Source organism: Rattus norvegicus, chromosome 14, assembly GCF_036323735.1.
Source record: "Rattus norvegicus strain BN/NHsdMcwi chromosome 14, GRCr8, whole genome shotgun sequence".
Classification (NCBI taxonomy): Eukaryota; Metazoa; Chordata; class Mammalia; order Rodentia; family Muridae; genus Rattus; species Rattus norvegicus.
The window spans coordinates 71,009,413-71,081,501 of record NC_086032.1 but is presented as its reverse complement, the minus strand read 5'-3'; the positions used below and the strand labels follow the sequence as shown (position 1 = coordinate 71,081,501).

At 42.1% G+C, this 72,089-nt stretch overlaps 1 long non-coding RNA gene across 2 annotated transcripts; it reads left to right on the top strand.

Annotated features, from left to right (window-relative positions):
- The first annotated feature begins 28,219 nt into the window (after positions 1-28,219).
- Positions 28,220-54,008, top strand: LOC120096622 (uncharacterized). Of its 2 annotated transcripts, none has more exons than XR_010057532.1 (4): positions 28,220-28,678; positions 34,235-35,687; positions 37,527-37,699; positions 53,878-54,008. It is a non-coding gene; the product is annotated as an uncharacterized LOC120096622 (long non-coding RNA). The 2 variants fall into 2 exon arrangements; XR_005493295.2 differs by having other exon boundaries at positions 28,221-28,678; positions 34,235-35,854.
- Positions 54,009-72,089: the final 18,081 nt, after the last annotated feature.

Here is a 72,089-nt window from a genome sequence, read left to right as displayed (position 1 = left end):
AGAAACAGAGTTCGGATTTCCAGTTCTAGTTCTCCCTTTCCAGAACTGAGCTTATATTGGTAAAATACTTCTGTTCCTGACATTTCTCATTTGTTCTACTTTCAAATAAACAACTTGCTTGGCTTTCACACTGTAACTTAGGAATGTAGTCTCACAGAAGAGAACAGTGTAGTGGTTAAGTTCTTAAAACAGCAATAAAAACAAAACATACATTGTGGCTTCAGTCACACAGTGAGGCTCTGCCTAAGATGATACAAACATTAATTCCTGTTCTCTTGAACACATGTCCTCTAGGGACAGATGCATGCTGGGTTAAAAGTGTGGCATATATAATTCAGGCATAAATTTTTGATTGCAGAAAAAAATGAAGGTGAAGCCAGACACCGATCGTTTGTCCTCCTCTGAGTGCTCAGCTGACCTTCATCTATATATTTAATTAAGTATGTAGCGTCACCAAATGTGTGAGTAGAAATGAATGTGCTGCAGACTATTTTTAGGTAGTTAATTTTGATGTTTATTATGGTGCTGGTGTGTATGAGCTGACAGCTGGCTAGATACTCCTTTGCAAAACAATACTGCTTTATAAATATTGGTTTTTACTTTTATAAACTTGATAAAAACATGGCATCTGGTTTATCTTACTATAAAAGTTAGTCACATATGGAGTTAAAGGCACTGAAATAGAGAGTCCATTCACTTTGGAATGTAATCGAACGTACTGTTTTTCTTTGCCCTGTGTTCATTTCTAACATCTAATCATGCCTCATGGAAAGAGCCCACTGGTGTGACTAATAGCAGAGTGGTGTCCTGTAGGTTGTAAAATCGGCTTCTATCTTGTAAACTTTGCATTAGGAGGGGTTTTTGTTTGTTTGTTTTTGTTTTTGTTTTTTGGGTTTTTTTTTGTTTTTGTTTTTGTTTTTGTTTTGTTTTTTTTTTTTTTTTTTTTTTGCTTTAAAAGTAGCTAATCACAAATAGTTAAGCACAGTGCTTTACTGAGGGAGCATCCATCAGTCCTCAGGAATGTGAGTACCACACAGGTGGACTCACTCATGCAAGCATGTGTTTTAGCAGACAGATGGTTTTCTCAAAACAATCCCTGGGTGGGTGGGTGTGTGTGTGTGTGTGTGTGTGTGTGTGTGTGTGTGTGTGTGTGTGTGTGAAAGTGGGTAAAATAATTGATTGAGACTAGAACAGAGGCTGGGATTTCCAGTGATGGAATATGGCAGAGCAAACTCCTAATATGAGGTTGGGAGACCTGGTGGGAGGTCATGAGACATGCTATGTGCTTGTTGCCCTTAATGTTCTAAATCAGGTAGAAAAGGACAAAGTCGTTTGTTTCTCAAGAAATTCTCTTCTATTTTAGAGCTGTGTGATTTTTAGCTACTACCTGCAATAATTTAGGCTGTCACTAAATGCTAACTCTGCATTCACTTTTAATATTCTTGTATGGGACCATTGTCCGTTATGGTATTTATCTTGAATGGCCTACTTTCAGTCATCAGACTGGAGTGCTCTTTTCCAGTGAACAGTGTTCTTTTATGAATAGGTATTGTTAAAGCCCTAGCCTGACAAGATCAATGACCAGCACTTCTCACCCATGAGTATATACTATGAATGGATGTAGTAAGCACAGACAGACACACACAGACATACACACAGACACAGGGCAGGGGTGCTGACAGGAAGAGAGCAGTGGATAAGGTGTCATGACAGTGCAAAGGAGAGACTGACTAACTGTACTTTAAGAGGAACCAGAATGACTTAAGGGGAGTGGTTGCTGACTGGATTTGCAAAGATGAGCATGCAAAGCAGAAAACGGGGAGGAGGAAGGCATTCAAGGACCACAGAAGATGTAGGCAAATGGGCAGGAGGAGACAGAGCGGAAGTCATAACACTCTTTGAGTGGAACTTGACAAACTTGCAGAGCATAGATAATTCTAAAGAATGTGTGAAGTAGTGCTCTGGGTAAGTAAAAGAATGGTGAGGAACGCTATGAGGAACTGGAGGTTCCTGTGAGGAACCTTCACAGGCTGAAGAATATTCCCAGGATTCTCTGAAACTCATATGTTTGGGATTTGCCTGCACTGTGGGCCACAGCAGCTGGGCATGACAAGCAGAGCATTACTTTGTTTTTATTAAGGATCTGTGGTGTTCTGAGTCTTACTCTCAATATCAAGTCCAATGTCTAGTTAGGAAAATTTGCCAGCCTCTGGCTTCTTTTTTCTTCATGAGAAGTTAGGGTAACATTTGTGGGATAAGTCTTTTAAAGATTGTCTGTATATGGCTGGAAGGTAACCACAAACTAGGAATGGGATTTTTCAAGAGGGACTGAGAGACGTTTTGCTAACAACCATGTGTTTGTGACATCATAGCTTCACCTTTCCCTGAGTTCCAAATCAAAGCATTTTAGTCACTGAAGAGATAGAAGAGGGTGATGGCTCATGAAGCTGCTTTTGTAAAGTTTGAAATTCTAGAAGATTCTAAATAGTTATAAATTCCTGGTTTTGGGGGATACCCTATCCGATTTTCAGTCTGAGTGTCAGCTCTCTCCCCAGTTACTCAGGTAGGGTGAGGAGCATATGTCATTCTTGGAATGAGATTCTCTGTTTTGATCCATTTAATTCCCACACTTGTTATAACGTAAGTGCTTTTGCTTTTACTTTGGCAATCAGTGTACAATTTTAATTAGCACTTGGAACACAATAGAATGTGTTGATGAAGCACAAGACATGAAGAAATACGTTCATAATGGCCTGTCTTGAGGACTCTGGCAGCATCCAAAAAAGACACTCTAAATGTACTGCACAGGACTTCTGAGAACTGAGCCTGGCTGGCATTTATGCTCTTGTACATTAATCATCTCAGTGTTTTCAGATGTCAAAATATTGGCATAACAGGTTGTCATCTATGCTACCCTGAGAATACTAATTTCTTTATTATTTTGATAAAGTGGCTGATGTATAAAGAAACTTTATTTTCTATATCTTGCCAGGATTCTCCTCCAAACTTGGCCATCCATTTCTTCCTAAGTCGTTAAGCCCCTCACAGCCATCTTTTACCAGAACTCATCCCATTGCTCTCTCTTGCTTCTGTTTATAACTACTTTCCCACCGCCTGCACCTTGAGACTGTACTACATGGCATTTCGTCAGAAGTGCTTCTCTACCCTCTTGACTCTTCTGGTTATTAATGTTGTCAACTTGACAGGACCTGTCACCTAGGAGAAACACTTTGGAGCATGTCTGCGATGGGGGTTCTAGATTGGGTTAATTCATGCAGAAGATCCATTCTGTATATGGGTAGCATCCTTCCATGGTCCAGGGCCTGGCCTGAAAAAGAGAAAGCAAGCCAAATACCAGCATTCACCTCTCTCTGCTTCTTGTCTGCTGATGCAATGTGAGCGGTTGCCTCAAACTCCTGACACCATGCCCTCACCACCCTTAGACTGCAAGCCAAAGTAAACCCTTCCAGTAAAGTTTTCCACTCTGTTTTGCCACAGCCACAAGAAAATTAACTAATGAAGTTCTCAGTGCCACCTTCTTAGGAGCCCTGTCCCCATATCTGGTTTTCTGTTTTTTTGTTTTTGTTCTTTGTTTTGTTTTGTTTTTTTTTACATTGTGTTCACTTGATAGGTCCAGAGCAATGGAGTAGAAAGAACATGCACATCGTAGTTGCACTAATAGAGGATGAATCGTTCTCCTTACCTGCCCTGGGGATTGGAACCAATTAACTTCTTTGAGCTTCTTTAAATGAGGATAATAATACCTGTTATGCAAGATTGTGGTCAAGATTAAATAACTTCCATTCATCAACTCGCCATGTATATAGAGCCCTATTGCTCACTGGTAATTATAAGTATTATTTACTGTACTTACTACCAAGAATATGAAGGTGAATAGGCCATGACCATGCCCTAAAGACTTTAAAGGAGGGATAGACAACTGTAAAACAATTTTTGATGAATGAGCAGGAATTGTGAGGACAAGGGTTCCTTCCAGTCTTTGGAGTGAGAGCGTCAGAAAGGAGGAGAGTCAAGGAAGCATGCAGATGATGTCAGAGTCAGAGCAGGCTCAAGGCACAGGGAGAGCTTCGGTGTCTCCGTGGTGGTGTGTGTGACTTAGGCTGGGACTGTAAATATCAGGAGGGGCTTTGCAAGCCAGGAGCTGTAAATATCAGGGAGCCCGTGAAGGGTACAGGATCCTATTTGTGTTTTAGGAAGATCTCTTTCATTTGCAAGGTGTGGAGTGCTTTGAAAGAGTTCAGCAAACCAGTATGACCAGTTAGAAGGCTGCAGTTAGAACCAAGTGAAGATGGCCTAAGCAGCAGTAGGAATGGGGAAGACACAACACACTGAGAAACTTACAGAGCCACAAAAGGGAGTGGGGGCCCGTCAGAGAAAGGAAGTAAGGAGAAGAAACTTGAAGGAAAATTCTAGAATTTTACCTTGGGCTAGTGGTCTATTGTGTGATGTAGGAAATACAAGATGAACAATTCATAAGCTACAGTTGGTTGTTATGTCATAACTGTCCCCTCCAAGAAGTCATGCTGGAATGTCATTGCCATAGTAACAGTCATAAAACTGGGTCTTTATGTAGTGATTAGGAGATTAGGGCTACTCTCTCATATCTGGGTTCATGCATCTACCTAGGGAATGTGTCCTGCTATTGTGGACATTCCGCCTTCTTTCCCTCTCTGTCTCTCTCCATCCCTCATGAGAATGTGCACATGCATGAACATACTTTCTCACCATGTTATGATTCAGTTGAAGGTCTTCTCAGCTGTGATGGTTAATATTGGCTATCCTCTTGACAGGATCTTGACTTACCTAGGGGAAAAACTCTAGGCGTGTCTATATGAAAGTCTATACATTGTTTTAGTGGAGGTAGGAAGACTGCCCAAACATCCTCAAATATAGGCATCACCATTCCCTGGATTGAGGTGCTGGGATAAATAAAAATGGGACAATAAGCTGAACATGAGCAAGCACTGCTTTCTGTTTCTCTGCTGATGCAATGTGAACAGCTACCTCACACCCCTGGTACCATGCATTCTCTGCTATGCTAGTCCTCTGGAACTATGAGCCTCAATAAACCCTCTGTAATGGTTATCTTTCTTAATACAACCTAGAACTACCTGGGAAGATAGTCTTAGTGAGGGTTGTCTACGTTGAGTTGGCCTATATAGGGGCATATATGCAGAGATTGTCTTAAGTTAATTGATATGGGAAAAGCTATCCTGTTTGTGGTCCCATCCCCTAGTAAGGGTGTAGAGTTTGAGCTGAGCACAAGCAAGCATGCACACGTTTGTCTCTCTCTGCTCCTAAAGGGCTGTAATGTGACGAGCTACTTCAAGTTCCTGCCACTTTAACTTTCTCACAATAATGGACTGTAACCTGGAAGCAAAAATAATCCCTTTTCCCCTAAGATTTTGTTTATTGTTTGTCTGTCTGTGTGGTTGGTTAGGGTATTTTATCACAGAACAGAAAAGCACTAGAATACCCTCCTTTCTTTTTGTTTCCTTTTGTCAGGTATTTTGTAACAACGAGAAAGTACCTCATACCCCAGCCTTCTAACTATAGCCAAACAAATTTCTGTTGTTTGTAATTTATCCAGTCTGTGGTTTCCTGTTGTGGTGGCAGAAAAAAAAAACCTTAAGAATAAGGGAGGGAATATTAAATGAGTCTGACATGGAGATTTGGATTCCAGGTACCCCTTGGGGAAAGTAGGGCATTCGGTCTTCACTGTTTTGAGCTCTGTATATGTTGTGACCCTGATTCTTTTGTTATCACACATGAAGACTCCATCATGATGTGGTATGTCAAGAACTGATGGACTTTGTGGCCAAGTTTGTTCTGGGAGAACTCTTCTACTATCATTCAAAATCTTGTCCCATTTTCTATGTGGCAGATTTAAGTTCTTTCCTCTGAGGTTGTTATTGTACCAACATTATTTGCTCCAGGGTAGTCGTTCTCATGTGTATTTTCTAATGAAGGTTTGGTATATCAACTTCCCCCCCTTTTTTTTTTTTTTTGTCTTTCAGATCTTTGCAGTTTAACCTTTTCCCATGCTTAAATCTCATTTGAACATAACTGTTTTTATTTGCAGCATTGGATTTTAGACATATAAGCCTTAAACATCTAAACTTTAGACATCAGATCATTTTAAATTTTTACTTTTTGCTATTCTCAGCTATTTTTACCTTTAAAAATAAAAACAAAGTATAATGTTTTCTTCAGGTAATTGTTTCAGTGTTGAAATTTGCCCATGGCAAGAGCTTCTTCCTTCCTTTCCTCCTTCCTTTCTTTTTCTATTTTTCTCTAATTGCATTTGTTTGTTTGTTTGTTTGTGAATGCACATGGAAGTCAGGTTACCATGTAGAAGAGGATGTTCTTGTACAATGTGGGACCTGGGGATGGAGCCCCGGTCAGGCAGTCAGGCTTGGATACAAGTGCCTTTAGCCCCTTCCATCTTCCTGGCCTATCATTGGTGATTTCAAAACCACCTTTCCAGTTTTAGGAGGCCTTGTTAGGTATAGTTTGTCCCTTAAGAGTTTCATGTTAGATCCTCAGATCAAAAATTGTCCCCAGATGAGCATCAATGTAGCATATGCTCTATGAGAGACCCACATCTCATAGGGATGTCTGTGGAAACAGATGTATGGACACAAGAATGGAGACTTGCTTAAAGATCTGTGAAGTGGATCTGGGCCTGGTGTCATTTTCATCTGTGAAACCCAAGCAAATGAATGACATCTTGGAATGGGGAACATATCATAAGAGATGTCCCCCCAAACCTAGTAAGACCAGTACTGTTATAGCATGAGACAGGCAAGTGGGATGAAAGCACAGGGGAGGACTAAGAAAGGAGAGGAGGGCGATGATACAAAGAGGAAAGGCTACAAAGAAACCCACAGGAGGAGGGAATCCAGCCACGGAAGAGGAAGTGGTTGCTGAGGCTGCTGGGAAGAGGATACTGACAGAAATGTGCTGTTCAGACTTAGCAACAGCAATACAACAACGAGGATGCCTGTGTCCTCACTGAGTGCCAGCTCATGAGCAGAGAAGATACATCCTGCAGCTTGCACAGCAGTCGTTTGGGAGGGAGATGTCAAAGTGGAGACTGTTAAACTGGTAAGCTTGCTTCAAGAAGGGTAGTATGTTTATTTATTTCCTAAATATGGAAGAGACGAGTGTGGTGAGGTCTTGATGTGTTGGAGGCGAGAGGATGAACTGAGACGAGAGTTGTACTCCCTGATGATCATAGGAAGCATAGGATACCTAGTCCCTCTGTACGGTGGCTTCACACTTGTCTCTCTGCCAGCATCTCCGTGTCTGGGACCCTGTTCCCAACCTTATCCACCAGCCTCATCTAAGCATACTTCTACTTTGGTTTTCCTCCTGCCTCTGACTCTAGCTACAAACCAAGTATTAGCCAGGCACTAGTTGTTTAGCACTTAAACTATTCATTGGGTTAGAGAGTTGGCTTGGTCCATAAAATGCTTGTTATGCAAGCACAAGGACCTAAGTTCAGATCCCTAGCACCCACCTTAAAATCTGAAATCTGGGCACACAGTATATGCACACATATAACATCCATCTATCTCAGTGAAAGGAATCTTTTCCTCATCCACAATTGGGTCATTGGTCACACAGCCTATTACTACCCTTCAGAAATACTCCTGTCCCACCGTGCCCTTCACATCAGGTGTGCTTTGCTGTGTGTGCTGTCTAGTGAAGGGCTGAGTGTATAGTTACCACATGGATGGAGGCCCATCATTCACTGGTCAGGTAAAACCGAACTTAACCCTCTTCTATGACCTCGACACCGTCACTGTTCTCATTTGTCCCATGGCTGTGCAAATCACAGCAAAATGTATGTTGCCTCACACAAACTGGACGGTAGTCAACACATACACATGTGTGTTTATGGAGCAATAATCTCCACTGGTGATTAGGCATGTCCTAGTACCAGGCGCTTTGGCAAGTCTGGGAGATCACACAGTGAAGCCTAGCCCTCAGGGAGCTTACTGTCCAAGTAAGTTCTGTCGGAAGTAAGTTCTTTTTTTTTTTTTTTCTTTTTTTTCGGAGCTGGGGACCGAACCCAGGGCCTTGGGGAAGTAAGTTCTTTAGTCCCCCTTACCCCCACTTTGTGTGTGTGTGTGTGTGTGTGTGTGTGTGTGTGTGTGTTTGGTTTTTTGCTGTGTGAAAACATAGCCAAAAACCCAGTCTGTCTAGGCTAAACAATGCTGGTAAAGACCCAGCCTGTCTTTGTTAACCAATGTTAATAAATTTTTCTTTCTTTTTTCATCCTGGTCCTCCTAACTCTCCTTTCCTTCCCTCTTCTCTCTCTCTTTTCATTCCCTCCCCCATCTCTCGATCTCCCATTCTCTGCCTCTCTCACCCACAGAATCTTTTAACAAACCAAACATGAAATGTACCTTCTTACTGCACAGTAACTCCCCTGCCAGATTACACAACCTCAAAGGTTAACTTTGTCCCCAAGGCTGGACAGGTTCCAGGACTCTGATGAACTTTAAAGGAAACTTGTCTGCTTATATAGCAGTCAAGATTGGTTGCTGAATCTCTAGGACATTGAAGAAAGAAAGGGTATTTTCTTTTTGAGTCCCTTTGTATTTTCTTGTCATATTGTTTTTAGAACAAAGGGCAGGACAGTTAGTTTGGTTGATCTTGAGTCTAGTATGCTGGTTTAACTCCTGCCAATCTGAGTTCCCCACATGAGGATTTAAAAAAAAAAAAAAAAAGGTAGATTGACCTGCACCATCTGCCTTCTTCCCTGACAAGTTCCCAGGCTTCTATTTTGCTGGCTCTGAGGTAACCTCAGTCCTGACTTGCCCCTGTTTCTGGGTTTTAGCATTGGTACTTGTCAATGGAAAAAAACAAAAGCCTCTGCTCTCTTATAGGGAAAAGAGATTATTTATTCTGGAGCCATTTTGAGTGATCATGGTCTGGGAACATAGATTTAGGTTCCCCCCAATTCTATCTTCCATTGTAGAAGTAGTTTCATGAAGTTTTATAGTCTACAGAACAAAGGAAGCTACAAATCAAGGCAATTTAAAATACATTGGTAGATACATCAGAGAGGGTTACAGCAAGATGAGGGATCCCTTCCTATAGGTCTTCGGGTGTTATCTGATGGCATTTGGAGCTTTTGGGTTGGTGGAAACAATGGGCCTACTAAGGTAATAGATTCCAAAGCATTTTTTTCACTGGTCACAGGAGGAGTGGAGTGAGGGAGTGTTAAAACTAGCTGATAGGACCTGTAACATTCACACTTTCCACCCACGCTACTGCAGTTCTACCAGCCATCCCTCTCTGCAGGCACAGCTTCTTTCTCAGAGTTCTTGTTCACAAACTCTAGAGAACAGAAGAGGACATCAAGCGTTTGGAAGAGCCCAGGCAACAGCTCCTTTTGCTTCCCTGTATCAAGCCTCCATACTCAGGTTGAAGTATGTCCAGTGAGGTAGAAAAGTAATGAGAGACACTGGGCGTCAGTTTGAGCCCAAAATTGAAGTGTGCACTAAGACAGCCTATAAGCCAAGCCACTTCCCTATGAACTCTGAAGTCTCATTACCATCTACTGTTGGGAAAGGGAAAATGGGGAAGAAGCCCCTACTTCTCAGTGCCTCCTCTCCTGTCTGACAGGACCTATTTCAGTTGCTGCCTCTTGCTCTCTGCTACAGAGAGGCAATGGGGCAAAGGTCTCTATTGGTAGTCCTCACGTGGCTTTCTTCACAGCTCTTTCTGTCAAGTGTGTTTTCCCTCTCCAACTTGCCTCACTCGGGGTATAAGCCCAAGAAGGTTGGGTCCTTCTGCTTCTGGGTTACAGTCACATGGCAGTCTTCTCTGCAGGATCCATGCTTGCTCTGAGAGCTTCCATAGTGCTGGGGCTGTGAATGTCAGACAGACAGGCTTTTATTTTCTACTCTTGGCATCTATCCCCTGAGGCCATTAACTTTCCAGGTGTTCACAGACTCCCCCAGGAGACCCAGAATGCAAATGGAGTGGGGTGTCTCCCCACAATGTCCTGTACACATGCAAAGTGCCCATCCACCGAAGGGTTTCCCTTGAATAACAAGGTTGTCTAAATATATTTCTAACTAATATACATACCAGTACCAGTATCGGAGGGTGGTGAGGTCTGCAGATGGCAGTGATGAGGTTTGGGGGCTAGTGCCTTGTCTGTACCCCTTCTGTGTTCTTCTTATTCCCCTTGCCTGCTCTGTCTTGAGCCATGTGGGGACCCTTTCTCCAGAATTTTCTTTGTCCTGTTCTCATCCTGTCCCCTTTTACATCCACGCTTAGAGTGGGGCTCAGCGGTGGGGCTACACTACAAGGTTTCTGTTTCGGGCTCTTTCTCTGAGAGCCACACCACACTCAAACTCTGATTTAAATTCACAGGAGGCATTTGCTCATGTGTAGTGTCTCTTATTAGTTTTTTTACAAGTTGTTTTTATCATGCTTTACATTTTGTGGGCTTTTCTAACAGCGATTACAAATACCAGTTGATGGACACACACACACGCACACACACACACACACACACACACACACACACACAGAGACAGAGAGACAGAGACAGAAACAGAAACAGAGAGACAGACAGAGACAGAGACAGAGACTGACTGGTTCTAATCAAGAATAATGCTGGGCTTCTGCCCGTACAGATGTGGGACCCCAGACTTACTGGTTGGGTGCAGCTGTGAAAACATAGGGATATGGACATCCCTAACACCCAACTACCAGCTAATCAGATTTCCCCAATGCTACTTTCTCACCACCTCCAAAGAAACCACAGACACCTCTCTGTTCTTAGTGACCGAGCTCCTAAGACCACATGTGCCTTTGCTGTTTGTTCTTCAGTGATGCATTCCAAGTATTGGGATTAGGTGTTCCCAGTGCAGCCATACACTCCCCCTCCCCTGTGCCTGCAACCACTATCAATGTGAACTGACTCTTCTAGAAACAGCCATGCCTTTGTTAACGATTCTGATTGGCTAGTTGACTGGTTAGAAACATCCTGCGGTCAGGAATTGAAACTTTGCCAATAATTCTATCAGGAGCTAATTCCCGCTTTCTTCTGTGTGGATCCCAGGAATTGAACACAGATCCTTAGCTTTGACAGCAAGCACCTTTACCTACTGAACCAGATCTCTAGCCTTAGTTCTCCAGATAATCATTTATCACCTACCTTTGTATCTGACCTAACATCCTTTCGACATTAGGTAAAAGTAATGTGTTACCTTGGACCGTGAACTTCCACCAAACCCACAGCTAAGGCTGTCATCAGATAGCATTTGATGCTTACACAGAGATTTCCCTGCTTTGCGGTAAGCTGCCTACCTGATTTATTCAGTGAATTTATGGATTGATAGCTCTTGTTCTACAACTCTAAAAGGCTCACATAACTGCTTCTGTGATATGACTCATCATTAAGGACAGCCTAGTCTTAGCTCCTGGGCCATGGCCACTCATATTCGATTCAAAGGAAACCGTCTCTTCTGTCCTTCAGAACAAGAGCTGTGTTTTGTGTTAACATTCAAAATAACTCTTCTCCCATCCCAAAGCCTACAACGAACTACCTCAATTCAGGAGGTATGAGATGTACTTGCTCTGTAATTCTTAGGGAAACCGAGGTCAATGAATCCAAGATTCGTCTTAATGAAGAACCTCAAAAATCAGTTTTATACATATAAGGTTAGGGACTTTATTTTCAAAGCAGCCCAGTCTTGTCCATGGATTGGCCAGATCAGCACAGGCGCCATAGTCCCTTCTCATGCTCAGGTGTAGTTTCAGACGCCCCCTTCTGATAACAAATAGTTGATTAGGGACCATTTGCCCTTTAACACCAGGAGGTGCCAACCCTCCCGCTACAGGCAGCTTTGTGTTTTTCCCACCCTTTTCTTGGTTGTTGGAACACTGATTCTCCCCCATCAGTGTTGCTGGATTAGAAGAAACAGTTAACAATGCCTTTTAGAAAGAAAGCTTGACTGACACCATGCTTCTCTACAAACTTTATCAGTGTGGCCTTCAGCCTTGCCTTTGCACGATTGCTGGTGAGCCTTAGAGATTGGGTGCTCATGGGAGGTGGCAGGAGTTAGGTGGATGTTCACAAGTCAGGGATTATCAAAAATGCTAAATATCTCAAAATTTGATTCAAGGTTTCCATCTAACAGGAGATACTGCTTCCATGAACTTATTTACCTCCAGTCCCTGCTTATTACTTCTCCTATCATCTGGCATCTTCCCTGAGGCTCCAAAAGCTGTCCAACAAGACAAATTAAGTCCATCCAAATTTTGGTCCATCCAATGACCAAATTAAGGCCACCAGGATCAAAAGCTTGAGCTTTGTCACTATCAACGACAGTGGCAGTGTCCTCTGCCCCAGTGTAATTGTCTATGATGATAACATCCACTTGATCCTTTGTGCCAGTTACTGGTGAGATCTTCCAAAGGGGGTGAATAAGAGTTACACTGTGGTGTTTGGTTTCCTTTCCAGCTAGCTGAGGATATAGCCAAGTGGAGAATTGCTTAAGCAAATTGAAATGCATGCCAAGCCTGAAAATTTCCCTAGCTAACAGTCCAGTTCCACCTTGGAATTAAGCTTGCTGAAGTTGAAAACATGATCAAAACTTTGCCTTATTATTTGTAAATGCTGTGATAGAGAAAAAAAAATTGTAAAGCTCTACCAGTCTGAAGCATCCACCTGACATAACCTTAACTCTGCATTGGGATGGAGAAATTAAGCAGCTGTGTGACTATTACGGTCAGATATGATCTTTCTTTCCATGCTCACTCTGTAGAAGCTTGTCCCTGGACTTTTTTGACGGAGCCCCAAGACTTCTGATTTTGTACTTCTGAATCTGTGAATTGTTGCTTGCTTAAATAAATTCTTGAACACTTTGAAATCGTGCCTCCATTTATTCAGAACAACTACGTGTGAAGGCCAGAGGGGGTGGAGGGGTTAGGAGGAAGACAAATCCTTTGGACAACAACCTTCAACACTTTTGAAAGAAGACCTGGGTGCTGTGGGGGAGCTAGTGGCTGTTCTCAGGGTTCTCTGTTCCCTTCAGCTTTTGTGATCTATGGGAGGACTTAGAGAGCTCCCCTAATCCAGCCCCCAGCTTGAGTTCTCAGAAGACCTGCCTGATCAGCTGATCTCATTCATTGTGGGGATTTATCTGGGAATGTGGGATGGCTACCTTTCTTAATTATGCAGATAGGATCTTTATGGGTTCCAGAAAGCTTCTTTTTATCATGACCTTAGAGTGTGTGTGTGTGTGTGTGTATGTGTGTGTCCTTATAGACTAAAGGGTAACAGATACCCTGGAGCTGTTACAAGTGGTTCTGAGCTGTCTGATATGGGTTCTAGGAATTCAATCCTGCTCCTCTCCAAGAGCAGTGAATGCTCTTAACTGCTGAGCAATGTTCTGCCTCTCCATCAGATTCTTTTAATTTTTCACTAATCCCTTTGGCAAGACACAAAACCTCTTGCTTAATATGAGAGCCATCCATTACAAGAGCACTCAGCAGCACTACTGTGATAATCAAACCGTTTCTTTAGAACTGATACTGCTCCATCAAAGGGCTGTCACTGAGCTGTGCATGATGGAGAGGAAGGAGGGCAAGCCTGAGAGTCCACGAAAGCATTTCTAGAAATTTCATAAGGATGTCTGTCACTTTGCACAGTTAGAACACTTCAATCAATGTGCTGCTGCTGCTGCTCTCTCTGTTGTGGGTTCTAATCCCTTCCCTGGTCCTTGGGAACTAGAACCCATTATCTTATCTCTTGCCTTAACTGCACCTTGAAAGTACAGTTAGTTTTACTCCCTTTCTCCGTGATAGTTACTACTGCCCTCTGATAACCCACAACACATCTCTGGTACTGGAAAAGGAGAAAAGTCTGTACACTGTGGGGCCAGACTCCCAGGTTAAATCCGTTGCTCATTAACTTGGATACTCACAGCGAAGTTTCCTGTGCATTGTTTTTCTCCTGTCAGTGCAGGTGTACAAGAGCATTTAGTACTTTACAGCGGAGATTAGTAAAATAAAATGTGTAAAGAGCTTGGAAGAGTGCCCAGTATGCAGAGGGCACAGTAAGCTGTAGGAGCCATTGAGAAGCCTCCTAACTGGTCTTGCTGCCTTCTTTGCCTCACTTGCTTCTCACAGAGAAGAGTGGTCTTTGTAGTACATGTTAACAAAGAACATCCTGCTGAAACAATTCCCATGATCCTCTGCACTCTCTTGAGTGAGCCATGGCCGTTTTCCTGGCCTCTCCTCCCTGCCCGCATCAATCTATGCGTTCCTGGTAGTCCCATGTTTAGTATGTACACGGGCAGTGCTGGGCTTCTGGACTTCTTGCCTGTGATATCTCTTTTTGCCCTTTCTCCTTGTGTGCCAGTTACTTTGTCAACTAGACACAAGCTAGGGTTATCTGGGAGGCAGTGAACCTTTACTGAGAAAATGCTTCCAATCACATTGGCCAGTAGGCAAGCCTATGGGGCATTTTCTTGATTAATGTTTGATGAGAGAGAATATCCAGCCCATTAGGGGGCAGTGCCACCCCTGGGCAAGTAGTCCTGAGTTGTATAAGAAAGAGAACTGAGCCAAGCAGTGGTGGTGTACACTTTTATTCCCAGCATTCTAGAGGAAGAGGCATTCTAGAGTTTGAGGCCACTCTGGTCTACAGAGGGAGTTCCATGACAGCCAGGGCTACACAGAGAAATACCAGGGAGAGAGAGAGAGAGAGAGAGAGGAAGGGAGGGAAAAAAGGAGAGAGGGAGGGAGGGAGAGAATGAACCAGTAAGCACTTCAGTGCTCCCTGATCTCTTCAGTTCTCACCTCCAGGTTCTTCCCTTGAGTCACTGTCCTGACTTCCCTCAGTGATGAACTCTTAGGAGGAACCTTAAGATGGACATTTTCTTTCTTTTTTCCCCCTTCATTAATTAATGTATTCACTTTACATCCTGATAGCAGTAGATATTAGCCATAAAATAAAGAATATACACATTACGACCCACAGAGCCAAAGAAGCTAATAACAAGGAAGGCTCAACCGAAGATGCTTAAATCTCACTCAGAAGGGAAAATAAAACAGTCATCTGAGACAGATGGAAGGAGGCAACTGGTTAGGAGAGGGGATGGAGAAGAGACGGGAGGGAGGATCGGGTGTGGGGAGACCTGGGGGGAGAGAGCAGGAAGAGGGAATGAAATAAACACATTCATCGCCAGTGGTCTATGGTCAGTATTTTATCACAGCAGCAGAAGCAAAGTAAAACGGCTTGGCAATCCATCTCTGTTCTTCTTGTTCACAGATGAGATGTGCTCTGCTTAGTGGAGACTTTGCCAAGCTTGCCCTCCTCATCACCAAGTCTGCCGTTTGTGCTTTTTACTGTTAGTTTTTGGAATCGGCCCCACACTTCCCATGTACTGACGGCAGGTGCAGATACTCCCTTCACCCACACTCCATAGGTGGACAGTCACCATGCGTGCTTGCAATGTGGCTCCCATAGGACTTCCTTGGGTTCAGAGCCCTTCCTCCCCTTCCCCCACGACATCACATAACCTCCTGAGAACTCTTTGCACAATCCAAGAGGTGACCAAAGTCCAGATGCTTACTTAGCTTCTAAGAGTGGTTGAAAATGAGCAAGAGGGATGTGATGGGGTCGGGTGAAGCTGTAAGAATAGAATTAGCTTGTTCCTGTCCTGGGTATCTCAACAGCCTTCAGAGACTCTAGTGGAAGTGTCAGGTTGGGAGATTTCCCACACCCTACACTGAGGATTGCTATTTACTTTTTGTGTTTGCTTCCCTTTCTGGGAGGGGGTTAAGGCAGGATGTAGTCAATGACCCTGAACATTAAGCACAGACACTTTCTTCTTGGGTTATAAAACCTCAGATAGAGAAGAGCACTGTGCCCTGGGGTTGGACGCACTGTTGCTGCTCCTGCTGCTGCTGCTGCTGCTGCTGCTGCTGCTGCTTTTTCTTGAGGTACTTAAGGGATGGTAACTTAAGATGACAGGAGTCCTGCTAAGTGAAACAGCAAACACGTAGTTTTTGAATCTTGTAGATTGTACTTAGTAGTCACTGGCAATTTTATGTTTTTTTTTAATGTTTCAGAAGCTGTTGTTTGATATACGTTTTTCTTTATTTCTAATTTATTTATTTATTTGGTTTTTCAAAACCAAATATATTGTTTTTTTTATAACAGCCCTAGCTGTCCTGGAACTTCCTTTGAAGACCAAACTCACAGAGATCTGCCTGTTTCTGCCTGCTTCTGCCTCCCAAGTACTGGGATTAAAGGCATGTGCCACCATGCGTGGCTATACTTTGGTTTTTTTAAAAATATTTATTTATTTTATTTTATATATTGGAGTACACTGTCTCTTGTCATCAGACACATCAGAAGAGAGCATCAGATCTCTTTACAGATGGTTGTGAGGCATGTGGTTGCTTGGAATTGAACTCAGGACCTCTGGAAGAGCAGTCAGTGCTCTTACCTACTGAGCCATCTCTCCAGCCCTACTTTGTTCTTCATTTACTCATTTGGAATTTCCTCCTGGCTTTGTGAATTCCCTAATGTAAGGGAAGGGATGCTTGAAAAGACGTAGATATTGCTAATGCTTACTTGAAGGCCAATTTCTTAGGCAGCTAGCAAACCAGTGTTTTACAAGATTCCTATTTGACGAAGAAAAGTCTAAGGTGAAGAAGAACCCCACACATTATTTCTGTTGTTTTTATTTTTAACTGTATGTGTATGGTGGAGGTTGTGCTCATGAGTTAGTGACAATTGAAGACAGAAGAAGGTATGTGCCCTGGATCTGGAGTTAGTGACTGTCTGCGGGATTGAAAGAAAACACGTACACGGGTCACCCGTTTTCAGCGAGTGCCACCAAGGCTTTACTGAGATCTCCTTATAGACCAGAGGCAAAAGCCGTGGAAAAACAACAAGGCAGGTGAAAATCCCCAACCAGGAAAACAGGAAAAGTCTGTGTGGTGAAAGTTCTGGCCCAATCAGGGGCATAAACAACTTCTTAACAACAAGAAGCAGGAAGGCTCGGTGGGGAGGAAGGGTGCCATGGAAAATCCCAGCCCCAAATCAGGGGCTAAGAGCAGCTGCCAAGGGTGTAAACAATTTCTTGCTATAGCAGGCTAAAAGGCTCAGCGGGGGGAGAGGGAAACACCAAGGTAGGGCCCAACAAGTGACAGTTGGCAGTTGTAAGCCATCTTACAGAGGTGCTGGGAACCAAACTAGGGTCTTCTGCAAGAGCAGTATGCACTTAATCACTGGGCCATCTCTCTAGCCAGTAAAGTGTTCTTAATCTCTCTAAACAACTTCAGAATGAATGGGCAGAACCACTTACCATGGCTTTCATTGTACTCACCTAGAGAGCATCCAAATATGACCCCATGACCCCCTCAGAGATTCTAGAACCTCCTAATGTCCTCATATAAGCTCCTTGTCTGCTTCAGCTTGAACTTTTTCAGACTAGACATCTCATAAAGCCAGCAGACTTGACAGCATACACTAGGTAATACTTCCCCATGTTGCAGGCCTCTGGGGAGGTCCACCTTGCTAATTGTGGATGTTTACTGCCTTGCTATGCGAGTGCTTCTACTCCAGAAGTTTTTTTCTGTTTATTCAGGGGAGATTCATATCTCTGAAAGTATTGTATTCAGGATATCTGGATAAAATCTTTCCAGAGTAGGGTTACACATGGTGAAAAAGCTTGACTGAGCTTGATAATCTTGCCCTACAAACGATTGGTAGGACCTGAGAACTGTAGAAATGTCTTGCTGTGTGAGACAGAGGACTGTGGAGGCCTCTGTAAGGTGGACTCAGTAGACCATGTGAACAGTCTCTGACAAATCTACCAAGAAGGGCTTCCTCCCTTCTGCTATAATAACAATAATCAGTCAGTTGGATGGTCTCATTTGTTTGGGTTCTGGTTAAAAAGTCAGAGAAGGTCCCGATCTCAGTGCTATTTACCTGATGGAAAGACCTAAAAGGCCTCCTATGAAACAGCAATGCCATTATTAAAGGGAGTAGACAGGAAAGTAATTTTCTAAGCAGAGATGTGAAGCTTCAGATATATGTGTACTCATAGTGAATTGGAATTTTATACAAACCCAATTATGTGGGTATAATAGCATGCCTGCTAGGTGGAAATTCTTATCAAGAGATGAGCACAAAGGACTGGTGGGATGGCTCAGTTGCAAAGGCACCTGACACCAAGCCTAATGACATGGTTTAATCCCCAGATCCCATGTGAAGGAAGGAGATAAAGACTCCAACAAGTTGTCTCCTGACCTCCATATGTGTGCTGTGACATGGCCAAGCCCCTCCCCACCACATACACATACCAGTCAAATAAGTAAATGCAATAGCAATGATAAGAAATTCCCTCTTAAAAAGCAGTGAACAGAGAAAATAGATTGGAGTAGAATTCTCTAAGAGACATAAGAAAAGATACAATAGGGACTGGAGAGATGGCTCAGCAGAGTGCTGCTCTTCTAGAGGTCCTGAGTTCAATTCCCAGAAAGCACATAGTGGCTCACAACCAGGTATTATGGAATCTGATGAACTCTTCTGGTGTGTTTGAAGACAGTGACAGTGTACTCACATGCACGAAATAAATAAATAAATAAATAAATAAATAAATAAATAAATAAATAAATAAATAAATCTTTAAAAAGAAAAGATACAATTAACTTTTGAGGAAAAAATTCTGCTGTACTGGGTTAGAAAGCAGCTTACTTAGTAAAGTGTTTGCTGCACAACAATGAGAACCTACTGAGTTATTACTCAGCACCAATGTGGAAAGGCCGGGTGATGTAGCAAGTATTTGTAATCCCAAGACTGCAGAGACAGAGACAGGTTTGACAGCCTGGCCATTGAGCCTGAGGGGATTGGCAAACACCAGATCCAAGAGAGAGAGAGATCCTATCTCAAAAACAAGGCGAAAGGCATCTAAGATACAATGCAAGAAGTTGACTTCTGGCCTGTATTGTATATCTTCGACCCAGTCACACCAACACCCTCCCCCACTGCGTATTCCGTGAGTCTGTCTATGGAGATCCTACATCTTCCATGAAGGGACAAATGGTTAAGACTAGAAATCTTGACACAGGGGAAAATGGTGGTCCTGACCAATGGGGCAGGAACAGAAGGCAGGATGGAGGTCCCAAAGAGAAATCACTCAAAGAGAGTAAAGTCTGGCAGTGATCTGAACTCAGTGTGACAGCCTCCGCTCCAGACAAATAAACAGAATCTGGATTCCTAAGACTCCTAAGCACATAGCAGAAACAAACCATTATTCTTGCTACAGTGAAGAGCTCAATCATCCTATGGCTTGGTTTATTATAATGGCTGATGTAGAGGACATGTATAGGAGGAACAAAGACAGAGGCAAAGAAGATGTTGTTATGGCCAGAGAAGAGAACAGGGCTGGATGCAACAGGGATGGAGATTTGAGGAGTTGGAAGTGAATTTGTCATAATGTGGGAATTGATTGGCTCTGGGGGAGCAGTGGTTAATTTGTTTGTTATTGGTGTCATTGATTACTGTCATAAATGGCAAGGGTTGGATTAAATAGCCCGTTATTCCTCCCTTCTTGGTGCCACTTGTTTGAGCTGTTGGTCTCTACAAAGAGAATTATGAAGATGGAGCCCCAATTAGCTGCCCTGACTCTCAGAAGGACCATGGTTATCCTTCTGAGTTAATCAAGTGGAGTCATTGTTTCGATTTGCATTAAGTGGCTTTTGGCTATGCAAAGATCCAATTACATTAAAGCTAGATACCAATTGGTATAGGAAAACAATTATCTAGACATGGCCATGACATTAAAAAGAACAAATGTCTGACTGAGAGTTTGCCAAGATTTCCATTGAGTTAATTTTGACTGCCAAAGAGTCATCGAGTGGGGGAAGAGAGGAGGAGACATAAAGAAAATGAGAAATATAGATAGCCTTAGCCAAATAATATATCTGCAGATTACAAGAACAGAGGACATCTTTTTGGTTTACTTTTTTTTTTAACATTTTTTTTTATTAACTTGAGTATTTCTTATATACATTTCGAGTGTTATTCCCTTTCCCGGTTTCCGGGCAAACATCCCCCTCCCCCTCCCCTTCCTTATGGGTGTTCCCCTCCCAACCCTCCCCCCATTGCCGCCCTCCCCCCATAGACTAGTTCACTGGGGGTTCAGTCTTAGCAGGACCCAGGGCTTCCCCTTCCACCGGTGCTCTTACTAGGATATTCATTGCTACCTATGAGGTCAGAGTCCAGGGTCAGTCCATGTATAGTCTCTAGGTAGTGGCTTAGTCCCTGGAAGCTCTGGTTGCTTGGCATTGTTGTACTTTTGGGGTCTCGAGCCCCTTCAAGCTCTTCCAGTTCTTTCTCTGATTCCTTCAATAGGGGACCTATTCTCAGTTCAGTGGTTTGCTGCTGGCATTCGCCTCTGTATTTGCTGTATTCTGGCTGTGTCTCTCAGGAGCGATCTACATCCGGCTCCTGTCGGTCTGCTCTTCTTTGCTTCATCTATCTTGTCTAATTGGGTGGCTGTATATGTATGGGCCACATGTGGGGCAGGCTCTGAATGGGTGTTCCTTCAGTCTCTCTTTTAATCTTTGCCTCTCCCTTCCCTGCCAAGGGTATTCTTTTTCCTCATTTAAAGAAGGAGTGAAGCATTCACATTTTGATCATCCGTCTTGAGTTTCGTTTGTTCTAGGGATCTAGGGTAATTCAAGCATTTGGGCTAATAGCCACTTATCAATGAGTGCATACCATGTATATCTTTCTGTGATTGGGTTAGCTCACTCAGGATGATATTTTCCAGTTCCAACCATTTGCCTACGAATTTCATAAACTCGTTGTTTTTGATAGCTGAGTAATATTCCATTGTGTAGATGTACCACATTTTCTGTATCCATTCCTCTGTTGAAGGGCATCTGGGTTCTTTCCATTTTCTGGCTATTATAAATAAGGCTGCGATGAACATAGTGGAGCACGTGTCTCTTTTATATGTTGAGGCATCTTTGGGTATATGCCCAAGAGAGGTATAGCTGGATCCTCAGGCAGTTCAATGTCCAATTTTCTGAGGAACCTCCAGACTGATTTCCAGAATGGTTTTACCAGTCTGCAACCCCACCAACAATGGAGGAGTGTTCCTCTTTCTCCACATCCTCGCCAGCATCTGCTGTCACCTGAGTTTTTGATCTTAGCCAATCGCACTGGTGTGAGGTGAAATCTCAGGGTTGTTTTGATTTGCATTTCCCTTATGACTAAAGATGTTGAACATTTCTTTAGGTGTTTCTCAGCCATTCGGCATTCCTCAGCTGTGAATTCTTTGTTTAGCTCTGAACCCCATTTTTTAATAGGGTTATTTGTTTCCCTGCGGTCTAACTTCTTGAGTTCTTTGTATATTTTGGATATAAAGCCTCTATCTGTTGTAGGATTGGTAAAGATCTTTTCCCAATCTGTTGGTTGCCGTTTTGTCCTAACCACAGTGTCCTTTGCCTTACAGAAGCTTTGCAGTTTTATGAGATCCCATTTGTCGATTCTTGATCTTAGAGCATAAGCCATTCGTGTTTTGTTCAGGAAATTTTTTCCAGTGCCCATGTGTTCCAGATGCTTCCCTAGTTTTTCTTCTATTAGTTTGAGTGTGTCTGGTTTGATGTGGAGGTCCTTGATCCACTTGGACTTAAGCTTTGTACAGGGTGATAAGCATGGATCGATCTGCATTCTTCTACATGTTGCCCTCCAGTTGAACCAGCACCATTTGCTGAAAATGCTATCTTTTTTCCATTGGATGGTTTTGGCTCCTTTGTCAAAAATCAAGTGACCATAGGTGTGTGGGTTCATTTCTGGGTCTTCAATTCTATTCCATTGGTCTATCTGTCTGTCTCTGTACCAATACCATGCAGTTTTTATCACTATTGCTCTGTAATACTGCTTGAGTTCAGGGATAGTGATTCCCCCTGAAGTCCTTTTATTGTTGAGGATAGCTTTAGCTATCCTGGGTTTTTTGTTATTCCAGATGAATTTGCAAATTGTTCTGTCTAACTCTTTGAAGAATTGGATTGGTATTTTGATGGGGATTGCATTGAATCTGTAGATTGCTTTTGGTAAAATGGCCATTTTTACTATATTAATCCTGCCAATCCATGAGCATGGGAGATCTTTCCATCTTCTGAGGTCTTCTTCAATTTCTTTCCTCAGTGTCTTGAAGTTCTTATTGTACAGATCTTTTACTTGCTTGGTTAAAGTCACACCGAGGTACTTTATATTATTTGGGTCTATTATGAAGGGTGTCGTTTCCCTAATTTCTTTCTCGGCTTGTTTCTCTTTTGTATAGAGGAAGGCAACTGATTTATTTGAGTTAATTTTATACCCAGCCACTTTGCTGAAGTTGTTTATCAGCTTTAGTAGTTCTCTGGTGGAACTTTTGGGATCACTTAAATATACTATCATGTCATCTGCAAATAGTGATATTTTGACCTCTTCTTTTCCGATCTGTATCCCTTTGATCTCCTTTTGTTGTCTGATTGCTCTGGCTAGAACTTCAAGAACTATATTGAATAAGTAGGGAGAGAGTGGGCAGCCTTGTCTAGTCCCTGATTTTAGTGGGATTGCTTCAAGTTTCTCTCCATTTAGTTTAATGTTAGCAACTGGTTTGCTGTATATGGCTTTTACTATGTTTAGGTATGGGCCTTGAATTCCTATTCTTTCCAGGACTTTTATCATGAAGGGGTGTTGTATTTTGTCAAATGCTTTCTCAGCATCTAATGAAATGATCATGTGGTTCTGTTCTTTCAGTTTGTTTATATAATGGATCACGTTGATGGTTTTCCGTATATTAAACCATCCCTGCATGCCTGGGATGAAGCCTACTTGATCATGGTGGATGATTGTTTTGATGTGCTCTTGAATTCGGTTTGCCAGAATTTTATTGAGTATTTTTGCGTCGATATTCATAAGGGAAATTGGTCTGAAGTCCTCTTTCTTTGTTGTGTCTTTGTGTGGTTCATGTATAAGAGTAATTGTGGCTTCGTAGAAGGAATTCGGTAGGGCTCCATCTGTTTCAATTTTGTGGAATAGTTTGGATAATATTGGTATGAGGTCTTCTATGAAGGTTTGATAGAATTCTGCACTAAACCCGTCTGGACCTGGGCTCTTTTTGGTTGGGAGACCTTTAATGACTGCTTCTATTTCCTTAGGAGTTATGGGGTTGTTTAACTGGTTTATCTGTTCCTGATTTAACTTCGAAACCTGGTATCTGTCTAGGAAATTGTCCATTTCCTGAAGATTTTCAAATTTTGTTGAATATAGGTTTTTATAGTAAGATCTGATGATTTTTTGAATTTCCTCCGAATCTGTAGTTATGTCTCCCTTTTCATTTCTGATTTTGTTAATTTGGATGCACTCTCTGTGTCCTCTCGTTAGTCTGGCTAAGGGTTTATCTATCTTGTTGATTTTCTCAAAGAACCAACTTTTGGTTCTGTTGATTCTTTCTATGGTCCTTTTTGTTTCTACTTGGTTGATTTCAGCTCTGAGTTTGATTATTTCCTGCCTTCTACTCCTCCTGGGTGTATTTGCTTCTTTTTGTTCTAGAGCTTTTAGGTGTGCTGTCAAGCTGCTGACATATGCTCTTTCCTGTTTCTTTCTGCAGGCACTCAACGCTATGAGTTTTCCTCTTAGCACAGCTTTCATTGTGTCCCATAAGTTTGAGTATGTTGTATCTTCATTTTCATTAAATTCTAGAAAGTTTTTAATTTCTTTCTTTATTTCTTCCTTGACCAGGTTATCATTGAGTAGAGCATTGTTCAATTTCCACGTATATATGGGCATTCTTCCCTTATTGTTATTGAAGACCAGTTTTAGGCCGTGGTGGTCCGATAGCACGCATGGGATTATTTCTATCTTTCTGCACCTGTTGAGGCCCGTTTTTTGACCAATTATATGGTCAATTTTGGAGAAAGTACCATGAGGAGCTGAGAAGAAGGTATATCCTTTTGCTTTAGGATAGAATGTTCTATAAATATCCGTTAAGTCCATTTGGCTCATGACTTCTCTTAGTCTGTCGACATCACTGTTTAATTTCTGTTTCCATGATCTGTCCATTGATGAGAGTGGGGTGTTGAAATCTCCCACTATTATTGTGTGAGGTGCAATGTGTGTTTTGAGCTTTAGTAAGGTTTCTTTTACGTATGTAGGTGCCCTTGTATTTGGGGCATAGATATTTAGGATTGAGAGTTCATCTTGGTGGATTTTTCCTTTGATGAATATGAAGTGTCCTTCCTTATCTTTTTTGATGACTTTTAATTGAAAATTGATTTTATTTGATATTAGAATGGCTACTCCAGCTTGCTTCTTCTGACCATTTGCTTGGAAAGTTGTTTTCCAGCCTTTCACTCTGAGGTAGTGTCTGTCTTTGTCTCTGAGGTGTGTTTCCTGTAGGCAGCAGAATGCAGGGTCCTCGTTGCGTATCCAGTTTGTTAATCTATGTCTTTTTATTGGGGAGTTGAGGCCATTGATATTGAGAGATATTAAGGAATAGTGATTATTGCTTCCCGTTATATTCATATTTGGATGTGAGGTTATGTTTGTGTGCTTTCATTCTCTTTGTTTTGTTGCCAAGACGATTAGTTTCTTGCTTCTTCTAGGGTATAGCTTGCCTCCTTATGTTGGGCTTTACCATTTATTATCCTTTGTAGTGCTGGATTTGTAGAAAGATATTGTGTAAATTTGGTTTTGTCATGGAATATCTTGGTTTCTCCATCAATGTTAATTGAGAGTTTTGCAGGATACAGTAACCTGGGCTGGCATTTGTGTTCTCTTAGGGTCTGTATGACATCAGTCCAGGATCTTCTGGCCTTCATAGTTTCTGGCGAGAAGTCTGGTGTGATTCTGATAGGTCTCCCTTTATATGTTACTTGACCTTTTTCCCTTACTGCTTTTAATATTCTTTCTTTATTTTGTGCGTTTGGTGTTTTGACAATTATGTGACGGGAGGTGTTTCTTTTCTGGTCCAATCTATTTGGAGTTCTGTAGGCTTCTTGTATGCCTATGGGTATCTCTTTTTTTAGGTTAGGGAAGTTTTCTTCTATGATTTTGTTGAAGATATTTACTGGTCCTTTGAGCTGGGAGTCTTCACTCTCTTCTATACCTATTATCCTTAGGTTTGATCTTCTCATTGAGTCCTGGATTTCCTGTATGTTTTGGACCAGTAGCTTTTTCCGCTTTACATTATCTTTGACAGTTGAGTCAATGATTTCTATGGAATCTTCTGCCCTGAGATTCTCTCTTCCATCTCTTGTATTCTGTTGGTGAAGCTTGTATCTACAGCTCCTTGTCTCTTCTTTTGGTTTTCTATATCCAGGGTTGTTTCCATGTGTTCTTTCTTGATTGCTTCTATTTCCATTTTTAATTCCTTCAACTGTTTGATTGTATTTTCCTGGAATTCTTTCAGGGATTTTTGCGATTCCTCTCTGTAGGCTTCTACTTGTTTATTAATGTTTTCCTGTGTTTCCCTAAGTGTGTTCATGTCTTTCTTGAAGTCCTCCAGCATCATGATCAAATATGATTTTGAAACTAGATCTTGCTTTTCTGGTGTGTTTGGATATTCCATGTTTGTTTTGGTGGGAGAATTGGGCTCCGATGATGGCATGTAGTCTTGGTTTCTGTTGCTTGGGTTCCTGCGCTTGCCTCTCGCCATCAGATTATCTCTAGTGTTACTTTGTTCTGCTATTTCTGACAGTGGCTAGACTGTCCTATAAGCCTGTGTGTCAGGAGTGCTGTAGACCTGTTTTCCTCTCTTTCAGTCAGTTCTGGGGACAGAGTGTTCTGCTTTCGGGCGTGTAGTTTTTCCTCTCTACAGGTCTTCAGCTGTTCCTGTGGTCCTGTGTCTTGAGTTCACCAGGCAGCTTTCTTGCAGTAGAAAATTTGGTCTTACCTGTGGTCCTGAGGCTCAGGTTCGCTTGTGGGGTGCTGCCCAGGGGCTCTCTGCAGTGGCAGCAACCAGGAAGACCTGTGCCGCCCCTTCCGGGAGCTTCAGTGCACCAAGTTTCCAGATGGTCTTTGGCTTTTTCCTCTGGCGTCCGAGATGTGTGTGCAGGGAGCAGTCTCTTCTGGTTTCCCAGGCTTGTCTGCCTCTCTGAAGGTTTAGCTCTCCCTCCCACGGGATTTGGGTGCAGAGAACTGTTTATCCGGTCTGTTTCCTTCAGGGTCCGGCGGTGTCTCTGGCAGGGGTCCTGCCGCTCCTGGGCCCTCTCCCACGGGAGCCCAGAGGCCTTATACAGTTTCCTCTTGGGCCAGGGATGTGGGCAGGGGTGAGCAGTGTTGGTGGTCTCTTCCGCTCTGCAGCCTCAGGAGTGCCCACCTGACCAGGCGGTTGGGTCTCTCTCTCCTTTGGTTTACTTTTAAACTACAGTGTTCAACATTAGAAGAAAACATTAAGAAAATCAAGAAGCACTTGCACCATCCATTGCAATATTGTGTTGTGTTTACATACGTGGTAACAGCAGACAGTAGCCCCAGCTGTCACCTCTCACTAGGCAGTACCCTATCCATTACCACTGTGATAACAGTGGTGAGAATTCACAGACTGGTGAGAATTTTACCAAAATGATGTCCTTGAAGAGATCCTGTTCGTTGTACGGAATACGTGACATCACATCATCTCAGCTCTTTCCATTCTGTAGCTCACAATGCCTACTTGATAACTTAGTGCCTAGCTTACCACTTGGCTAAATGCTAGAATTGGGATTGGCAAGAGATGTGGTCACATTGAGGCAGCAGACAGTAGCACCACTCCATGGACTTGAACTGTCTACAGAGAGAAGAGAGGCAAGAGCACTGAACACCTACATTCTTCTCTGCTTCCAGACTTGGGGTGCAGTGTGACTAGCTGCCTCACTCTCCTGCCTTCCCTGATGTGATGACTACCTTCAAGCTATGAACTAAAATAAATCATTTCTCCCACCAGCAAGAAGAGTAGCCGACGTACACAGCATTGCTAAAGCAGAGCTTATCTCCTTCCCATAAGTCTCCTTAAGTTCCTAAGGAGAGCTTTCCAGATGTGTTCCCTTCCTGCCCTTTCAATCCCTTCTCCCCATATAAAAGTAGTTGTACTTTCCAAGCTACTTGATATCACATGCCTCTACTTTATTAAAAACCATACTCTCTCTCCCCTGAGTCTTTCTCTTGGGTCCTAGACTCTCTCTACCTCACAGAGAACTTTTTACCCCATGCTTCAAAACTTATCTGCTGCATGGCTTTCATTCGGAAGTCTTATTTAAGCTGGGTCTGGTTCCCCTCTGCTGTTTCCCAGAAGTGCTGCTACAGAACGCACGGTTTTGTAGATAATTGGCTTCTATTCTCATCTGGATTGTGAATTTTCAGAAGAGAAGGGTTATGGGTCGATCTCTGTACCCCCATGCATCACAGGTGGATAGGCTTTGGCTTCTTAAGAGTTGAAAATACCCTGCAGAACTATGGAAAAGAAGCAAGCAGATAGTATGGGGGGGGGATTGACAAGGGCCATGTGTGAATATTCATGACCCCCAACTATTGATCTTGTTTCAGGCTTGCTTTTGTGGGGTTTAAGTGAAGGAGGGTTCCGAAGTAGGTAGCTTGAGTGGTTCTCTGTTGTGATAGATTAGGTTATATAATCGTTTTTCTATAGCACATGTCTCTTCCCTTAATGTATCTGATTTTTAATCATTTTACATACCCAATTATGCATAGGTATATGGTGGTCAAGGGGAGATTTCTCCTAAAATGTTGTACGCCCAAAAACCAATTTAGGCTAGATCAGCTCTTCTATTCTTCATAACTGGAAATGTTGGGAATACACTGGAATAGAGACTGTCTAAATTTTATTGTTCCAGGAATGAGGAAGCATATACTGTTGTTTAGAGGTAGGAGTATGCAGCCCTATGCACATTGTAATTGAGAGGATTCTGAGACTGGTAAGGGCATTCTTTGGAGAGGGATGTATGCACATAGTGCCTGTAGTTGGAGGACCTGGGCTGTCAAGTACATTATTGCCAAGGAGTGTGTGGATAACCTCAAACCCAACTGGGGCCCCAAGAAGACTGTCTCCGATACTTGCCTGCCTCACAAGGATTAGCAAAGTGCTTATGCATAATAAGTGCTAAGGAACTACTGGACTGCCTCTCTCTCTCTCTCTCTCTCTCTCTCTCTCTCTCTCTCTCTCTATCTCTATCTCTCTCTCTCTCTCTCTCCCTCTGGTTGTTGTTTTGGCTTATTTTGTCTTTTCTATTAAGACACTTAGTTTTGCTATGTTAAACTGCAAGGCTCGCCTCAAACTCCTGGGTTAGAGAATTTTCCTGCCTCAACTTTGCAATTGCTGCTGTGGTGATTTGCATAGGTGTGGCCCCCAGAGACTCTTGTGTTTGAATGTTTGACCCATAGAGAGTGACACTTCTAGGAGGTGTGGCTTTATTGGAGTAGGTGTGGCCTTATTGGAAGAAGTGTGTCACTTGGAGCCAGGCATTGAATTCTCATAAGTGCTCAAGCTACATCCAGTGACCCAATGTTCCTTCTGCTGACTTGGATCAAGTTGTAGGGCTCCTCCAGCACCATGTCTGCCTGCACGCTGCCATGTTTCCCACCGTGATGATAATGGACTAAACCTTTGAAACTGTAAGCCGGCCCTAAATAAATATTTTCTTTTATAAGAATTTCTGTGGTTATGGGGTCTCTTCATAGCAATGAAACCTGTGGAGATGGTATAATATCCCCTCATTTAAAATTGTTCAGTGGAAAACTTTTAATGTTTGGAGTTCTCTCTCTCTCTCTCTCTCTCTCTCTCTCTCTCTCTCTCTCTCTTTGTGTGTGTGTGTATTTGGAGGTCCAAGGACAAGTTGGTTTTCACCTTTCATCACATGGGTCCTAGGGATCAAACTCAGGTTCTCGGGCTTGGGAAGAATGCTTACTTCTTAGACCCTTCAGGTTGTTTGGCTTTTTATTTTTAGTGATGGTGAAACCATATGAATTTTATGTGCCTAAGCCTGACTTCTCCTCTTACCTCCACATTCCTGTCTGTCCTTCCTTCACAATATCACATGATGCTTATCAGGCTCAGCACAGGTAAACTTCCTAAGCAGGGGTCTGGAATTCTTTGGCCTGCCACTCTTTTCCTCAGGGTTCTGTCACCCACCCATCTGCCCACAGCACAAACATCAGAAGCATCCTTGATTTCTCTTTTTATTATATTCTACAATGTTTTAGTTCCAGTGTTTATTGCTGTGAAGAGACACACGGTCACAGAAACTCTTAGAAAATAAAGCGTTTAATTGTGGCTTGCTTATCATTCAGACATGTAGCCCTTTGTCATGGCAGGAAGCGTGGCAGCATGTAGGCAGACATGGTGCTGGAGAGTACGGAGAGCTCTGTATCAGATCCAGAAGCAGCAGGTGAGAGAGACACTGGGCCTGGCGTGAGCATTTGAAATTCCAAAGCTCACCCCAGAGGCATACTTCCTCCAACAAGGCTGCATCTACTCTAACAAGGGCACACTTCCTAAAACCCTTGTCAAGAAGCGCCACTCCCTATGAACAAGCATTCAAATATATGAGCCTCTGGGGACTTTCTTATTTAAACCATCACACACATCAAACTGAGTAAAAGTTCCCTAAAAACTTCATCTTATCATGTATTTGAAACCTGGCCATTTTCTATCTTTCTCTGTCAATTCATATTTAGCTAAGTCATTGTCTGTTCTCACTAGATTCCTAGATGTTTTTTCTCTGACTGTTACATATCTACCTCACCCATCCCTGGACAGTCCCCACCCAGAGTTCAAGTCCCTTACAAAACTCACCACAGCCTTCAGAACTTGGTCTTTGGCAGTTTTTCTGCACATTTCCTGTCATATTCCCTTGTGGCTGAACCCAGTCTACACAGCCTAACTTTTTGCACTCACCAGAGAGGAACCTTAGTAGGGCTTCCATTGGCTGTTTTGTCTGCTCTAAACACTCACTCTTCTTCTGGAAATTTCTGTAGTCCTTGCATTATTTTCTTCCAACCTCTTTGGAGTAGTCACTCCTGGAAAAAAAGATTCCAGGCACACACATTATTATCATTATTGGTGGATAATCCCAATGGCCAACTTGATGAGATTTAGAATCTTCTGGGAGACCTACCTCTGGGTGTGGCTGTGGGGATTATTTGTATTAGATTCACCGAGGTGGGAAGACACTCTCTGCGGGGTTGGGATACCATTCTCTGGGGTCGGACTCTGGACTGTACAAAAGAGGGAGCCTGAGCGGAGCCCAAGTGTTTATTGCTCTCTGCTTTCTGACTGTGGATGCAAAGACCAGAAGCCTCATGCTCCTGCCGCTGTGATTTCCTGCCCTGATGGACTGTACTCTTGAACTGTGAGCCCTTGAACTATATGCCCAAATAAACTCCTTCTCCTTTAAGTTGCTTTTTACAGGAATATTTTTATCACAGCAACTGGAGATGTAATTATGACACTATGCAAATAAATTTCTGAATGAATCCTTGCTCACATCCTATGATTTGGTTTCCCTTTACTGCACGAGTCTTAACATTTGAATGCATTCATCAGTCATCTCTTCTCCTTAGTATAAAAACTCCCTGAGGATCAAGATTTTGTTCATCATGGTCTCCCCACCCATCACAGTGGCAGCACCTGGAATAGCTCCTGAACTACAGTAAATCTTTTTGAATATTTGCTAAGTGAGTAAATTATTCTCAGTACTAAAGGTGATGATTCACTCTTGACTCCACACTTAAGCCTCTTATGTGGAGTCACCAAACCCTCTGGAGTCAGCCTTGTGTTTATTCAATTAACATTTACCAAGTGCAAACTGTCTTACAGTGTGTTTATCACTGGGCTGCTTACTTTCTATAAGTGCTGTGCTCAACCAGATAAGTGATACAGCATGAACTCTGAAAGCTATAAGGCACCACACAGATGTCATTTGCCTCCCAGCACAGTGACACTAATTAAGGTTGTTTCTATGCTCAGTTCCAATGGGAGCCTCCAACTAATCTTCATGCTTCCAGAATCTCTCTAGATAATAAATTCTGTACTCTGATGTACATTTAATCTTCTTAACGCATTGCAGCAATTATGTTCCCTTCCTTTTACAAAAACATTGACTGCCTTCCAAGTTCTGACCAAATAGTCCACAAACTTGGCTTGCATCTAAGACCCTCTACAGCCTGGCTGCCTCTTCCTTGCTTCCATTGTTCCCATCCAATTTCCCATCAAACACATGGCCCACTTAGCTTTCCCAGCTTGGCCCACTTGACTTCCCCCTTCTGTACTCCATGATCTTTCTATAATTGATGTTTCCTGCATCCCTTCATGTGCATGCAATGGAAAAGCTACCATCCCTGGATATCTCCAGTTTTTGATTGATTGATTGAGAAAGTGTCTCATGTAGCTAAAGCCAGCCTTGAACCATGATCCTGTCTCCATCTCCTGAGTGTTGTGACTGCAGTGAGAGTCATCTGTCCAGCTCTGAGATTTTCCACTTTGAGATGATCTTTCTGAACTCCACTTTTAAGGTATTTCTTTCCTACGGAAGAAACAGTCTTTTCCTCCCTCCTTCCTTTCCTTAGAAGAGGAAGACAGGAAAGAGGTATAAATGACACATGTGTCCTCTTTCACCATTCTGAGTTGGAGGGTAGGGCACCTCTGGCATCTGTTTGTCTTGCATTTACAATAGACCATATGGGTGTCTCTCTGGAATCCCCTGACCAACAACATATATTCATGACTGGTTTGCCATTGTGACAGGATCTTGAATCACATAGGGCATAAACCCCTAGCAGCGTAAGTGAGAGAGATTCTACACTGGTTTAGTTGAAATGACAATACCCACTCTCTAAATGTGTGGATGGCTCCAATCTATGAGCTGGGGTCCTGTACCGAATGACAATGAGAAAGGAAGCAGAACAGGAGCTTTCCTGTGTCCATTTCCTGGTACTAGGACCAGCTGCTTCCACTGGCCACCAGGACTTCCCTGCCACCCAGCAGAGAAGGGGCTGCACGAGAGTACTCTAACACCATGCTCCTTTTCTGTGTTTAGCTTTGTACTGAACACAGAAACAGTTGGTAATTGTTCCTATTTTGCTAGTTCGATTCCTTCATTCTTGCCTCCTTTCTACAACTAGAATGTAAGGCATCTGAGGAGGGGGCCTTCTTGCCTCCTTGTTTTTCACAGAGGTGCCAGAGTCTAGCATCTTGCGGGTGCTTAGTGAATACCTGGAAATAGTGAACAAGCTATTCTAATAAGAGTTTGTTGTTTGTAAGTGTAAAGAGAGGCCATGGTCAGGGGCCATGCACTGGATATGAGGGTTGTTAGCCTGGGAGAAGCACACTGTGGAAATTACAGCACATGGTTATCAGATTTAGAAAAGGGCGTTAAACAGCATTCACTTCTCATCTGGCACAGAGTGTCTCAGAGGTTCCTGAAAATCTAATGTCGAGTGTTCCGATAGTTGAGTGACTATGGATTTACCATAAACCACTGAATTGCATGAGTGGATGAAATATATCATATGTGGATAATATAATAAAATACAGATAAAGAGTAAAAAATAGTCTAAAATAAGCATTTCAGGAGAAAAAAATTACTGCAGAGTACCATTCCGATGATGCCCAACTTCAGTTGTCAACATGATATACCTTGTAGGAGGGAACCCCAACTGAGAAATTGCCTCCATCAGATTGGCCTGTGGGCATGTCTGTGAAAACATTTTCTGGATTGCTAACTGATACAGGAGGGTCCAGCCTACTGTGGATAATACCATCCCTGGGAAGACAGGTCTAAGCTATATAAAAAAGGTACCCGAGAGTGACCCTGGAAGCCAACTAGTAAGCAGCATTTCTGCATGGTTTCTGCTTCAGGTCCTGATTGGATTTCTGCCCTGACTTCTTTCAGTGATAGATTCTGACCTGAAAGTGTAAGTCAAATAAATTCTTTCTTCCCCTAAATTGCTTTTGATCAGAAGGCTTTATCACAGAAACAGAGAAAATAAACTAGAATAATTCTTCAACCACTCATATTCCCATATTCGAACTATTTATTTAAATTTTAACTCTATTTACTTATTTATTTATGGTATGTGTTAGAGAGAGCATGTCATGGCACGGGTGTGGAGCTCGCGGGGGGCAACTTTTCAACTTTTGGGAGTCGTTTCTCTCTTTCTACCATGAGAGACCCAAGGATTGAGCTTGAGTTGTCAAGGTCGGTGACAAGTACCATTTCTTGACAAGCTGTTTGGCCAGCCCTCAAAACATATTTATTACTGCCTTATGAGTTAGGTAGGAGCAGTGAGGATCAGGGACACAATAAGGAATACATAGTCCCTGACCTCAAACCTTCATGCCTACCTATCTCCACTGAACAAGAACAGAGAATAGTGAAGCAGAGGTAAGAACCAGGGCAAGTTTCCAGCCAACTCAGAAATAGTCCCAGAAAGGCCAAGTCTCAGTATTTAAACATTAAACACAATCTGCCAAGAGAACACAGAAAACATCCCCGTAGGTATCAGAGTCCCCTTCCTTTAAAGAGGAGAATTACCAAAGAGAAATCGGAGCACAGTTCCCGTCAATCAGTGGGTTTCCAGTGTGGGTTTCTGACATGGGAGATGTAAGACACCAATGCCAAGAGCCCAAAGAACATTTTTCCATTTAGAAATTGCAGCCGGCCAGCTATCCAACACTGTGCCAAAACCTGCTTCTGGCTCTAGAGAATGTGGACAATGGGGCAAGCACTGGGAATGCAGGAGTTAGAAAAGGTGGATTAAACACTCTTGCCCTGCTCCTACCAGCTCTGACCTCACCTCCTCCAGTACTATCATTCCTTGCCCTATCTGTTGGAGACAAAAGCCCATATCTCATGGTATTATAGATGGAATCAGCCACTGCAAAGTCATCTATCATCGAGGACACATACTAATGTTAGCCAATAACCATTATTGTTAAACCTGGCTATGTATCATCTAAGGTACAATATTGTCGTGGGGGAATAAATAGTGCATGTGTCTACATGTGTAAGAGTTATACATGCTTGTGTCTCCTTCACAGCTCATATTGAAAGATAATCCCCATTCAATGACATTAAAAGTGGTTCGTCAGTGGTAGGTGATCAGCCCCCTTTCCTAATACAAGGCCTGGGTTAAAAAGAGTCATTTTCCTGCCATTCTGTTTTTTCATAGGAGGACAGAACATCTGCTTCTTCTGGAGGATGTAGATGGCTGCCCTCAAAGACACTGCTTCACTGTCACCTTGGCCTTGACTGTCCTGCCGTCCTGCCCTCCAGACCTCCAGAAGTGTGATACATAACTGTGCACTGCTGATAAATTACCCAGATTGTAGTATTTTGTTATAGAATCACAAATAGGCTGGAGCAGACACACACACACACACACACACACACACACACACACACACACACACACACGGTAAAGGGGAAGAGAGGGGACTTAAACATTGTAGGATTTAAGAAGTAATTATTGATAGGTACAAGGTATATCTTACTATAAAACATGTCTGCCTCTTATTTTACTAGCAATTTTCCACAAGATATATTATGAAGAGTCGATGTTGTAAGAATGACCCAGACTGTCTAGATCAGTATTTATGGTGTCAGTCTTTAGCTATTGGTGATACCCAGTGCTGACCAAACAGGACGGATGGATACTGGCAGTAACAATACATCTCTCTTTAGTTAGAAATTGTTTGTAGGTCTTGGAGGGATCCTGGGTGGATTAGTTTTTATCCTACTTTTCTTTCCTTTCCTTTCCTTTCCTTTCCTTTTCTTTTCTTTTCTTTTCTTTTCTTTTCTTTTCTTTTCTTTTCTTTTCCTTCCTTCCTTCCTCCCTTCCCTTCCCTCCTCCTCTTTTCTCTCTCTCTCTCTCTCTCTCTCTCTCTCTCTCTCTCTCTCTCTCTCTCTCTCTCTCTCTCTGTCACACAAGTGATCATGGTTTTATAAGAAAGCAGGCTGGGCAAGCCAGTAAGTAGCATCTGCCCTTGGCCTCTACTTTAGCTCCTGCTCCCGACTTCAGAGTCTCTGACTTCTCTACTGTCTGGAAGTTAAGATAAACCTTTTCCTCCTCAGGTTGCTTTTGGCCATGGTCTGTCACAACAATAGACTCAAACTAAGGCAGATTCCTATTCAGAGAAGAGCCGAGGCAGACAAGTGCAAATGGAGGAATTTAAATAACTCTAGCAACTATTTCACAACAGATAGAGCACATTAAATGGGCTACCTATATTGTTTCTTAGTGTCTGGAGACACCTCCCCACAACACAAGAGCCTATATAACCAGAGATACAAGGAGAGAGAGAGAGAGAGAGAGAGAGAGAGAGAGAGAGAGAGAGAGAGAGAGGAGAAGAGAATATATATTATATATCCATATATATATATCCATATCTATCTATCTATCTATCTATCTATCTATCTATCTATCTATCTATCTATCTATCTATCTATCTATCCTCTTGCCAATGCCCCTTAAACACAATTATAAGGAACAGTTTGCCAGAAAGTATGGACCTGCCAAGGAACTGGATCATAGAAAAGACCCCAGCAACTCAGAATGGAGAGAATGTGGCCAGTGTGACGTCATGAATCTATAACAGGCACGGGCTGTTTTTGGCAGTGTGTGGGTGAGTTGCCAATTGCATCAGCTTCTCTATTATTGCTCTTGACAATACACAATTAGTCATCTCGATTCCATCAGACCGCACAGCATTCTCAAATCCACTTTGTAGTCATTACGCTATGTTACAAGCCCTGTACTGTGGAAATAACTCACTGAAAGATCCATCAGTGGGTAAGTTTCAGGATAAACTAGTTCCTGGTCATGACTTCTGATGGCTAATCTTGGTTGTCATCTTGACATACCCGGGAAGAAGAAATGTAAAGTGGAAGACTTGCCTCTGTTACCTTGGCCTGTGGGCATGTCTGTGGGAGTGTTCTCTTCATTAATGACTGATGTGGGGGCGGGCCCAGGCCACTGTGAGCGGCACCATTCCTAGGCAAGGTGGGCCTGGCTGTGTAGAAAAGCTAGCAGGGAGTGCCTAGGAGCAATCTGGTAAGCGGTATCCCATGATGCTCTGTTTCAGTTCCTGCCTCCAGTTCTTGCTTGAGACCCTCCCCTGGCTTCCCTCAATAGTTGACTGTAACCTGAAAACTGAAATAAACCCTTTCTTCCCCGAGCTGCTTTTGATCAAAATGTTTTATCATAGTGACAGAGAAGCAAACCAGAACAAGAATAAATTAATTCTTGTTTACTAGTAAGCCTAAAAACGACTGATAATAAATTGAGTAATAAATTGGTAAGCTTAACTTACCACTGCGTAACTCTTTTAGGTTTCTTGATGATCTATCATAAAGAACCTGGGAGCCTGTATAGATCAAGAAGTTTAGACATGATAGCTAGTAAAAAGAAATGAAGGAGAGATTGCATAAATGTATGCCCTTTCCAAGGGAAAGAAGACTAAATAGACAGTAGGAATTGATTAGTATGAATAGTGTCTATGATCCATTTCCTGGGTAGTATAAGTGAACACCTTTCCATTAAGTCTGTGTCCTAGTACATTTTATGCTACTATAACAGAATACCTTGGGCTGGGTAATTTAAAAGAGCAGAAATGTATTGGCTCATATTTCTGGAGATTGAGTAGCCTTCGATGACAGTGCTAGCTTCTAGCAAGGACTTTTGTGCCACACCAGTGGCAAAGCTCAGCCTTGTGAGACAGTTTATGCTGACATGGATCTGTCCAAGAAACTACAGCCAGCCCTCATGGTTTAGGTTCCTTTCATTACACATCACTTCCCAACTCAGTCACATTAGGGATTACATTTCCAGTACTCAGATTCTGGGAGTACACATTCAAACAGCAGCAGTGCATTACAGAGAGTTCTCCAGGAAAACAGCATCATAGATCTATAGATATCAATGTCTATGATTACAGATATCATATCCCTGCCTGCATGCCTGCCTGCCTGTTTAATCAGTCATTGATCTATTTAGTTTCTTTTGTGGAATGCCTATGACGGATTAGTAGCCACAACTGTGTAGGCCAAATACAGTATAGTCTACCAGATTGGAAGCCAATGTTCAAAGGCCATCTGCTGGCACAATTCTGTTCAGATCAGACTGATCTCCAGCCGAGTGGGTGAGGTTCAGTCATGTTACAGACGGCAACTACTGTATCCATACTCTATTAATACAAATATTAATCTCGTCCAGAAAGCCGCTTCATGGAAACATAATGGGATAATGTTTGATGGAACATTTGGGCACAGTGGCCAGATGGACACTTTGTTAACCATTGCAGAAAGTCATGTGAAACATATGGTAGTGGTTGTTGATGCTGTTATTTATATCTGAGAGAAAGTGGCTAAGATAACCAAATAACTGAGGGTACAAACTCAATCATCTCCCTCCTTCCCTCCCTCTCTCCCTCCCTCCCACCTCCCTCCCACCTCCCTCCCTCCAGAATGTTCAAGTGCCTATATGTAAAGGAAGAAGGCAGAATCAGGCCTTTCATATGAGACTCAGTGAACTGCAGAGTGACCAGGACCACCATAGGTTGTCGTCGTCTTCTGACCAAAGCTGATCCAGAGCAGTCCCAGCCTCTCTCTTCTGTCACATTTCCCAGGTCTCCATAAGGTCTGCTACACTTTTCTCTCATTTCTCTGCAGCCCCAGTTTTGCCTAGTCTGACTCACCTATCAGTATGAAGAGATACATAGCTTCGTATCTGTAGCTTTATCCCCCAGACTTCTGCATGTGCACTCGTTCTTTATTCCTATTGTGCGGGGTTCATTTCTGGACCTTCCCAAGGTCAGCCTCCCTGTTGTACACTTAGTTCAATCTTTCTATCTTTTCATCTCTGTAGAAGTCATGCTGTTGGAATTAAGAATATTTGAGCAGTTAGACATTGCAGTCTCTATGTCTGCTGTGTTATGTTCATGCCTGATAAGTTTGATTATTGCTATAATTTTTGCAAGTCAGGCAAAGTTTAAAAAAAGAAACGTGTGTGTGTGTGTGTGTGTGTGTGTAAAATCTCACACTGGCACATTTGCACACTTAAAGTAGCCATGATGTCGGAAAGAAAGCAAGTGCACAAACTGCAGATTGTTTATTGATTAAAAACGATTAAAGGGTGAAGTTGGTCATAAGACAGATATCTCTGTGTCTGTATTAACATCCGTATACGTGAAGCACGGCAGTCCAGGGCAACCAGAAGCAAGCACACAGTCATCTTGTATCGAAGGCACATGGTAGAGAGCATCCACACCATGAGACAATGAGATTTTCCTTTGGCGTCCTCTGGTCCCTCTGCTAGGCCTACTGACTTGTGCAGTTTTACTATTATAGTTTTGTAAGAGACTCTTGCTTATGTAACAAGCAGCACGATTATGACACCGCTCTGATTCCATCACTTAAACATTCTCCCTCGCCGCTTTGCATTTAATGTCTCCAATCTGCAATCTCGGGAATCTACAGCTCTACTTCCTCCTGCCGTTGACTAAGACTGAACGTTCCGCTGTGAAGTCACCTTGTTTATTTGAATGTTTTCAAGTGGACCTGAGATTTTATTCCTGGCTTCCTTCCCTCGATATAGTAATTTTGAGATTCATCCACCACTGTGTTTCATACACTAGGAATTTGTTGCCTAACTTGGTAGTCCTTGTACCAGCCAATTCTAACAACAAAAACAACCAAGAACACATCAGGGACTCTTTACACTTATATACACTGTACATTTACGTGTGCGTACCCATTGTAAGAAAAATGTATACCACAAACCACTTGTCTAACAACACAGTTGATTGTTATGTATAACATTCTATGAATGTTCAGGCATATAAACTTATTTTAATTTCTTTTTATTGTATCTGTGCTGAAGAGTGAGATGGAGTCTAAATTCATGAGAAACTGCTGAGCTGATCTCCATAGCAATATTGCTTTGCAGCTTCACCACTGTGTAATATTGCAAGCCTATTTAATTTTATCCATTCTATTAGATGTAGAGTTACGTTTTATTTTATTGACATTTTGCCAATTAGTTGCCTGTTCGTATATTTTTACTGTAAGGTCTTTCAATCTTTGGCCACATTTTAAATGTGTACTTACCACTTTGCTGTTGAGTTACAGAAGTCTTCTTGTGTTTTGAAGAAAAAAAAAGTCAGCTACATATGTTGAGAATTTTTTTCAAGTTTGTAGATCATCTGTTTTTGGTGTGCATGGGCATGTGTGTGATGTACCTGCATGTGTGCATGTATGTTCACATATTTATGGTCTCATGTGTGTGTGTGCATGGTTGTGTGTACATATGCATATATAAGCCAGTGGTGAAGTAGGGTGTTCTGTCTATCTGACATATTAAGGCAAAGTCTCTCACTTGAAACCAGAACTCACCCATTTGGTTAGTTTAGCCAACCAGCTTGCGGTGGGATCCAGTCCTTACCTCCCTAGTTATGAGGTTACATACGGTTGTCTCACTCACCCAGTGCTTATGTGGGTGGTGCCGATCCAAACTCTGGTTCTCACAAGTGTGAGGCAAGCAGTTTACCTCGCTGAGCCAAAACCCATGTTGGCTTGTCTAAATATATATATAATATTTTATATAATGTATATATATATTATATATAAAATATATATATTATGATATATATCATAAAATAGATATAATATATATTTTATGATGTCTTTAAAGAACAAGTATTACATTTTGATGAAAGTCACACAAGTCCATTTTTGTTTCATAGTGTATCTTTTGTGTTCTAACCTGAGAAATCTTTGACTAGCTTCAAGGCTATAAGAACCCTTGTAATGCTTTCTTAGAAAAAAAAAACATTAAAGACTCTTTTTATAGAAAGCTTAAAAACTGTTGACATGTTTTGTAGTTACAGTCTTGTCTTTCGGTCTCACAAAGTAGGAGCTACTTTTATTGTATGTTATGAACTAAAAATGCAGGTAAGATGGCTGGAGAGATGGCTCAGCAGTTAAGAACACTGACTGTTCTTCCAGAGGTCCTGAGTTCAAATCCCAGCAACCACATGGTGGCTCACAACCATCTGTAATGGGATCTGATGCTCTCTTCTGGTGCATCTGAAGACAGCTACAGTGTACTTATATATAGTAAATAAATAAATCTTTTTTTTAAATGCAGGTAAAAAATAGCTATTTCCAAAATCTTGGCATTTTCTTTTTCCAGCAAAGTTCATGAACCATATATGTTTTTATCTTTGTCTAAACTCCCTACTCTCCTACCTTGATGCCTCTGTCTTTGCAGCCATATCACATTGTCTTGGTTGTGGGTAGCTTTAAAGTATGTTTAAAAATCAAGATAAATAGAAAATAATAGTTATTAGTGGCAGATACTAAATATCAAGAAAATCATACAACTTTGGTTGTTTTTTTTAATTTGGGTTTTGGATATTTTGTGAATCTTTACATGTTCTGTCTGTTGAATCTCTTGTGTTTTGTGAATCTTTACAAAACTCCTGCTGGGATTCTGATTAAATAGAGTTAACATCTTCCACAGAATTACTTTCTGCAGTGGGCAAATGGCATTCTCTTTAATTTGTTTTTTGCCTCTTTAATTTGTTTTTGAATGAAGCAGTTTTAATTTAAGCATGGACAGTTTTTTTTTAAATAAACATACATCTTCAAGCAAAATATAATAGATCCACTCCCTTGTTGTAAAGTGACAACGTAAATTTGCTACCCATGACTTTTTCTTAGCTACTTGGGTAAGATTCCCCTCTAGCTAAAATCTTGGTTTTTCGTATGGAAATAAAGGGATGCTGTAATCCCAGCACTCAGGAAATGAAGACAGGAGGATCAGGAACTCAAGGTCATCCTTGGCTACAGAAAGAATTCAAGAGATGGCTCAGTGGTTAGGGGAAGGGGGATGGGGGCTTATGGACAGGAGACAGGAAAAGGAGTAACATTTGAAATGTAAGTGAAGAAATATATCTAAAAAAAAAAAGAAAAAAAGAAAAAGAAAAAGAGCATCATCTCTACTTCCCGAGGACCTGGATTCAATTCCCAGCACCCACATGGTAGATCACAGCCATATGCAACTCCAGTTCCAGGGGATCTGAAACCTTCACACAGACGGACAGACAGACATGCAGGCAAAATACCAATGCATAGAAATACAAATAAATACATTTTTAAAAAGGAATTCAAGGCCAACTGTGATACACGAGACTTTATCTCAGACCCCCCCGACCCCCACGCACAAGACTAATTTTCTTTTCAAGTGAAACCAAAAAAAGGCTGAATCTCCTTTGTGTTCATCACCTCCGACAGGTTGCTATTGTTGGAGCTTTGGACTGCTGAGATGGTCAGCGTCCTTATACGCTGTCGCATGCTGCCATCTAGTGATAGTCATGGGCTTGGTGGGAAGGAGAGCTATGCTGCCTTGGGAGTCTGTGTCTGAATTATGCTAAAATCTGAGTCCTTCAAATAAAGTGTAAAAACACAGATATATGTAAGAGTTTCTGGGCAACAGAAGACATAAGACATATAGTATATGTATTCTTAGTGTTATCAGCACATAGAAAGCTCTGTTTTTAGATTTTTGAAAAATTCTAATGCACGTTAGGTTTTAAAGGTGTTGCTCCATTTTCAAGCTTGTTACCATTCTGTTCTCTGAAGAGGTGGACATTCAGAAAAACAGGGGACATTTTCTGGAAAAATAGTCATTATTTATTCTTTTCCCCCAGGTCCTCAGTGAGGATTTACTGCTATCCATATCATCTCTGGCTACCCACATTCTCCCCATCTCGGTGTGTCTAATTCTGGAGGTTTATTTAATTTCTCAGCAATGTCTGTAGGGTTTGAAATTCCCACTCATGAAAAGTAGAGTCGCAAGCAGGGCAGGTCATGGATTCCTGGCATTCCTCAGCTAGGCATGACTCCAGAATTAAAAAAGGTATACTTCCTTCACATCATAGAAGCAACACGCACACACACATACACACACTCACACACACAAACACACATAGATACACACAAAACCACACCACACACACATACACATACACACTCACACACACACACACATAGATACACACAAAACCACACTCACACACACACATAGATACACACAAAACCACACACCACACACACACACACTCACACACACATAGATACACACAAAACCACACCACACACACATAGATACACACAAAACCACACACCACACACACACACACACACACACACCTAACCAGGCCTTGTGGTGGTCTCTATTTCAGAGTTGAGATTAAGCTCAAGTGTCTTTGTGGTTGTAGAGGCCCCAGGCATTAGACTATGTCCTTATCCTGGTTAGGAGAGCTTGAGAAGGATGAACTGGGGGTGGACAGGAGCTGCAATTCATCAGGAGAGAATGCAGTGAATGAGATCTCTCAGGAGCACCTAGAGTGGTCCATAGCCAATGAAGACATGTCCATCAACAAAGCCTTGTCAGTGAGAGAAGGTGATGTATTTGGCCAGAGTGTGTAGGCAAGGATTAAAATTATAGGTCAGAATCTACACTTTCTCCCTTCACATAAATTGAGATGCCCAACTCATGGGCCTAGCCACCCACCTGGATTCTAGAAACAAGTGATTTTCCAGGCAAGCCTTCATTAGTAACTTTTACACTATGGCAACAAAGCATGACTTAAGAAAGTTGAGAAAGAAAGGTCTTGCTTTGGCTTACTGTTTTGGGGATCATTTTTTTGTGTCTGGGAAGGCATGGTGACGTGAGCTAGAGGCTGGCTGGTCACATTGCATTTGCACTCTATGAACTGGAGTTAGGATTGTGCAATAAGACCTTAAGGCCTCCCTCCTAGTGACCCATTACTTCTAGAAAGGGTCCATCTTCTAAAGGTTCCAGAACTTTCTCAGTGTCCTCAGCTGGAGGACAAGTGTCCAAACATGAGACCTATAGAGGATATTCAACATTCAAATCAGAACTAAGCCCTGTGAGCCAGAACCATGATAGCAATTTTCCTGTCAGCCTAATTATTACCGTTAGCAATGAATTATTAGTATCAGTCAAACATTAGCTCTTTATAGCAGTACAAGCAATGTTGGGTGTGAAAGGAGTTACTATGTAAAATTAATAAGAAACTAAAATAGCTCTGGGTTTGTACTGGTATCTAGTACTTGTGTAAACAAACACTTAAAGAATTTCAAGGAGACATTGAAACATTCTTTTCAAAAATGATAAATTTTAACGAAGTGAATATTTTAAAGAAATTAGAAAATGTGTTTTTTTACCATAATATTTTTATTATTGAGAACTTTATATAATGTATTTGGTCATACTTATTTGGTCATTATTCCTTACCTCACTCTTCTCTTTATCCCCTCTGGACACACCCCCTTCTCCATTTTAATAATTTACAGTAGGCATAATGGAATTCTGATTTACTTTTTAGAGAAAAAATCAATGTCTTAGAGAAAAGACAATGAGCACAGAACAGGTGGGAGCAATAGTCTGAAAACAAACACACTGTTGACCAAGTTGTCTGACAAACTAAATTGAGATGCTAAAAAGAATCTCCCTAGTTTCACAACTTAAGAAATTAATAGCTTTAATTACCAATGTATATCCCAAGAGGATATTAAAATGAAATTTAAGAAGTATCACGCTGAGTAACACCACAAATAATTGCTAATAGAATTCAGCTATCACAATACTTTTTAAATTCATGATCTTAATACAAAAACATCTAAAATTCCAAAACTTTTCTTAAAAAGACTGGTGGAGTAAGCTTAAAATAAGAGAAGGCAGTGATAAAAAGCAGAACTGAACTAAAGAGGAAACAAAAAAGAAACAAACGTTAAAACAAACCTTTGTGAAGACCAATAAAAGCTTCTAGCAGTGGTTATTAGTATTACTAATAATGGCAAGTGAGAATTAGTAGTAGTAGGATAAAAGGAATCCCAGCAGCAGAGATGAAGAATACTATTTAGAGATATCATGAAATATTCTGCATCCATAAATTTGGAAGCAGTTTGTTAAGTTTCCGTAAACATGTAGAGAACAAAATGATTTATGAGAACATAGGAAAAAATCTAAAAAAGTCCTATGAGCATGAAAGAAGTGGAATCCCAGCATGCTAGTTACCATATAGCACTTTCTCCTAATCAAAACCCTCTATCCTAGAAGGAGATTCTTAAAACTCAAAAAGGGAGGCTCATCAGAAACAGTCCCCATTCACCAGATACCCAGGGTGGTTTCCACATAAGGCTAGAGCTAGCTTTCATTCCTTAGGGGAAATGCCTGGGTTTGGATAGCCAATAAAGCGAGTTGTTTTGAAGTCAGAGAAAGGGGAATTTGTTGGAGGGACACTGAGTGGATGGATGATTGAATGGAGAAGCTGATGAAAACTTGGCTTAAAAAAGGATGGGGAAAATCAGTACAGAAATGGTCCAGGCTGTGCTCCTGCTGTGGTCAACTCCTGTAGGGGTTGAATTCGAATGTCCTGTTTGCCCTGAGGCTGCACAGAAGGCAGAGGAGGAGGCAGGTTCTGGTGGAAGGAGCTCCTGGGAATTCTACCTAGAGGGGAGAAGGAGAGGAAAGTTGGCAGTGTATGGGAAGAGCCACCAGTCTACTTGTGGTGTGGCAGAATGGGGAGGGGTATGAACAGGGAAAAGGAAAGAAAAAGAAGGACACTGACTTGCTCGATGCTAAAGCAGATCAAGTAGGTGGTGATGGAGATTCAAGCTGGGGTAAGGGAGGAGAATGAGGAGGGAAGTGGGACCAAAGAGGAAACGCGTCAGCGATGTCCTTTCTCTTGGCTCCCCTCTATCTCTTAGGTTTTTAGCATTATTTCATGCTCAGGGTCATTTGGGCTGCTCTGGGAATCAAAGGTGTCTATTTCCAATCTGTCTTCAACCACTGACTCTGCTCTCAAGACCTAAATCGTATCTTTATATCATTTAGTTTCCATCATTTTCTTTTTTTTAGGAAGATTTTTTTATTCATGTATTTTATGTAAACGAATGCTCTGTCTTCATGCACACCAGAAAAGATCATCAGACCCCATTACGAATGGTTGCAAGTCACCATATGGTTGCTAAGAATTGAACTCAGGGGCCCAGCACACAGGAAGCAGAGGCAGGTGGATCTTTGTGAGTTCAAGGCCAGCCTGGTCTACAAAAAGGGTTCCAGGACAACCAGGGACCTCTGAAAAAGCAGTCAAGTGCTCTTAACCACTGAGCTATCTCTCCAACTCCCTTGTTCTCAGTATTTTTAATCTAAATCATTTTATTTCTGATAGAGATTGAGGCAAGTATGGTTTTTAATTTATAATGGGAGCGTAATTTCAGAAGCAGACCATTCTTTTTGACTCTAAGCAAAACCAAATCTCATATTAGCTTGAATTCATTATCATGTTCATATGATTTACTCTTTGAAAATGGACTAATCATAATTAAAATTGTGATTTTTTTCTGCTCTAGAATGACCAGATATTGCATCTATTACATTATTAAAATCATTTGCATGGTAATTATGGCTTAGCTGTACTGGTAATTGGCATTGTTTGCTTTCTGGTAATGTTGTACAGTGGTTGTTCATTAACCACCAGGAAACTCTGCCAGATGACAGCGTTGAGAAAGTAGGGTATGCACTCTATTAAATGTATTTTCATTGTAGTTCCTAAACCTATGGTCCACTTCATTTATCAACTTCTTCTGATGTGTGCATTTCTAAACCATCGATGGATCATAAAACTGATCCAAATACCAATTGCATCTTGCCTAGGGAAATTGTATTTAAAAATGTGAGAGGTGATGGCTCAGTGGATAAAGGGCTCTTGGGCAAGTGTGATGAGAGTGTGAGTCTGGATGCCTACCTCTCACTTCAATTCCAAGTGGGTGTATGGATAGTTTTATGTCAAGTTGGCACAAGCAAGCATCATCAAGAGGAGGGAGCCTCAGTTGAGAAAATACTTGTATCAGATCAGGCTGTAGGCAAGACTCTAGGGCATTTTCTTAATTAGTGATTAATGCGGGAGGATCCACCCTATTGTGGGTGGTACCCCTGGGCTGTTGGTTCTGGGTTGCATAAGAAAGCTGACTGAACAAGTGTCTTAGGGTTTCTGTTGTTGAAATGAAAAAAAAAATCATGATCAAAAAGCAAGCGAGGAGCCAAAAGGTTTATTCAATTTACACTTCCATACATGACTGTTCATCACCAAAGGAAGTCAGGACAGGAACTCAAGCAGGGCAAAAATCTGGAGGCTGGAGCTGATGCAGAGGCCAAGGAGGAGTGCTGCTTACTGATTTGCCTTACATGGCTTGTTCAGCCTGCTTTCTTATAGAACCCAGGACCACCAGGCCAGGGATGACCCCACTTACAATGGGCTGGGTCCTCCCCATTAATCACTAATCAAGAAAATGCCTTATATGAGGCTCCTTCTTGTCTGATGACTCTAGCTTGTGTCACGTTGACATAAAACCAACCAGTACAACTGACCCCTTGTTAACTTGACACACAAACACAGAGCTATTAAGCCATAACCTTTTTCTTATTCATCCCTCAGATCTCTTATTAAAACAGCTTTAAACATCTTAGTCTTTACAAGTTCAAACACATTAAAATTTCAGTTCCTTACCAACCCACCCACAGAACTTTTGACTCAAAAGTTCCTGTCTACAAGAAATGCAGGGACAGGTGATAGAGCAGAAACTGAAGGAATGGCCACTAATAACTGGCCCATCTTGAGACCCATCCCATGGGCAAGTACCAATTCCTGACATTATTAATGATACTGTTATATTTGCAGACCGAGTGTAGTATGATTGTCCCCAAGGGAGTCTACCCATCAGCTTACTCAGACAGATGCAGACCCACAGTCAAACAGTGGATGGAGCTTGGAGACTCTTACAGAAGAATAGGGGAAGGATTGCAGCCCCTAAGAGGTTAAAAACTCCACAATAAGATCAACAGAATCAACTTACCTGGACCCTTGGGGTTCCCATCAACCAAAGAACGTATATTGGCTAGACATAGCCTCCCTGCACATATGTAGCAGATGTGCAGCTTGGTCTTCAGGTTGGTCCCAAACAACTGAAGCGGGGGTTATCCCAAAAACTGTTGCTTGTATGTGATAGATGTTCTTCTAGCTGGGCTGCTTTGTCTGGCCTCAGTGGGGAGGATTCACCTAGCTTCACAGATACTTGATGTGCCATGGTTGGGGGATACCCAGGGGAGCACTCACTCCCTCAGAGGAGAAGGGGAGGTGGGATGGGCACAGCATTGTGGGAGAGGGTGACCAGGAGTGGGGCAATGAGCAGAATGTAAAGTGAATAAGTAAAATAATGATTAATAATAATTTCAGCCCCTTTAATATAGCCAATCTCTCTCTTTTTTTAAGATTATTTTTATATATCTGAGTAGACTGTTGCTGTCTTCAGACACACCAGAAGAGGGCATCAGATACCATTTCAGATGACTGTGATCCACCATTCGATTGCTGGGAATTGAACTTAGGACCTCTGGAAAAGCATTCAGTGCTCTGAATGACTGAGTCATCTCTCCAGCCCTGCCAATCTCTTTAAAATTTCAAAGTCTCTCAACTGTGGGCATGAGTAAATTAATAATAATAAAAAAACAAATCAAATACTTTCTTATTTTAAGAAGGAAAATCAGGCACAGTCAAAGCAAAACCAAACTCCAACTGTCCAATGTTGGGGATCTACTTACAATCTAGACTCCTCTAAAGGGCTTGGGTCACTTCTCCATCTCCACCCTGTGCACTACACCAGCTCATCATCTAGGCTCCACCTGCAGGCTGCACTGCGCTGTTGCTGCTGCTCTTGGCGGTCATCCTGTGGTACTGGCATCTCTTCATGCTGCCAAGACTCAAGTTCTCTGCATGACCCTTCAATCCTGGGTATTCCACTGCCACTGAGGCTGCGCCTTTACCAGTTTCCTCCCCTGACCTCTCCCAGAGTCATGCCTTAGCTACTCTCCATGATGCCTTTATAGCTTCAAAACTGGTATCAACTGGGTGACTCTTAAACTACTAAGTTCGACTTCTAGGACAGCTTGTATGTGCTGACCCTGAGGAAACATTTCTCAAATTTTACCTCAGAGATGCTAGTCTCTTCTTGATCATTGCCAATTTCTAAGCTCTAGCTAACCAGCATCAATTGTCCCAGTAATGCAACAAAGGTTTCACTTGAATGTTGCCCGTCTCTTGTTAATTATGGCTGACTCTCCTGACCTAGCTGACTAGGACAAGAGAATCTCAATTCAAAACAGCAAATGGCCCAGATAAGGGTCTTTAAACTTCCCTCTGAAACATCACAATCCTGCACCCACTGAGTTCTCAACACTCAATGGCTTTTCTAGCCCAAAGCTCCTAAGGCCTTCCACAGTCATTCCCTGGACATGGTCAGGTCTGTTATAGTAATACTCTACTATGATGACCACCTTGTCTGAGCTAGAGTTTCTATTGATGGAATAAAACACGACTGAAAAGCAAGCTGGGGACAGGAGGATTTATTTAGCTTATACTTCCCTATCTTGCTGTTCATCATCAAAGGAAGTCAAGACAAGAACTCAAGCGGGGCAGGAATCTGGAGGCAAGACCCGATGCAGAGGCCATGGAGGAGCGCTTCACATCGCTTGCTCAGTCTGCTTTCTTCTAGAACCCACGATGGCCCCACCATCCATGGGCTGGGCCCTCTGGCATTTATTGATCACTAATTAAGAAGATTCTGTACAGCTGGATCTTATGGTGGTACTTCCTCAACTGAAGCTCCATCCTGTCTGATGACTCTGACTGTGTCAAAGTTGACATAAAACCGGCCAATGAGCCAGTCCATTCCCTGTTTGAGTTCCTGTCCTGACTTTCTTTGATGATAACCAGTGATATGGAAGCATACACCAAGTAAACCCTGGCCCCTGGGAGTTGTTTTGGTTACGGTGTTTCATTACAGCAATCATAGCCTTAACTAAGACAACAGGCATAGGGCCCCGTCTGTAATTCTACCTAGAAAGCCAGAGACAGAAAGCAGGTTATGTAGACTTTGTCATCAAACTCTGGGTTCAATTGAGAGGCACTGCCTCAGTGAGTAAGGTGCAAAGCAATTAAGGAAAGAGCCCATTAATGTCGATGTCTGGTCTCCACATACATGCACACACTTGAAATCACAGCCATGCATACCTGTATGTGAATAAAAAACTTAAACAGTATAAATTACTTTCTTTGTTCTCCTCCTTACTTCCATTTCTTTTCCTCCTCCAAGGTGATAAATCTGAAAGCAATCCCAGGCTTTCAGAGAAATTGAGACACAAGTGTTTGTATTTGTAGTCTGTTGTTACGTACAACGCATACAGTATAAGGAAGTCTGTTGAGAAGAAAACCAAAGGAAACAGTTGCATACCTTTATTTTACAAGATATTTTTATCTTTGACATGCTCCAGCGCAATAAAAATATTTAGTGTTTACGATTTTCATCAGCGAGGCTGATTCAGCAAAATCAACAAATTAAAATAGGATAGTCTTGGGGTTGGAGGGTCACCTCAGCAGTTATGCACACGTGTCACTCTTGCAGAGGACCTGGGTCTAATTCTCAACACTCATGTGGTGGCTCATCTGTAACTCCAGTCCCACTGGATAGGATTTCCTATTCTGACCCTGTGGGCACCAGTCATGCCTGTAGTGCACATACAGACGTGCTGGCAAAGCTCTTATACTCGTAAGAAGTACGATAGCCTTGTTCTCTGGTGTCTTGAGTTGGTGCTTTTCATAACAAGGCTTGTAGAAATGATTTCTGCAGATGTAGTGGAAGGACATCTGAAAGGTGATTGTCTCTCAGATCTCCAAATATAAATGACACAGTTATTTTTCTACCTGAGACTCCCTGGTTTTCAACATACATCTTTCCCCATCCCAGCCGAAGCCTGATTGTCTGCCTCACTTCTCCCTGAGTTGTATGGGCACTGTAATAAGAATGATTTCTTATTCTTCCTCTTTCCTCTGTCCCAGAACTCCCAGTGACATGCCCCATTTAGAAGACGCAGGTAGTGGACCTCTGAATCACATTTTCTTTCCCCTTTAATTCAGGCCCACATCTAAGACCCAGTGATGAGAAGAATAGATTCTGGGTTATTCATGCATACAGATTTTCAGGTATTAACTTGAACACATATTACTTTAAACTGTAATGCTTAGCATAGTATTACAGTGAAGACAAGCATTGGAAAGAATAAAATAATTTTCTCTGGTTATCTGAATCTAGCAGCAAGCCAATCTATTCACTAGTGCTTTTATAGTATATTTATTTTAGTTATTTTAGACAGTGTATTTGAAGAACAAATATTGGAACAACCAAAATATAGAATTATAGTTATATTACTGGAACATTCTAATTTGCCCATGTGTCTAAAGTTGAGAATTATAGGACTTTCCTCCAGAGAAGTTGGGTATTTGATAAAGCAAGACACATAAGATCACATTTTTGAAAAAGATACTTTTTCTTTGGCACTATAACTACAGTAAACATCTTGATTCTTGAGATGTCTTTCAATACAGCATAAATAAAAGATTTTCCCGCTGACATAATGGTGTGGATGTTTTGGGGGAAATTAGTTTCAATAGAATTGAAGATGGACAGGAGGAGAGATTTGACTGGGACGGCAAATCTGGCCCAACAGTGTGTGGTGGAGAAGCTTACAGGTCCTGAGGGTGAACCTACTACTATTATTCTACTAAATGGATACAGAATCAAACTGCACCCTAGATGAACATCTCTCTACCTGTAGATTTATATAACTCACCATAGAAGAAGTTTCTTTGTGCAGTGGATACTGGCTGATGAAGAAAGTCACACTTGTTGAGGTGTCACAGAGAAGTGCTCAGCCCTAGGGAGACATCTGTATCATAGCCCCTCTTAAGGTGCAGGCCTAGCCATAATGAGACATCCGTATCAGAGACCCCCCCAAAGGTGTAGGGACTGTCACTGAAGACGTGTGTGTGTGTGTGTGTGTCTAGAGAACTGGAGCAAGCTAAAATACTGCTTTCTGGACATGCCAGGGCTGCTGCGCTCACACTGTGTACGGCCACCTTCACTGAATCAAGCCTGTCAGCATTCGAGCATGCAAGTAGGAAGTAGGAAAGGGTTCATGAGCCCTCAGCCCTAACTGAGGAGCTACAGGCTTCTGGGGAAGGAAGAGTCAGTTTTCTCGAAGGGTGTAACTCCTTGTAGGTCCACCATGCTCCAGTGGATGTCCCCACACTCAGAATTATGTGGAAAGCACAAATTGGTGTGAACAGATTATTTAAAACAAACCAAAACTCCCCAACCCCAAACAAGAGGCCATAAAATTTGGGGGGTAGGGAGGTGGAGGTAGATCTGTGAAGAGTTAAAGGGAGGATTTGGGGGTGAATTGCCATCAAAATATATTTTATGAAATTCTCAAATAATTAATAAACACATTTTAAAATATAAACATTTGTAGTAAGGGTTTTTAAATATAAAATATATCCAGAGAAATTCATCATTTTTGTGAATACTTAAATGACTGATGTTAAACCTTTTATATAAAAAAAATCTTCTGAGTGACTATCCAATGACATTTTAGAGCTCCTGTAATTCGATAGGGAAGAATATTTGATATTATCCTCGAGTGTACAGAGCACAATGTCAATATGTTTCTGCACAGATGCTGTTGCTAGAATCCTGTTTAAATATCAAACTGCCTTTCTTTCCTATGAAATTCTGTGACATTCACCATAAATCGATGTAAACATTTATTCTTTGCATCTCTAAACTATACATCCCACCATAAAGTAACTTAGAACATTTCTGAAATCTCTTATTGCACAATTGATATTGCAGTGTTGAATATCTAGGCATTTATAGTTCAAGTCTTTCTTCCCAGTACCATATTCTTATTCTTTTAATAGAACTATCAACTGGCATTCTTCCCCCACAAATGAACACATTTTGACATTGAACAAGGCATTTGAAACAGAACAAATGCACTTTAAAAAGTAAAAGTTTAAATAACCAAGGAGTCATAATTATAAAAGCTTTACATCATAAGACCTTTGAAGGCCATCAAAACACAAACCACATTACACAAAATGTCATTATCTGCATGGATTTCATCTAGATCACAAGGCCACCATCTCAAATGTGATTATTTCTATATGAATTGTAAGTGAGCATCAACAAAGCCCAATAACATTTTCAAACCCACCAGAAAAGTAAAATACAAATCATTGCTCCTAATTAAATTCTCTAGGGAGCGTACAAAAGAACAATATAGCAACTCTACTAGGTTGTGGTTTGAAAACACAATGTTCCCTTAATGCTTTAGTGTTTGAACCCTTGCTTCGCAGGTGGAGATGGGCCTTGAAGTGGGGTCTAGCTGCAGGAGGCGGGACACTGGGCATAGCTGCACCATCATGTTTCTTGGCTTAGCCCGGTTTCATGTTTTCTCTCTTTCTGACTACAGACATAATGTATCCATCTTCCCATGGTCCCATTGGAACACCTTCTCCACCTTGATGAGCTGTAGCCCTTCGAACCATGACCTGAAATTTAACCTTTTCCCTTAAGTTGTTTCTTGTTAATATTAGGTATTTGAACACAGCAGTGAGAACGTAATGCCCACACACCTCAACTCTCAATAATGCCACTCAGGCTACAGTGTACTTCTGGATCAAGTATTTTGTCAGGAGAGTGATTTCTGTGAGGAAGATTGGCAGTGTCAAGCCAGCACAACACACACATACATACACATGCTCATGCACACACAGGAGGGGGGCATAGGAGAAACTTAGCTAGAATGTGAAGAATGGAAATATTCCTTGATTTCTGATCCCTGATAGCACAGAGCCTCAGAAGTTTGCCTGAACACAGGCTTCCATGGAAATTTTCCTATCTTAATTAACTGAAGTTCGAAGCCTCACTTTGTGATAGGACCTAAACAGACTAAGTGATACAACTTCTACAAGATACAACTACTGCAATTTCAGACTACCTGTGTAATTCAAGACACAACCTTCTTCTGATGTCCTGCCTTTCTCCTCCCACTCCCTCTTTCTTGGTTCCCTTTACCTTTTGCTTTCCTGTTGAGAGTCCTCACCTCATCCTACTCAGAACCTAGGCTGATGACATCTTCTCTCCCTCGGCATTAATGACTGCTATATTTCTAAGCTACACCATTCTTCTGATCCACGTACCCAGCTGTGCTATGGTCCTCTTTATTCAGGCAAGTTCCCAACCTTAAAGAGTACTGTCTTCTTCTAAACCTGTTCCCCTTTCGATGTTCCTTACTTCTGTAACTGACTCAGTTCCCAAGGCCAAAAATATGCAATCATCTTTCCTTCTTTATCCTTCTCCGAACTTGAAAACATCAATCAAACTGAACACGGGTTTAAAAAGTAAAGGGGGTCATTCTCATTCAAACCACCATACAGATGGACATACTGACTCAAGTCTAGGACCTATGTCTCTGTCATTTACTGATGTTGGAACTGTTAATGAGAAATAACAAAAAGAGTAGACAATTAGCAAGGCTGAGGCTATTGTTGGGTAAGATACAGTTCACCAAATTCAAATGGTTCACAGAATTGAATAGAAAGATCAATTTATCTTTCTCGTGGGTCTAAAATTTATTAGATAGTTTTTAGCTTTAAAGGTTTTAAGTTTTAAGGTTTGAATAAAAATGGCCCCCATAGGTTCATAAGGAGAGGTACTATTAGGAGGGGTGACCTTGTTAAAGTGGGTGTGGCCTTGTTGGAGGAAGTATGTCACTGAGGGTGGGCTTTGAGGTCACAGAAGCTCACTGTCTCTTCCTACTGCTTGCAGATCCAGATGTAGAACTCTCAGCTCCTCCAGCACCATGTCTGCCATCACGCCACCATGCTTGCTGTCATGGTGACAATGAACTAAACCTCTGAACTGTAAGCCAGCCCCAATTAAATGTTTCCTTTATAAAAGTTGCTATGGACATGGTGTCTTTCATAGGAATAAAGCCAAATTAAGGCATACTGTATCTTATTAAAGGTTCTTTCTTTCAATACCCCTATGGATTGTACTCTAATTTTGCAAATAGGCAATTGGCTATTTCACTTATTTGTTCTCATATCTACCAAACCTTGAAAAACCGTGGATAAACTAGTAGAGATTAGAATTTTATCACACGACTGGGTATTTGTTGACTGAGATCTTCCACAGCATCAGAGCTGACATCTGTGAAGTTATTTTTGGAGTTTTCTTCATAGTAGAAGAAGAGCTACTACAGCTGCTTCTGCACCACGTCTGAATCAGGAAGAAAGAGGGCATGAGTGGAAACCTGTTTGTCTTTTTAAAGAGATTGTCCCTGAGGGAAGAAAAGCATTGACCAGAACCCCCTTTCAAGTCTAGAAGACTCCAGTCCACATGCCTGAACATTGTCACGTGACTGGACCACACTGCAACCGACATTAGAAACATGTTTGCTGTCCCTCAGTTGCAATGGGTGTGAAGTGAGATAGATGAAAATAGAATGGCGGCAGGAGAGACAGCCTGCCAGCTCGCTCCTTGCTGGGGTATCACAGAACCTACAGGTGTCTGATACCGCACTAGGGTAGAGAGTACAGTGTTTGGAAGAACATTCTATGTCTCTGGAGGTACACATCCGAGACCACATAAACTCCCAGTGTCTTGGCCTCTACCTTTCTGGAGGTGAGAGGTCCCCTGGAGCCTTTCGTGCCAGCAGGAAAAGTCTGTTCTGCAGTTCTCTACATCTTTGAGGAGACGATGAAGGAACCTATCTTTCTAAGATTCAGAAAAGGGCTCTGTAGCCCATGAGGAAGCAGAAGGGAGAGGAGGAGGCGGCAGTGGAGGGGCTTCACTAAGTGTCTGCTGAAGTCAGACACCCTTCTCTGAAAGTGGGGTGATGAGAAGTCCACTGACAGGGCCCAAAGGAACTATGGGTGCTCACTAATGATGCCCTCCTTGGTGGAGAATGTCAAGATGGAATCCTTAGAAAAATCAGCTCCGTACAAGCAGGATATCCCCATCTTGCCACAAGGTGAAAGGAAAGCATCGCTCATGTGCCACCTTCCCCAGAAAGTTTCCCTATTCCCACTTCAGCAGCCCTACGAGACTCCGGGGACCACAGAGATCAAAAGTGGTCATTCCTGGAAGACTACACCTCTCCTGCCAAATGGAAAGGTCAGAGGGAAGTGGCTCAGGAGGAACTCACGTGCTGAACCTCCATCCCAATCCTTAATGTAACCAGCTGGGCAGTGTCAAAGAGGTTTGGCCCATAGATGAGTATTTGTATTTTACATTCAGGTTTTGAATGAATCAAGATTTTTTCTAAAATGTATGAAAAGTCATGAGACCTGCCCAAGATGACGATCAAAGGCTTCCTAAAGAGCCCAAGCTAAGGCAGTGGTTACTGAAAAGCAAATGCATCAGATTATTATGTTAACATACACAATCAGCATCGCACTGCCTGCTTAGCTGTAGGTGGCACTGAGCTGTTGCAAAACCGAGAGCCGCATCTAGGTGGCACCAGAACCCTTTCTAGAAGTGGATTTTCTGCGTTGTGAGGGATGTTGGTACAACTGCAGTCAAAATTGGGTACTTCTTAGTTTACGATCTGAGGCTCTTAAGATATGGATTTGGAGGCAACAAGATCTTAGAGATCAGCCAACTCAGGAGGTCTTCAGTGGGTCCTGGTGTCAGAGACGCAGGTATATGCTGTTTTGGAAAATCACATCAGAACGCTTTATATTTACACTGAAGCCCCGCCCACCCCTACACAGCCACACATCAATCTGCCAGGTGAACTTGCAGAAGAAGATCCTCTTCCTGGAGAAGCTGCATCTGTTACTAGTTTCTGCTCATGACACCAGCCACTGCTTTTAAAAGCCCGATGGGTCAGTTTTAAGATTCTAGTAATCGGAGCCCTTTTTGGTAGAACCACAATGTTGGTGTTTCCAATGACGACGATGATGACGACGACAACGACGACAAGGATAATGCCGCCGCTGACAACAACAACAACAACAACAACAACAACAACAACAACAACAACAACAAACAGCAGAGACTAGTAGAGCCAAATAAATTTCTTAATTAATTCTTGTTGAGTCACTCTTTAGGTTATTAATTTGACCCATTCTTATCTTCACCTAGAGGGAAGTGTGTTAGCATTCTAAGCTCCGCCCCACAGTTACCTGGCAACAGCCAGGTATGCCCTGCCCTACAGTTATCTGGCAACAGCCACTATAAAAGGGGCTGCTTGCCCCCTCCTCACTCTCTAGTTCTCTCTTGCCCTCTTGCTCCCCTCTTACTCTTGCCTTCCTGCTCCCACTCTCTCCCCATTTCCTTCCTCCCCGTCTCTCCAGGTGCTCATGGCCGGTCTCTACTCTTCTTCTCTACTCTTCTCTCTCTCTGCCTTTCTCTGCCCCTACTACCCTCTCAACTTCCCTCCCCATGCTGTAAAAAACAAAAAACAAAACAAAACAAAAAAAACCCAAAAAACCCAACTCTATTCTATACTATACCATCGTGTAGCTGGTTCCTCAGGGAGAAGGGATGCTTCAACTTGGACCGGTAGAGGCATCCCTTTCCCCCATACCTCACCACACCTCCATAGAACATAACCCCCCTCTTTATCTTTTTATAAACACATCAGAGTGTGAATCAAGAAATACAGTACTTTTATATTTCTGCATGGTTAAGGCTTTTGGAGCAAAGATCAGCTCCTACTACTGGACAAGTGTGGATGCTAAAGGGAGGTTTAAAGCTAGGAGACCTCACTGGGTTGCTGCAGCTATGTTACAAAGGCAAGGATAGAGCCCTAGGTTATCAGCTCCAGTTTATCTTGAGAAAGGAGATATTCATCTGCACTCCAAAGGACAAGAATCTAGAACCCTTTCTGTTTCTTCCCAAATTCAGGCATCCATAGCAGGTTACATTTCCCTCCCTGACTTGAAGAAGAGGAGTGGAAGAAGCAACATGGACTTAAGGCCCCAGATTCATATTTTGGGGGATCCTCTCCAGTGGCACCAGAAATCTCTGTATGCGCATGTGTGGCTCTTATTATACCACCCACAGAGAGGGAGCATTGGGACACAGGGGTGAGGTGCATTTATTTCAATAAACAAGGGATAACCATTTCTTTGAACTCATAACCTAATGCAACTGTTGAGGTCACATGAAGTACGGACACTGAAGATGTCTCAGCTGAGAGTTTAAAGAGTTAGGGTAATAGATGTAGTATGTTTGATTCATTGGTGGAGGCAAAAACTACCCAGGCTGTCTAGACTCAGTGTCATCTGACAAAGATGTGACTCAAAACCAGGGAATACAGTTGCTGGAAGAGTTCCAGAGATCTGGAAGACTTAAGGGCCCAGAGTCCCAACACCCAAGGATCAGGAGCTGTAATACTGCTCACTGTTAAAAAGGGTAAGGATTCTAATACTCAGGACTTGGAAGCTGTGATGTTAGCTAGCACTGATGAAGCAGTCACTAACTCCTTGTAAGAGCAGAGGGATGCAGATCAGTAATTCCAGCACACTGGAGGCAGATGCAGAGAGGAAGAGGCAAAGGCAAAGGGAGAGGCAGAGGCAGAGGCAGGAACAGGCAGGCAGAACTGAGTTTGAGACCAGCCTGGTCTACAGAGCAAGTTCCAGGACAGCCAGGGATGCACATAGAAACTCTGTCTTGGGGTGGGAGTTGGGATTGGGAGAACTGAGAATTACAATAGTTCCAGGTGCGGGGCCTCTGGCAACCAAGGGCCAGACAATAAACTACCACATCGTACACCTAGGGGTGCATGTCCATGGCTTCTAAAGCCTCTTGTTCTCAGGAATTGGAGCTATAGGCCTCTGTCTGTCATTCTAAGCCCCTAAGCCTTTGGTGTCTGAGGCTCCAGGGTTGCTAATACTGGAAGAGATACTTTCCACCTTCTCTCAAAGATCCCAGTCTCCTACTTGGTAACACATGCTTTACTTCTTGCGTATGCTGTACTCATGAGAGCACAAGAGCTGCCTGGATCCACAGCTGGGCACAGATACATGTCTGATTTAGCAGTGAGACAGTGGAGCAGGGAAAGATATCTTATTTTCATTCTAATAAAAAAAGAAATAGAGGCCATGCTAACAATCTCATCACTACATTCCTTTGCTTTTTTGTAACACTTTGTGTTTATCTAATATGTAGACGATATAGGGTGTTTGTTTTACAAGGAGGTCTCTGGTATGTGCGCATTCGTGTGTGTGTGTGTGTGTGTGTGTGTGTGTGTGTGTGTGTTTGTGTGTTTACAGGTGGGCTGAAATGAAGTGTGAGAGAGCTTTGAAGGTGTATTGGTCACTAGTGTTCATTGAAGTATTATTTCAGTAGGAAACCCAAACTTTTACTGACGCAAAGAAGATGGTTTCTGTATTTCTTTTTCTTTTTTTTTTTTTTTAAGGAAGAAGTGGTTTATTGTGACTTACAGTTAGAAGAGCTGGTTCATTTTGAGAGGGAAGACATGTTGGTATCAGTAGTCAAGAAGTGAAGAGACATGACGTGAATGCTGCAGCGAGTTGTTCCTCTTTTTTTTTCTTTTCCTTTTTTTTTCTATTAACTTGAGTATTTCTTTTTTTTTAATATTTTTTTTTATTAACTTGAGTATTTCTTATATACATTTCAAGTGTTATTCCCTTTCCCGGTATCCGGGCAAACATCCCCCTCCCCCCTCCCCTTCCTTATGGGTGTTCCCCTCCCAACCCTTCCCCCATTGCCGCCCTCCCCCCACCAGTCTAGTTCACTGGGGGTTCAGTCTTAGCAGGACCCAGGGCTTCCCCTTCCACTGGTGCTCTTACTAGGATATGCATTGCTACCTATGAGGTCAGAGTCCAGGGTCAGTCCATGTATAGTCTTTGGGTAGGGGCTTAGTCCCTGGAAGCTCTGGTTGCTTGGCATTGTTGTACATATGGGGTCTCGAGCCCCTTCAAGCTCTTCCAGTTCTTTCTCTGATTCCTTCAACGGGGGTCCTATTCTCAGTTCAGTGGTTTGCTGCTGGCATTCGCCTCTGTATTTGCTGTATTCTGGCTGTGTCTCTCAGGAGCGATCTACATCCGGCTCCTGTCGGTCTGCACTTCTTTGCTTCATCCATCTTGTCTAATTGGGTGGCTGTATATGTATGGGCCACCTGTGGGGCAGGCTCTGAATGGGTATTCTTTCAGTCTCTGTTTTAATCTTTGCCTCTCCCTTCCCTGCCAAGGGTATTCTTTTTCCTCATTTAAAGAAGGAGTGAAGCATTCACATTTTGATCATCCGTCTTGAGTTTCGTTTGTTCTAGAAATCTAGGGTAATTCAAGCATTTGGGCTAATAGCCACTTATCAATGAGTGCATACCATGTATATCTTTCTGTGATTGGGTTAGCTCACTCAGGATGATATTTTCCAGTTCCAACCATTTGCCTACGAATTTCATAAACTCGTTGTTTTTGATAGCTGAGTAATATTCCATTGTGTAGATGTACCACATTTTCTGTATCCATTCCTCTGTTGAAGGGCATCTGGGTTCTTTCCAGCTTCTGGCTATTATAAATAAGGCTGCGATGAACATAGTGGAGCACGTGTCTCTTTTATATGTTGAGGCATCTTTTGGGTATATGCCCAAGAGAGGTATAGCTGGATCCTCAGGCAGTTCAATGTCCAATTTTCTGAGGAACCTCCAGACTGATTTCCAGAATGGTTGTACCAGTCTGCAATCCCACCAACAATGGAAGAGTGTTCCTCTTTCTCCACATCCTCGCCAGCATCTGCTGTCACCTGAGTTTTTGATCTTAGCCATTCTCACTGGTGTGAGGTGAAATCTCAGGGTTGTTTTGATTTGCATTTCCCTTGTGACTAAAGATGTTGAACATTTCTTTAGGTGTTTCTCAGCCATTCGGCATTCCTCAGCTGTGAATTCTTTGTTTAGCATTGAACCCCATTTTTTAATAGGGTTATTTGTCTCCCTGCGGTCTAACTTCTTGAGTTCTTTGTATATTTTGGATATAAGGCCTCTATCTGTTGTAGGATTGGTAAAGATCTTTTCCCAATCTGTTGGTTGCCGTTTTGTCCTAACCACAGTGTCCTTTGCCTTACAGAAGCTTTGCAGTTTTATGAGATCCCATTTGTCGATTCTTGATCTTAGAGCATAAGCCATTGGTGTTTTGTTCAGGAAATTTTTTCCAGTGCCCATGTGTTCCAGATGCTTCCCTAGTTTTTCTTCTATTAGTTTGAGTGTGTCTGGTTTGATGTGGAGGTCCTTGATCCACTTGGACTTAAGCTTTGTACAGGGTGATAAGCATGGATCGATCTGCATTCTTCTACATGTTGCCCTCCAGTTGAACCAGCACCATTTGCTGAAAATGCTATCTTTTTTCCATTGGATGGTTTTGGCTCCTTTGTCAAAAATCAAGTGCCCATAGGTGTGTGGGTTCATTTCTGGGTCTTCAATTCTATTCCATTGGTCTATCTGTCTGTCTCTGTACCAATACCATGCAGTTTTTATCACTATTGCTCTGTAATACTGCTTGAGTTCAGGGATAGTGATTCCCCCTGAAGTCCTTTTATTGTTGAGGATAGCTTTAGCTATCCTGGGTTTTTTGTTATTCCAGATGAATTTGCAAATTGTTCTGTCTAACTCTTTGAAGAATTGGATTGGTATTTTGATGGGGATTGCATTGAATCTGTAGATTGCTTTTGGTAAAATGGCCATTTTTACTATATTAATCCTGCCAATCCATGAGCATGGGAGATCTTTCCATCTTCTGAGGTCTTCTTCAATTTCTTTCCTCAGTGTCTTGAAGTTCTTATTGTACAGATCTTTTACTTGCTTGGTTAAAGTCACACCGAGGTACTTTATATTATTTGGGTCTATTATGAAGGGTGTCGTTTCCCTAATTTCTTTCTCGGCTTGTTTCTCTTTTGTATAGAGGAAGGCAACTGATTTATTTGAGTTAATTTTATACCCAGCCACTTTGCTGAAGTTGTTTATCAGCTTTAGTAGTTCTCTGGTGGAACTTTTGGGATCACTTAAATATACTATCATGTCATCTGCAAATAGTGATATTTTGACCTCTTCTTTTCCGATCTGTATCCCTTTGATCTCCTTTTGTTGTCTGATTGCTCTGGCTAGAACTTCAAGAACTATATTGAATAAGTAGGGAGAGAGTGGGCAGCCTTGTCTAGTCCCTGATTTTAGTGGGATTGCTTCAAGGTTCTCTCCATTTAGTTTAATGTTAGCAACTGGTTTGCTGTATATGGCTTTTACTATGTTTAGGTATGGGCCTTGAATTCCTATTCTTTCCAGGACTTTTATCATGAAGGGGTGTTGAATTTTGTCAAATGCTTTCTCAGCATCTAATGAAATGATCATGTGGTTCTGTTCTTTCAGTTTGTTTATATAATGGATCACGTTGATGGTTTTCCATATATTAAACCATCCCTGCATGCCTGGGATGAAGCCTACTTGATCATGGTGGATGATTGTTTTGATGTGCTCTTGAATTCGGTTTGCCAGAATTTTATTGAGTATTTTTGCGTCGATATTCATAAGGGAAATTGGTCTGAAGTTCTCTTTCTTTGTTGTGTTTTTGTGTGGTTTAGGTATAAGAGTAATTGTAGCTTCGTAGAAGGTATTCGGTAGTGATCCATCTGTTTCAATTTTGTGGAATAGTTTGGATAATATTGGTATGAGGTCTTCTATGAAGGTTTGATAGAATTCTGCACTAAACCCGTCTGGACCTGGGCTCTTTTTGGTTGGGAGACCTTTAATGACTGCTTCTATTTCCTTAGGAGTTATGGGGTTGTTTAACTGGTTTATCTGTTCCTGATTTAACTTCGGTACCTGGTATCTGTCTAGGAAATTGTCCATTTCCTGAAGATTTTCAAGTTTTGTTGAATATAGGTTTTTATAGTAAGATCTGATGATTTTTTGAATTTCCTCTGAATCTGTAGTTATGTCTCCCTTTTCATTTCTGATTTTGTTAATTTGGACGCACTCTCTGTGTCCTCTCGTTAGTCTGGCTAAGGGTTTATCTATCTTGTTGATTTTCTCAAAGAACCAACTTTTGGTTCTGTTGATTCTTTCTATGGTCCTTTTTGTTTCTACTTGGTTGATTTCAGCTCTGAGTTTGATTATTTCCTGCCTTCTACTCCTCCTGGGTGTATTTGCTTCTTTTTGTTCTAGAGCTGTTAGGTGTGCTGTCAAGCTGCTGACATATGCTCTTTCCTGTTTCTTTCTGCAGGCACTCAGCGCTATGAGTTTTCCTCTTAGCACAGCTTTCATTGTGTCCCATAAGTTTGGGTATGTTGTACCTTCATTTTCATTAAATTCTAAAAAGTTTTTAATTTCTTTCTTTATTTCTTCCTTGACCAGGTTATCATTGAGGAGAGCATTGTTCAATTTCCACGTATATGTGGGCATTCTTCCCTTATTGTTATTGAAGACCAGTTTTAGGCCGTGGTGGTCTGATATCACGCATGGCATTATTTCTATCTTTCTGTACCTGTTGAGGCCCGTTTTTTGACCAATTATATGGTCAATTTTGGAGAAAGTACCATGAGGAGCTGAGAAGAAGTTATATCCTTTTGCTTTAGGATAGAATGTTCTATAAATATCCGTTAAGTCCATTTGGCTCATGACTTCTCTTAGTCTGTCTACATCTCTCTTTAATTTCTGTTTCCATGATCTGTCCATTGATGAGAGTGGGGTGTTGAAATCTCCCACTATTACTGTGTGAGGTGCAATGTGTGTTTTGAGCTTTAGTAAGGTTTCTTTTACGTATGTAGGTGCCCTTGTATTTGGGGCATAGATATTTAGGATTGAGAGTTCATCTTGGTGGATTTTTCCTTTGATGAATATGAAGTGTCCTTCCTTATCTTTTTTGATGACTTTTAGTTGAAAATTGATTTTATTTGATATTAGAATGGCTACTCCAGCTTGCTTCTTCTGACCATTTGCTTGGAAAGTTGTTTTTCCAGCCTTTCACTCTGAGGTAGTGTCTGTCTTTGTCTCTGAGGTGTGTTTCCTGTAGGCAGCAGAATGCAGGGTCCTCGTTGCATATCCAGTTTGTTAGTCTATTTCTTTTTATTGGGGAGTTGAGGCCATTGATGTTGAGAGATATTAAGGAATAGTGATTATTGCTTCCCGTTATATTCATATTTGGATGTGAGGTTATGTTTATGTGCTTTCATTCTCTTTGTTTTGTTGCCAAGACGATTAGTGTCTTGCTTCTTCTAGGGTATAGCTTGCCTCCTTATGTTGGGCTTTACCATTTATTATCCTTTGTAGTGCTGGATTTGTAGAAAGATATTGTGTAAATTTGGTTTTGTCATGGAATATCTTGGTTTCTCCATCAATGTTAATTGAGTGTTTTGCAGGATACAGTAACCTGGGCTGGCATTTGTGTTCTCCTAGGGTCTGTATGACATCAGTCCAGGATCTTCTGGCCTTCATACTTTCTGGCAAGAAGTCTGGTGTGATTCTGATAGGTCTGCCTTTATATGTTACTTGACCTTTTTCCCTTACTGCTTTTAATATTCTTTCTTTATTTTGTGCGTTTGGTGTTTCGACAATTATGTGACGGGAGGTGTTTCTTTTCTGGTCCAATCTATTTGGAGTTCTGTAGGCTTCTTGTATGCCTATGGGTATCTCTTTTTTTAGGTTAGGGAAGTTTTCTTCTATGATTTTGTTGAAGATATTTACTGGTCCTTTGAGCTGGGAGTCTTCACTCTCTTCTATACCTATTATCCTTAGGTTTGATCTTCTCATTGAGTGCTGGATTTCCTGTATGTTTTGGACCAGTAGCTTTTTCCGCTTTACATTATCTTTGACAGTTGAGTCAATGATTTCTATGGAATCTTCTGCTCCTGAGATTCTCTCTTCCATCTCTTGTATTCTGTTGGTGAAGCTTGTATCTACAGCTCCTTGTCTCTTCTTTTGGTTTTCTATATCCAGGGTTGTTTCCATGTGTTCTTTCTTGATTGCTTCTATTTCCATTTTTAATTCCTTCAACTGTTTGATTGTGTTTTCTTGGAATTCTTTCAGGGATTTTTGCGATTCCTCTCTGTAGGCTTCTACTTGTTTATTAATGTTTTCCTGTGTTTCCCTAAGGGAGTTCTTCACGTCTTTCTTGAAGTCCTCCAGCATCATGATCAAATATGATTTTGAAACTAGATCTTGCTTTTCTGGTGTGTTTGGATAATCCATGTTTGTTTTGCTGGGAGAATTGGGCTCTGATGATGCCATGTAGTCTTGGTTTCTGTTGCTTGTGTTCCTGTGCTTGCCTCTCGCCATCAGATTATCTCCAGTGTTACTTTGTTCTGCTATTTCTGACAGTGGCTAGACTGTCCTATAAGCCTGTGTGTCAGGAGTGCTGTAGACCTGTTTTCCTGTTTTCTTTCAGTCAGTTATGGGGACAGAGTGTTCTGCTTTCGGGCGTGTAGTTTTTCCTCTCTACAGGTCTTCAGCTGTTCCTGTGGGCCTGTGTCTTGAGTTCACCAGGCAGCTTTCTTGCAGCAGAAAATTTGGTCTTACCTGTGGTCCCGAGGCTCAAGTTCGTTCGCGGGGTGCTGCCCCCAGGCTCTTTGCGGCGGCAGGAACCAGGAAGACCTGTGCCGCCCCTTCAGGGAGCTTATGCAGCCTCAGGAGTGCCCACCTGACCAGGCGGTGAGGTCTCTTTCCCACGGGGTCTGGGAGCAGAGAGCTGCTGCGGGCCAGGATCCGCGGGTGTGGGACTTCCGGTAAACACAGGACGTGCCCGGTCCTAGAGGAATTCTGCCTCTGTGTGTCCCGATTTCAGCAGGCAGCCTTCTTGCAACAGACAAGTTGGTCTTACCTGTGGTCCGGAGGCTCAAGTTTGCTCGCGGGGTGCTGCCCTCGGGCTCTCTGCGGCGGCAGCAACCAGGAAGACCTGCGCCGCCCCTTCCGGGAGGCACCAGGGTTCCAGATGGCCTTTGGTGTTTTCCTCTGGCGTCTGGATGTGCACAGAGTGCAGTCTCTTCTGGTTTCCCAGGCTTGTCTGCCTCTCTGAAGGTTTAGCTCTCCCTCCCATGGGATTTGGGTGCAGAGAACTGTTTATCCGGTCTGTTTCCTTCAGGTTCCGGTGGTGTCTCAGGCAGGGGTCCTGCCGCTCATGGGCCCTCCCCCACGGGAGCCCAGAGGCCTTATACAGTTTCCTCTTGGGCCAGGGATGTGGGCAGGGGTGTGCAGTTTTGGTGGTCTCTTCCGCTCTGCAGCCTCAGGAGTGCCCCCCGTGACCAGGCGGTGAGGTCTCTTTCTCTCACAGGGTCTGGGAGCAGAGAGCTGCTGCAGGCCGGGATCCGCGGGTGTGGGACTTCCGGTCGGTTTCTGTATTTCTGCATCATGAAATCCTAAATACATTCTGCTGATCAGGCATTCTCCCTCCCCTCGAGGGAAAGCAGTCACTGATCTCCTTCAGTTGTATTATTGCTCTTACTAGGGCTTCAAGTACTATACTGAGTAGATATGGAGAGAGTGGACAACCTTGTCTTGTTCCTGGTTTTAGTGAAATTGCTTTGAGTTTCTCTCTATTTAAGTTAATGTTGACCATGGACTTACTATAAACTACCTTATTATGTTGAAGTATGTTCCTTGTACCCCTACTCTCTTTAAGACTTTTATCATGAAGGGATGTTGGATTTTGTCAAAGGCTTTTTCTGCATCTAATGAGATGATCCTGTATTCTTTTTGTCTTTCAATTTTTTATATTGGTGGATTACAATGTACATATGTTGAATGATCCTTGTATCTCTGGGATGAAGCTTGCTTGATCGTGATGGATTATCTTTTTTGATGTGTTCTTGAATTCATTTTGCATGTATTTTATTTTATGTACATCTATGTTAATAAGGGAAATTGGTCTATAGTTGTTTTTCTTTGTTGGGTCTTTATGTGGTTTGGATATCAGGGTAACAACTGTGGCCTTGTAAAACAAATTGGGTAGCAGTGTTCCTTGTGTTTTTATTTTGTGGAATAATTCATGGTGTATTAGCATCAACTCTACTCTTCTTTGAAAATCTGGTGGAATTCTGCATTGATACCATCTGGCTCTGGGCATTTTTTATTGGGAGACTTTCAATGACTGCTTCTATTTCACTAGGGGTTATAGTTGCATTTAAACTGTGTATCTGATTTTGATTTAACTTTGGCTAATGGTATGTATAGAGAAAGTTATTCATTTCTTTTAGATTTTTAGATTTTCAATTTGGCAGTGTTGTTATTGTTGTTTGTTTGTTTTTGTTTTTTCTAGTCAATGCTAGGGAACTTTATTTGGTTCCTGGTCATGGGCCAGATATAGTGCTAGCTCTACTTGACCCTCTTATTGGGGTGGTCACACTTCCTGCAGCAGGTGACTGCAGGGAATGCAAGTGTGCCTAGCATTTGTGACAGATCATCTTGTCATAGCTGTACTTCTGGGCAAGCTGCAAAGGGATGGTTCCACCATGCAGGTACAGCACCCGGTGCTGTTGGATGTTGTAGTCAGACAGGTTGTGGCCATCCACTAGATGCTTGCCGGGCAATATCAGCTTCTGCTGATATTGTCTTGGATGGTAGCCTTCACATTCTTGATGGTGTCATTGGGCTTGGCCTCAGGGGTGATGATGATCTTACCAGTTAGGGTCTTCACAAAGATCTGCCTGTTGGCATCTGCCACTTGCTGCCCTATTAAAGAGTAGAGAATTGGTTTAAAGTATGTCCTTAAGATTCTCTGAATTTGTTCAGTGTCTGTTGTTATGTCTCCTTTTTGATTTCTGATTTCATTAATTTGGATATTGTATATAAGGGTTCATCAATCTTAATTAAGTTTCTCAAAGAGCCAACACTTTGTTTTATTGATTATCATATTTTTGTTTGTATTTTATTGATTTCAGCCCTTGATAACTCCTTGACTTCTGCTTCCTTTGGGTGTGTCTTCTTCTTTTTGTTCTAGAGCTTTCAGATATACTGATAAGTTACTAGTATGAGATCTCTTCAATCTTTTCTATGTAGGCAGTTAGTGTTATGAACTTGCCTCTTAGAAAGGCCTTCATTGTATCCCATAAGTTTGGGAGTATGTTATATTAATTTTCATTCAATCTTAAAAGTCTTTAATTTTTTCTTTCTTTCTGCTTTGACCCTGTTTTCATTCCATAGTGAGTTATATAAATTTGCAAACTTTCTATTGTTGTTGATATACAGCTTTATCCTCAGGCGGTCAACTAGAATTCTGTCTGCTATTTCAATTTTTTTTTTTATCTGTTGAACTTGCTTTGTGTCCAAGATTGTGGTTTACTTAGGAGACAGTTCCATGAGGTGCTTAGGCAAAAGTATATTCTTTGGGGTTTTTGTGCAGTTTTGTATAATATCTGTTAGCCCTTTTGACTTATGATGCCAGCTCTTTTCTGTTTAGTTATTGTCTTGATGGCCTTTCTATTGTTGTGAGTACGGTTTTGATGGTTTGTATATGCTTGGCTTGGGAATGGCACTATTAGGAGATGTGGCCTTGTTGGAGTAGGTGTGTTACTGTGAGCATGGGATTTAATAGTTTAGTCCTAGCTGCTTGGAAGTCAGTATTCTGCTAGCAGCCTCCAGATGAAGATTTAGAACTCTCAGCTCCTCCTGTACCATGCTTCCCTGGATTCTGCCATGCTTCTGCCTTGATAATAATAAGCTAAGCCTCGAACCTGTAACCCAGCCCCAATTAAATGTTGTCCTTATGAGATTTATCTTGGTCATGGTGTCTGTTCAAAGCAGTAAAACCCTAAGACAAGGGTATATCAGTGTGTAAGGGTCAATATGTATTTAACCTGAAGTAGTAGTTTAAAACAGCTTTGGTAACTTTGTGTTTGGCACATAGACGTTAAGAATTTAAATGCCATTTTGCTTTTGATGACTATATAGTGTAATTTCCTATTTTGATTAATTTTGGTTTAAAGTGTATTTTATCAGATTTTAAAATGGTCAAACTGGCTTGCTTCTTTAATCTTCTACTTGGAATATTTTTTTCTACACTTTTACCGTGAGGTGGTGTCAACCTTTGATGTTAAGGTGTGCTTCTTGGCTGCAGCAGAAGAATGGATTCTGCTCTCGTGTCGTCTCTTAGTCTCTGGCACTTGGAGAACTGAGATGCTGATATCAATAAACAGTGTTTGCTGATTCCTCTTTTTTTTTTTTTGTGGTGTGCGTGCGTGTGTGCGTGTGTGCGTGTGTGCGTGCGTGTTTCCCGTCTTTTGATTTTCTAGTCTGTTATTTATTCTTTGTGTTTTCTTGGGTGTGGTTAACCTCTTTAGGTTGGAATTTTCCTTCTACTGCCTTCTGTAGGACTGGGTTTGTACATAGAGAGTGCTTAAATTTGTTTTTATCATGGAGTGTCTTATTATCTCCATTTTGGTAACTGAAAGTTTCACTTGGAATAGTAATCTGGGCGGGATCTGTGATCTCTTAGAGCCTGTAGAACTTCTTTTTAGACCCTTCTGACTTTTATAGTTTCCACTGAGAAGTCAGATGTTAATCTAATAGGTCTGCCTTTATATGTTACTTGGTCTTTTCCCCTTGAAGCTTGTAATATTCTCTCTTTGTTTTGTATGTTTAGTGTTTTGATTATTTTGTGCCAAGGGAACTTTCTTTTCTGTTACAGTCTATTTGGTGTTCTGTATACTCCTTCTACCTTGATAGGCATCTCTTTTAGGGTAGGGACATTTTCTTCTACAATTTTTGTTCAAAAATTTTTTTCCTTCCTTCCTTCCGTGGTTTCTTCTCATTCTTCTATTTCTACTATTCTTAGATTTGGCTTTTCACAGTATCCTAGATATCCTGGATATTTTATTCCAGATTTTTTTTATTTTTAGATTTAACATTTTCATTGACTAAGGTATCCATTTCTTCTTTTGTATCTTCAATCTCTAAGATTCTGTCTTTTGTCTCTTGTAGTCTCTTTTTTTTCATACTTGACTTTTTTGGTTAGATATATTTCTTTACTTATATTTCAAATGTTATTCCCTTTCCCGGTTTCCTGTCCATAAGCCCCCATTCCCTCCCTTCCCCCTCCCTCATATGGGTATTCCCCCTATACATCCCCTTTATTGCCCCCCCATATTCCCCTGCACTGGGATTCCAACCTTGGCAGGACCAAGGCTTTTCCTTCCACTGGTGCCCCAACAAGGCTATTCTCTGCTACATATGCAGTTGAAGCCCTAGTATAGTATATGCAGTCCATGTATAGTCTTTGGGTAGTGGTTTAGTCCCTGGAAGCTCTGGTTGGGGCCACATGTGGATTACGCTCTGAATGGCCATTCCTTGAGTCACTGCTCTAAATTTTGCTTCCATATCCCCTCCTATGGATATTTTTCCCCCTTTTAAGAAGGAGTGGGAACATCGGCATTTTGGTCATTCTTCTTCTTCTTCTTCTTCTTCTTCTTCTTCTTCTTCTTCTTCTTCTTCTTCTTCTTCTTCTTTTCTTTATTAACTTGAGTATTTCTTATTTACGTTTCAATTGTTATTCCCTTTCCTGGTTTCCAGGCCAACATACCCCTAGCCCCTCCCCCTCCCCTTCTATATGGGTGTTCCCCTCCCCATCCTCCCCCCATTACCACCCTCCCCCCATTGCCGCCCTCCCTCCAACAATCACGTTCACTGGGGGTTCAGTCTTAGCAGGACCCAGGGCTTCCCCTTCCACTGGTGCTCTTACTAGGCTATTCATTTCTACCTATGAGGCTGGAGCCCAGGGTCAGTCCATGTATAGTCTTTAGTTAGTGGCTTAGTCCCTGGAAGCTCTGGTTGCTTGGCATTGTTGTTCATAAGGGGTCTCGAGCCCCTTCAAGCTCTTCCAGTTCTTTCTCTGATTCCTTCAATGGGGGTCCCATTCTCAGTTCAGTGGTTTGCTGCTGGCATTCGCCTATGTATTTGCTGTATTCTGGCTGTGTCTCTCAGGAGCGATCTACATCAGGCTCCTGTCGGCCTGCACTTCTTTGCTTCATCCATCTTGTCTAATTGGGTGGCTGTATATGTATGGGCCACATGTGGGGCAGGCTCTGAATGGGTGTTCCTTCTGTGTCTGTTTTAATCTTTGTCTCTCTATTCCCTGCCAAGGGTATTCTTGTTCCCCTTTTAAAGAAGGAATGAAGCATTCACATTTTGATCATCCGTCTTGAGTTCCATGTGTTCTGTGCATCTAGGATAATTCAAGCATTTGGGCTAATATCCACTTATCAATGAGTGCATACCATGTGTGTTTTTCTGTGATTGGGTTATCTCACTCAGGATGGTATTTTCCAGTTCCATTCATTTGCCTATGAATTTCATAAAAGCATTGTTTTTGATAGCTGAGCAGTATTCCATTGTGTAGATGTACCACATTTTCTGTATCCATTCCTCTGTTGAAGGGCATGTGGGCTATTTCCAGCTTCTGGCTATTATAAATAAGGTTGCTATGACCATAGTGGAGCATGGGTCTTTGTTGTATGTTGGAGCATATTTTGGGTATATGCCCAAGAGAGGTATAGTTGGGTCCTCAGGTAGTGGCGTGTCCAATTTTCTGAAGAACCTCCAGACTGCAGGGTACTGTGGGATGGTATCAGTGTCTCTTGATGACAGTTGGCTCTGAAGCAACAGATTTTCCTAGTTTGGGTTTTCTTTATTAATTCTATTTCCACTTTTAGGTCCTGAATGGTTTTATTTAGTGTCTTCCATTGTTCTTATTTTCATAAATTTCTTTTATTTTCTTCATAGATTTCTTCAAGGGATTTACCCACTTCCATTTTAAGAACCTCTATCATGCCCATAAATGCTATCTCAAAGTCTTTGTCTTGTGCTTCAGCTATGTTGCAATGCTCAGGGTTGCTGGGCTTTATTGGAGACACTGTCTTTGCTCTTATTAATTATGTTTTGACTCTGGTATTGGGGTGTCTGGACTTGGGAATATTGTAACTCTAGGAGCTGATATTTTGTCCTGTTTTGTTGTTTTGATCTTTGGTTTCTGTTGTCCTCTCTGGTTCCGAGAAGAGTGTAGTATCTGTGTATTTATTGCCTGGAAGGAAATTCCAGGGTCATTAGAGGAGGTGTTGTCACTTGGTGTTCTTGGTTAAAAACATGTTTCTAGGTATTGAGAGTAGATGCTTAGAGAAGGGAACAGGTTGGGTGTGGTGCCACAAGAGGGAGGGAAGCAAGACATTCTATTGGGTTCTGTTTGGTTCCATGGGAATTGGGGCAAAGAGTGAGGAGATGCCACATCAGGTGCTCTGCTACAGAGCTGGGGATGAGACTGGGGGGGTTGGGAGTGGAGGGGAGGAGGGAGAGTGAAGAACTTAAGCTTGCCCATCTGATTTGATGACCTAATTGCTTCTCTGTCAGGCTTGGCTGGCAGGATCCCAGACAATGCCTGCTGGTGTTGGGGTCTGGAATAACAGGACCAATGGAGAAAGAAGTTAGTGGAGATGATTTTCATGATCTATCAGAGATCGGGGTAGAGAGGAGGTGGGCACTGTAGCAGGAGGTTTGCTGTAGAGATGGAGCTAGACTGAGAAATTGGATTTGAAGGAAGAGAGAGAGAGAGAGAGAGAGAGAGAGAGAGAGAGAGAGAGAGAGATATTTAGTTAGCCTACCTGCTTCCCTGACCAGAGTGGCCTTCAGGTTCCCAGGGAATACCTGCTAGAGTTTGGGGGTTGGGATAAAGCATTAAGTGGCAGGCACTTTGGAGAGGAAGTTCTGTGTGATGTACTGGAGGCAGGAGCAGGAGGGGCAGGGGAGAAGGGAGGCTGCAACCGAGCTATAGATGAGACAGAAGAGTTGGATTTGGAGGAGTGGAGGCAGAGGGAAGACCAGCAGTAGTTCCTTGTTTTCAAATCCTAACCCCAATCTCTCTAAACTTGACTTTTGTTGGATACTAGGATCATACAGATGTAATCATTAAAGATGAGGTTGTATTGGAGAAATGTGCTACTGTCACATGGAGTCCTGGTACTTCAATGAGAGAAGAAATAGGCTGCAGTACCTGGTGGTGGCATAGTCCTCTAACCTGAGCACTTACATGGCTGAGACTAGG